This window comes from Xenopus laevis, chromosome 2S (assembly GCF_017654675.1).
Source record: "Xenopus laevis strain J_2021 chromosome 2S, Xenopus_laevis_v10.1, whole genome shotgun sequence".
Taxonomy (NCBI): Eukaryota; Metazoa; Chordata; class Amphibia; order Anura; family Pipidae; genus Xenopus; species Xenopus laevis.
The window spans coordinates 67,163,798-67,224,745 of record NC_054374.1 but is presented as its reverse complement, the minus strand read 5'-3'; the positions used below and the strand labels follow the sequence as shown (position 1 = coordinate 67,224,745).

Here is a 60,948-nt window from a genome sequence, read left to right as displayed (position 1 = left end):
ATAAAGTAGTTTTTTTAGAGGTACTGGTAAAGATTTTTCTTAATTCACTTGTTTATGCATGATTTCTAGTTATATGAAATATACAGTTAGGCCCATAAATATTTGGACAGAGACAAGTTTTTTCTCATTTTGGTTCTGTACATTACCACAATAAATTTTAAATGAAACAACTTTAATTCAGTGGTTTGAACAAAAAGATTACATAAAAATGTGAGGAACTAAAGCCTTTTTTTAACACAACCACTCCATTCCAGGAGCTCAATTAGACATTAAAAAGCTGAAAATAAAATGTTAATTTCTAATACTTGGTTGAAAACCCTTTGCTGGCAATGACAGCCTGAAGTCTTGAACTCATGGACATCACCAGATTCTGTGTTTCCTCCTTTGCTCTGCCAGGCCTTTACTGCAGCGGCTTTCAGTTGCTGTTTGTTTGTGGGACTTTCTGTCCGAAGTTTTAGACTTCAACAAGTGAAATGCATGCTCAATTGGGTTCAGATCAGCTGAAGTGGCCATTCAAGAATATTCCACTTATTTGCTTTAACTCCTGGGTTGCTTTGGCTGTATGTTTTGGGTCATTGTCCATCTGTATTATAAAACGCCTACTTTAGATTTGTCAGAATGTGTACTTTTGGGAAAATATATGGTTTTCTAGTCTCCTGCCGAAATTGTGGCAAAGAATGTTTGGCATTTAGAAAAGGGAAGATTGTATCATACTTACCATGCTCTTCCTTTCCCTGTCCACACCTTTCAGGATAGCCCCTACCTCTCCTCAATGAAGGAGTCTTAAAATCTGACATCCAATGTGTAATGCAAAATAAAAGTGCTTGGCGAAGACCAGGATGCTGCTTTGCAGATTAATGCCAAGGAAATGCCCGCTTCTGCTGCCCAAGAAGCCGTCTGACCCCTGGTTGAGTGTGCTGAAAACTGTACAACTGTAATGTGTAATGGATGGAGTGACATTATGTTCATCCAGTCACTCCTGCCTTTATACATAACATTTTTGGCTAACTTTATTAGAAACATTTTTTGTTTTGCAGTCTATTTACAGTTTTTATTTTCACACTGCAAATATAAGGAGTAATGGATAGCACACCCAATTTATAAAAAATAAGTAAATTACAAAAAAGAAAAAAATATTGGTGAGAACAACATGTTTCGACCGTAAGGGCCTTCCTCAGGGACACAAATAATGAAGAAAATTATTTGGGCCCCGGCGGAAGACCCTTAAGGTGGAAGTGCGTTGGGCTCACCAATATCATTTTGTATAATTTATTTTGTAATAAATTTATTATTTTTTCTAAATTGGGTGTGCTATCCATTACTCGTAATATTTGTAGCTGGACTTTGAGACCCTTATGGGGAGTCCCTTATGGATTAGCACCCCTCAAGTTTGATTTTACAGGGTGTGCGCCTTCTCTCTTCATTTTCACACTGAAATGTTCCTTTAAGCATGATAGATAATTCATGCCCTGTGTGAGGGTGATTAAATACAGGCCCCTGCACCATACTGCTGCAAGTGAGACAACCAGTGCATCTAAAGCAACCAAGTTTGTTCAATGTACCCAGCCAAGTAGGAGGAGGTTTTACAGGTTTAAGATCCTTCACTGTAAGCAGATCCCCCTAAGTTACTGGCCAGTCTGTAGCCCATAGTGGGCTTGGAAATCTCAGTAAATGGTAGTGAGGAGTCTGATCTCACAATGTCCCACCTATTCATCAATGCAGTTCTGATTTCTGTAGAAAAGGTGTTTGTTAAAATCAAAGATGGAGTATTAAGGTGGCCATACACAGAGATCCGCTCGTTTGGCGACGCGGATCTCTCCCCGATATGCCCACCTTGAGGTGGGCAATATCGGGCTAATCCGATCATGGGCCCTAGGGCCCAACGATCTGATCCTAATGCATGGGAAACGGGGGTCGGATCGCACCAACGAACAGATGCGGCCGCGATCCGACAGGATTTTTCGTCCCATGCGACCGAGATCTGGCCGACTTTCGGCCAGATCTCGATCGATGACGCACGTCGGGGGGCCCCATACACGGTCGTCTGCAGCTTTTATCGCCCCGTGTATGGCCACCTTTAGTGTCCCAAGGTGGAGCTTTCAAGTAGTCACTTTGTGTATGATGAAGGGCTCTCTCTTTCTGTTTCATTACTCAGCCTAGGGTTGTAACTAGGGATGCACCGGATCCACTATTTTGAATTTGGCCGAACCCCCCAATCCTTCACGAAAGATTTGTCTTAATACCGAACCAAATTTGCATATGCAAATTAGGAATGGGAAAACATTTACTTGGTTTGTGACAAAAAGTCACAATTTTCCTCTGTGTCCCTAATTTGCATATGCAAATTAGGATTCGGTACAGCCGCGCAGAAGGATACGGCCGAATCCTGGATTCGGTGCATCCCTAGTTGTAACCTCGTTCAAGGAACCGTTCAGTCATCCCATTCAGCTGTAATAAAGCTCTGTCCCGATCTGAATTGTTCCCGAAGAACTTGAACTGCGAATATAAGACCCCCCCCACCTGGATGTGGAAGTAGGGTGGTGCAAGTGTGCATTCAAAATGGTGTTTCGATCAGTAGCTTTGTGGAACAGTAGTGGCTAATCTGTTACCGTCTCTGTATATTTCCAAATCTAGAAAATATATAGAGGACTCCCTGGTGAACACAACAGGAGTGGTTAATGTATTAAGATACTTTACAAGTGATTGTGGTAACACTGGGGACAACGTTCGTGAGACACACATATATCGGTTTTATTTATCAAAGTATAAGAGCAGTTAGCAAAAAGAAATGGGAATGAATATAGAAAAAGACAGTTTTTTGATTTTGACCCAAAGCACAGAGCTTAATGTGTTATCAAAGAATATTTCTAAGCAGTTAAGTGAGTCAAACATATTCCAGCTTTATTTAAGATCAACCCCCCAAAAAGTCATTGCAAATCAGGCAGGACAACAAGGTACAACATAGTAAAACAACTTCATAACTCATTAGTCCGCAAGTCACTAAAAGAATTCATAAAACCTCTTTAAATCAGGGTGGCTCTTCACAGTTGAAGTACCGCCAAATAATAGGGGAAAAAATGGCCACACCCCTTTTGATGGATTAGAACTTGGTAAAAACTGCTTTCCCTCTTCCTATCCTGGGACAATCACAGGAATGTGGGCTGCAATAGTTGCCAGTCTTATTTAGAAACAACGATTCAGACGTGCTTAAAATAAGTCAAAACAAAAGGTGAGACAAAGCAGCCATTACCTCAGGTGGTAAAGAGACCATTTACATTCCTACTACTATCTCCCCTCTCTCCAGATTACACAAAAGCATTATATGCCAACAAAGCTTAAAAATAAAAAGTAAAACAAATTCTGCATGGTTATAAAACTTGATAAAAAATAGTATTTCAAACTGTACAGTCACCAGAAGTACACAGTTATCAAAAATTCACGTTTCACTTTGTGTCCCCAGTCTCTGCCTTCTGTGCCTGAAAGAAAATTGAAAATAATGAATGAGAAGCCATTTGAGGAGGCTAAAGGTTATGGGCACACAGACAGTTGGCGGCTTGTATATTTTTGAAGGCTGAAACAGATCTTCTCCATCTGATCAGTCACACAGCGAAATCTGAAGGCCGAGATCAGTTATTTGGGCTGACCTCAGCCTATGCGCGACCGCACTCAGCCAGCAAAAAATACACAGGCTGACAGTCAGAGCAAACATCTTGTGTGTCCATAGCATAAATGTACATGCTACACATTGCTAGATGTACACACCTGATCTGACTTGGCCTCTCCATTCTCAGCTGCATTACTGCTATCTTTGCCAGAGTCTGCCTTCCCTTTCTTGCCTTTGGGTGCCTTATCAGCCTTCTACGGATAAAGAAGAGAAAGACACTAAATAAATTAAGTCAAGAAGTGGGTGTGCAACATATACACAATATAACATATTAAATAAACCAGTGTACATGTCCGTGTTAAGTGTATTATGGACTGAGCAAGCAGCAGGAACGAAAGGACATATTAAATAATCATTCCAGCTGAACTGTGCTTTAGTAAAGGTGACAAAAATAGTAGCCATGGATAGATGGATGGTTGGCTGTGCTGTTCTAAGGCTGCATAATTTTTCTAGCCTGAAAAGACTGCAGCTAGTCTTTCTAACCTTGGCTTTAGATTTACATACCTTCCTATATATTAAATGAAAAAAAAAAAAAAAAAGGGACATTGACAGTGCCGATTGGCATTGCCACTCCACTGATGCAACAAGTTTCCCTCAGGCTATAACACATTGAAAGCACTATGGCAAACAAGGCAGTAAGACAATGGCTGCTTTGTAGCTTTCTTTTAAATCCCCTCTTCACTAATAACATATGGTTTATTCAAATGTGACAAGAAATGTGTTCTCGTGGCAAATTTTGCTTTAAGCAGACCTGTAACCTACACATAAAAAGCTGTATAACGAAAGTCCTTTGCAAATTAATCAATTTTTTTTTTTTAAAACATCCATAGCTGTTATAAAGAGGAGTTCAGATACGAGTGGTCACTCGAATATTATCTGCACCATAAAGGTGGGTCTTAATAACAAATTGCCATAAAAATGTCTGGCTCCTGTCTGCTTGCTGTGATTGTGTAATTACCACCTAACAAACAATTGCACAAGCAGGGTCTGGACAATTACTGTGTACAGCCAAGGAGGGGTAACTGCAAGTCTCTTGCTGCCTGACACTGAAAATGTGGAACAGGTGCAATAGTCCATATATTGATAAAGGACTATATTCTGAACAGTACTGCATAACGGGAGGCCCAGACAGACAACTTGGTGTCCTTGAAACTTCACAATGTATTGGAAAAAACCCTTAACTATAATTATGCATTATATTTCCTAACCTTTGGAGGAGCAGCAGCCTTCTTGGGTTTGGCCTCTGGTTTGGGTGGGGCCGGCTTCTGTAAAAAAACAAGAGCAATTATAGTCGAAAACTACCGACATGATAAGCCTAACACAGGGTGTTAAGAAAAAGAATACTTACAGCAGATAACCGAGCAGATCGCCTCTGTGGCTGTAAGAGAAATCAGAGATATTAGTTTATGCAAATATTTTCTGTTGATAAGAAAAAAAGAAAAAAAAAATAACTCGCCTCATCCTTAGCCTTTGCCTTCTCCGCCTTGGAGTCTCCGTCAGCCTAAAAAAAAAAAAAAAAAAAAAAGTATAATTATAGGCAACCTTCAAATGAACTCCTAGATAACTACTAGTATGTTCATACTTTACAGCAAGGAGTACAGTATGACATATATAAATAAAATAGACGCAAAATGATCGTCCACATGATGCTCTGCAAAATGTCTAACCATTTCCACTTTATGGCTACACCCTCAAATAACCATGGCAGCATCAGACTAGTGATGTACGGGTCTGAAATCTTTTTAAAACGCAAAGTCTGAAGGTGGAGCAGTATGGGAGCAAGGAAAAGTTCAGCCCACACCCCCAGAAGTTGTTGTGATGTGCTATTTTGGGCCGACATCTACACATAAGACAAGCAAATTGCACAAGAGAACAACCACCATTTAATATTGTGGCACCTGCATTTCATACCAGTAGGATCACTGCAGAAATGGGTTAGATTGGCAGCATGCTCTCACCTAAGCAGAATACCATAAAGCAGTGGTCAATGGCCGCAATATATTATAGTTGTGCACATGCATTGCTTAATGTGAATTGAATTACAGTACTTTCCAATTTTGTACACACATACACAAACATAGTTAAATGGCCCCTGCCTTTCTCCCACAGGAATCTGTGAAACTTGCCCCCATCAGCAGATGATTGACAGCAGCAACCCATGCCTGACAATTCTAACTACACTAGCTGCAACTAAAACTACACGACTATGGTGATCACAGCTGCGGGACTAGGGTTGCCACCTGGTCGGTTTTTTCCGGCCTGGCCAGTAAAAATAATGGTTGATCCCAATGTTATTAATAGGGAAAAAAGATAAATATATAGGAAGGACAGTATTTTATTTTTCAAAAAAAGGTGGCAACCCTATATGGGACCCATGGGCTGTGACAAAACCAAGATCTGATCTGCCCACACTGCCTTTGAATTTTAAAAGATGTGCTTTCCACTTTCCCAGTGATGTCTGTAATTGGCTGGCTGGTGTTGCTACAGATAGGGGTTTGCTAGGGAGATCGTTCATGCCCAGGTGACATGTCATACACTCAAGATATATCATAACAAATACCTACTAAAGGCAAGTGCCAGTTAAACGTACTAAAGTCCTGTACATGCCTTATAGGATAAATGAATGCCGTTTAAATTCACCTTCCCCCGTATGTGTATAGCAACCCTATGATACAAGTATGGGATTATCCAGAAAAACTCAAATTACAGGAAGGCCAGCTCCCAGAGCCAATTTTAAGCAAAGTTTTTTTTTTGTGTGCAAATTTCACAATTCTCTTTAAACAAGTGCCTTGTATGTGACCCCAATTAAACTAGTACAAATACGTGGCAAATGAATCCTGTATTGTTTATTTCATGGCCAGATGTTTACTGGGATCTAAATTATGTAAAATTCCTATTTGGAAAACCCCAGTATCCTGCATAGCAGATCCTATAATATATTTACAAGACTCAATGAAAGGAAGTCATCGTGGCATAGAGGCTAAACCTATGAATCTTTGTTTATTTACAGCGCTCACAGAAAACTGGTTTTGTAACCTGATGAGCTTGACATTTTCACACGGAATTTTAAAGTTTTTCTAAAGGAAGCTGCGCGCTGTGGGATCTATAAAGAGAGAAATGATTTAGACGCACTATCCCCCGAGTGACGCTCCTTTCATGGTATCAGACGGCTTTGATTGAACGTTAAACAAGGAAGAGGTCGGCGGCAGGGGGAGGAACATGAGGCCACCAATGACGAGTGAACACAGCAAGAAGCATTATCGCGGTACAAACAGGTCCCGCCCCTAATGCGGGTTCGCGCCCTTGTTCTGGCGGTAGACCCTCCCACCACAATCCCCGACTTTCCCGCGCTTTGCAGTTTAAATAATCCTCTTAATTAAGGCAGCCTTTTAATACGGATGCCATAACGAGTATAAATGTTATATGAATGCAAGAAAAATAAATTCAGCCGGGCAGATACTTTTTTTCTATCACCATCATTCACCGCTCCTATTCTTTCCGCCATAATGGTGTCTGCTTCTTTACCCCTTCTGTTTCCCTAATGAAGCTATCTCAAACAACCTGTGAATACGAACACAATAGATCTGGTTCTTCTTACCTTTCTCTTGGGCATTGTTGGCTGCCTGCGTTTGGACGGATTTATAACCTTTAAACCGCGCTTTCAAAGCAAATGAAACCAATCCCGGCTCCGCTCGCACTTTTTATACCCGGTTCGGAATACAACCGGTCAGATCCGGATCTCGAGCTAAACCAAGGTTCATTGGCTGCTGGCTTGCACGTGACGCTACATTTCTGGGCGGGAAGAGGTAATAGTTCGGTGGCGCGCGGGGCGGTTGAAAATCTGCGCGCACTCGAATGAGAGGGAAAGGGTGCGCGTTACCTGCATGGGAGCAAAAGGGCGCGCAGCAACCAGACATAGATGAATTGATATTGAATATCATATAAACGATTATAATTTACGTTGTAAAGCAGTAGCGCAAAATGACTTACACAAATTCATGGCTTCTGAGTCTGACTCTAATTTACTTGAAAAAAAGACCTACCCTTTATTAGAACATTTCCGGAGTTTTAGAATGGAAAGTACCACTTCTTTCAATTGAACACCATGCAGCGTCCCACTAAACAGCAGAACACTGAAGAAAAGTCAAATATCACTGTCCGCTGCAATACAACACATGTATTCATCCTGACTCCCTTAATTCCACTTAATAAATGCTGCTCGAACCTTAGCGTGCAGAGAATCGCTTCATGGTACAGATGTGAGAAGAAGATACATGCGAAGAACATATGCGTTTATGGGGAGTGGACATTCACTGAAAAGCATCTTGTCGATAGGGATTGTATTTCTAATACTGTTTGCTAGCTGCACTGTGTACATTTATAGATTGGTATAATGTACTAAATTGTTACTTAGTGCAACATTGCCTGAGGGATGGGAGGGCAATACAAATACAATACAGTTTTGACATACAGATTCAGAAGTTTTTACACCATTGTTTTGGAGACAACACGAACAGCGAACTCAGAACATTTATAACAAGCACAATAAAGGTGTTTCACCTACATCTTCCTCATCTCCAAAAAGCTACCCACACAATTGACAGACAAAACTCAGCCTAATCATTAATTAGACATGAAACCATTTTTAAAAACTTCAAAACATTCACTGGCACTCAAAGGCTGGTGCAAGCAGGGATGAACCCATGCTATGGCCATCAATCATTGTAATCTGAGCATAAGGTCTGTCTTGCCGACATAGGACAACACGCAAGGGCAAGTAATCAAATATAGTGTGTAGTTGTACACGTAATATGATGCCATATCAAAAATCGATGTCCTGTTCGAGGATGTACAAAACTTGTCCCGGGAGTCATATATATTGGCAAGACAGACAGGAGGGGCACCTAATACAACCACTTATTTGAAGGTAGCCATGATGGCCATAGATCGGCAATCAACACTGCCTTTAGGGATAACAAGACCACTAAACCAGTGGCCAAACATTTTTTAGAGATGGGACATGGGTTGCCCACTTTTAAATATTTGACAATTGACCATGTTCCTGCACCTCGCAGGGGTGGTAACCGATCATAGCTATTATTACAACGTGAATCCTTTTGGATTAAAACCCTTGGCACAATTTCCCCCAATGGACTTAATGAATATTGCTCAATTCATTGTTTTCTAGATCAGCGCGGAATTCTGCTAAATCATTAGATCTGACTCCTATTGTGCCACCTGACAACTTTTCCTTTTTCTAGATGTATTAATATGTTTTTATTGTCACCAATTTATTGATTCTTTTGTGATAATTATTGGTATGTTGGATTTAACCAATCAATTGTGGTGTCACTAGATGGGCGGGATTGTATATGGTTTAAATTTTGTAACTGTATTGATAAATTTTATATGGTAAAGCATCTTGGGAAAGGTTCAAGACCATGAACCAAAACGTCGATGCGGATGCATTGTACAACATATGCTAATAAATAAATTATTGATTTCTAACACGGTGTGCGTGTAACCTTGGAACGCTGTATACTACAATCTACACACTGCACCCGAAGCAACAGACAATTGACGTGTGCGGACTTGCAAGGAGGCTATATATATATATACTGAGAGTGGGCCCCTGGTGTAAGGTTTTTGGGTGGGCCCCTGGTGTCCCAGTCCGACACTGCCCTAATAAATATATATCTATAGATATATATATAGTAATTTCTGTAAGTAGAAGTCGCACTCACAGGTCTTAGCAGAAACAAAAGAATTTTATTAACAATGCCCTCAAAGGCACAACTAACGGTAACGTTTCCCAACCTGACTATAATTGGGAAGGGTGAGAGCTACAACATGGAGCTGGTCACTGCCTAATGGTTTTAAAAATTAGTGGTGAGCACAACTTTCCCAGCAGTGACCAGCTCCATGTTGTAGCTCCCACCCTTCTCAGCTATAGTCAGGTGATCCCACTGGTGTCTAATAAAAGGGCAGCCAAGTATGGGAGTTTTACTTTGAAAGCAGCTAGTAAGTTGCAGGTAAAACTTAGTCCCTTTGTATAATGTACAATGAAGCAATAGAATTCTTAATGAATCAGATGAAAATTGAGCATAGGACTGGCCAGATATGGGATGACTTTGATGTAGTTGGCCAGCTTAAATATATTGCAATATATGGACAAACAATCCCTGTTTTGTTTAAAGGGTAAGGCATTTTTCAGTAGCAGTATGCACAAAATGTCACTGTCTTAAATATATTGATAATGGGTTGAGTGCAGAGGACTCTTGTATTTGACTATATGTATTTTGTGGTCACAGCCTCATTGCAGCCCCGCCTAATGGTTTTTAAAAAATAGTGGTGAGCACAACTTTCTCTTGTTTGTTATAGTTTATACAGGAGCAGTGACCAGCTCCATGTTGTAGCTCCCACCCTTCCCAGCAATAGTCAGGTGATCCCACTGGTGTCTAATAAAAGGGCAGCCAAGTTTGGGAGTTTTACTTTGACAGCAGCAGGTAAGTTGCAGGTAAAACCTAGTCCCTTTGTAAAATGTATAATGAAGCAATAGAATTCTTAATGAATCAGATAAAATTGAGCATAGGACTGGCCAGATATGGGATGACTTTGACGTAGTTGGCCAGCTTAAATATATTGCAATATATGGACAAACAATCCCTGTTTTGTTTAAAGGGTAAGGCATTTTTCAGTAGCAGTATGCACAAAATGTCTCTGTCTTAAATGTATTGATAATGGGTTGAGTGCAGAGGACTCTTGTATTTGTCTATATGTATTTTGTGGTCACACCCTCATTGCACCCCCGCCTAATGGTTTTAAAAAAATTAGTGGTGAGCACAACTTTCCATTGTTTGTTATAGATATAATATATATAGATAGATAGATAGACACAAATAGAATAAATATTTTTTTTAACTTTTCTAGAGAGTGTGCTAGTACTACACTGCAAGATCTAAAAGGCAGAATCACTGTGGATTAATTTACATTCTTGAAAACAGAAAAAGCTTGGTTTTATGCCCATTAAAGGAGAAGGAAAGGTTAAAACTAAGTAAGCCTTATCAGAAAGGTCCATCTAAATATACCAGTAAACCCCCAAAGTAATGTTGCTATGAGTCCCCTGTCAAAAGAAATACTGCATTTCTTTCCTTCTATTGTGTACACACGGGCTTCTGTATCAGACTTCCTGCCTTCATCTTAAACCTCATTGCCCTGGGCAAGAGCATGCTCAGTTTGCTCCTCTCCCCCCACCCCTCCCTTCTCTACTGTAATCTGAGCCCAGAGCAGGGAGAGACTCAGGCAGGAAGTGATGTCACACCATGTTAATACTGCAGCTCCTATTCTAAACAAACAGAGAGTTTCTAGAGCTTTTTACTCAGGTATGGTAAAACATTCTACAGAATAAATATAGCATTCTAGCTTACACTATTGCAGCTAATCTATTGGCAATAAAAGGCCTCCGTAGCTTTCCTTCTCCTTTAAGGTGCCTACAAATAGGGGTTGTCACCTTTCCTGGAAAAAATACCAGCTCCTCCGCCCCAGCTTTCTGCCCTATTCATAACATTGCAATAAATCATTATTTTTACCAAGCAGGGGATCCGCCTAATTGCTATATTCAAACAACACACTACTTCACACTACGGGTGGTGGCAGACAGGGAGAACGGTCGGCCAGCAAATCTTCTCTACTTTGGGCTACTAATCTCCCCGAAATGCCTTCCCGCCGGCAAGAATATGAATCGAGGAAACTTCAGTGATTCGTATGCCATCCCGCCTGCAATTCGTATTCTTGCTGGTGGGAATGCACTTTGGGTTGACTAGTCCCCTCGAAGTAGAGAAGATTTGCAGCTGGGCAACTAATCTCCCCATCTGCCACCACCCATAGAGATTATGGCCAACTAAAGGAGGTGACGAGTGAAAGCTTTCCTATCAGTCTAGTAGCCCCATGTGTAGTGCAACTAGTCCAAACAGGCATAAAATGAAGCCACAATTATTGCATGAAAAACTCATCACTAGAAACTTCGGCAACATGAACATTTATAAGTGGCCTGAATAGGCCAAAAGAAAAAGAATGTAATTCAATGTTTGATACATCTGATTTATGTTTTGAAATAAAAAGTCGCATAGTAAGAAAAGAAATAGGTTGAAAAAAAGACACGCCCATCAAGTTCAACCATTTAGGTCTATATATAACCTGCCTAACTGCTAATGTTAATGTCAGTAATCATTCTCTTCAGAAAAGGTAGCCGGAGCAACGATTTATTGTGCGGTGCTCAATTTCTTCTCTCCTATAGAAGGCAGGGAGGAGAAATCGAGCGCCACATGATGGATCGTCGCCCTGTTGCCTTTTCTGAAGAGGAGTGCAAGCGGCGTATCGGTAACTTATTTATTAATAAAGACTTTGCGATTTTAAAGTTAAATATTTCTTGGTGTTTTTTTTTCATTATATACACATATTTAAAAAAATAAATAAATAAAATAATTGATGTTACTGGTCCTTTAAATAAGTCCATGCCATTATATAGCCATGTGTGCAGACTGGCAACCTTGTATTTTGCCAGCAGCACATTAAAAGGCTAATAAAAAAATACAACATATGGAGGGCTTATAACAACAAATAAGGGCAATGTGCAGCTGCGCGCACAGGTAAGAATCTACACATACATTTAGGGGCAGATTTATCAAAATGTGAGTTCAGATTTTAATAAATAAAAGCTCAATCACATTCTATTCATTCCTATGGGGTTTTTAAAAGGATATCAATGGGTAAAAAATTATAACATCATTTGATAAATACTCATCCAAAAATCCCATCGGAATGAATAGAACGTGGGCGAGTTTTTAATTATTAAAATCTGAACTCCCATTTTGATAAATCTGCCCCTTAATGTTATGCACCCCAGGCTGAACATAGGGCATTGTCCCATTTTAAATACCCTTACAGTTGCATGCAAATTAAATTAAAATATATTTACATGTGACTGTTTAGATCTGAATTGTCTTCTATAGAAAAAAAAACTCATAGGATTCCCCCAGAATCTTAACTTGTCAGATCTGAAGCCAAAAATCGTATTCCATTTGCAAAAATTAGGATAATATGAAAATATATATATTTTTTTATTAGATCCTCAGCTATAATTATTATATTTTTAAAAGCATTTGTGTGATTCTGCATGTTTTTCTACACAGTATTGTTTAAGGAAATTGTTCTTAAGGGAAATGACCAACGTGACGTTTAGTCGTCCACTATTAATTTCGGGTGCAGCGTGCGACAAAACGTCCCTTGTTTCCTTTACAATAGGGAAACATACACAATGCAGTATGTTTACCCATGTTGGCCAGTGGAGAGAAACATGGGACGTTGTATTGCCCGCTATTAATCTCAGGTACAGTGGACAACAAAATGTCCCGTCTGTTATTGGCCTAAGGAGTATACAAGTGCCAATCCTGTTAGATATCCAACTGATTAGACTGGTTTACATGGTAGATTGGCAGATAAAATGCTCAAACTTGACCAGTGGACAAAGTGACTGATGTCATGTACAGCCCATGGCAATATTTGACTTTTTCAACATACATATATTTGATCTTAATTTTTACTATATTGATAAAGGTCAAACATAAACCACTTACAATTTGTAATCCATTGTGTAATTTAAATAAACAAATGCAAATTTAGCATGTCAAAAAAGTTATATACTCTTATTTATCACCAGCTCAAATACCTTACATTACAATCAGGTTCACCAAATTAAGTACAAATGATCAGTACATTTTTAGGGCTCTTACACACGGGCGTTTTTATGCATTTAATGCACATATAAATGCAGATTTGAGCAAAAATAAACTCATTTACCAATTGATTACATTATATTCTGCCCGTTGTACTCATGAGCGTTCTGAGTTGCGGTTTTTTGTAGACATAGCATCCTGCATTTTCTTGCGCTTGACGTGCTTTCAGCTATCAATAGAATAGAGGGTTGTGTTTGGAAGGGAAAAAAAAAAACTTTTGTTCCATTACATCACCTTTTACAAAAAAAAAAGTTTGTTCCATTACATCACCTTTATCGCTTGAAGATCAAATAGATATGTCTACATGTTAAAAAAAAACAACTTTACATCGGGTTTACTTACATTTTCTGTAGATATCGGTTGGATTCTCCTGGCCAGCATAGACATACCAAAAATTGTGGGATGAAAATTAATGCTGAATGTAGAGAATAAAAAAACAATACCTATTTATTTAGCATCAGTCTTTATCCCTGTGGGTACAGAGTTTAAGGGGAGCATGTGATCATTAAACCCACAATTTAACAATATAGTCATATCATGCCACAAACTGAACCTGGTGCAGTACTTTTATTCATTTGCCTCCAATACTGGCTGGAGATGCTGGTGCTGCAGCCTATCAGAGCACACTGGACTAGATGAACATTGAATGCACAATGCTGGCTAGAACAAGGCAAGGCAATGGATGTTTGAAATTATACTAACAAGCCTTTGTATTTGGTCAGAATCAACGGTTAGGGCAGAGACAAACACTGCTATTTCGAGAAATTAGTCGCCCAGCGACAAATCATTTGTTCTTTGGGTGACTAATCTCCCGAACTGCCTTCCCACCGGCTAGAATATAAATCGCCGGTGAGATGGCACTTGGATTGCTTCGGGTTTCCGAAGTTGCCCCGAAGTTTCAACTTCAGGCGACTTCGGAAAACGAAGTGCTCCGAGTGCCATCCCGCCGTTGATTCTAGCCAGCGGGAAGGCAGTTCGGGAGATTAGTGAAGAAGACGCGATTTGTCGCTGGACGACTAATCTCCCGAAATAGCAGCGTGTTTCTGCCCTTGAGCGGAGACTCACTGCTTTGAATTTGACAAAAGTTTTGTCATGTGGTGCAAACTTTGTACATTCCAAAAAATCGTCTACCTCTGAAGTATATAGTAAAATATGTAATGTCTTTCATCAATGGTGAACCTCCAACCAAAAAGTTCAGTTCCTGAAGTCATTCAGTTTCTTCAGTATGGTTACGGTTAAGACATAATAAACAAAATTCAATATGAGGATTTGAAGTTTTTTTTTTTTTTACTTTGAGCAAACTTAATTTAATAAAATTGTGGAAAAAGCTTAAATATCTCAAATTTGTAAGCTTTCAAGCTCAAAGAAATGCACCACAAACTCCTAAAACGCAAATTGAATAAATAGTTAAAATTTTCCCTAGGACAGCTCCCATAGTCTATATGACCTCTCAATTTTTTTTTGATGCAGAAGTTTTTACATTTAAGTTATTTAGTTTAATTTGATTTGAAATTATAATTTTGATTTGTAAATCTTGGTGCAAGAAAAAACCCCAAAAAACTTGCAGGAAAGATTAAAATTTAAGCATTGACATATCAGCCCCTTAAAGTACATGTTGCAGCCATATCTGCTTGTCTTCTCTAAAGACTTTACCTACTTTAGAACCTAGATTATTCTACTAATGACTGTTCCGAGTCACATGGTATAAAATCCATAAATCTTAGATTCAGCTGAATACTGAACAAAATCAGTATTTTAATTTACATTTCAAAAAATCAGTTTGTTGTTCTACAAACATATAGCTTGTACCCTAGAACCCAAACAACTTCACAAAAGAATAGAGATGCCCCTTTAAACATCTTGTCAATTTTTTGTCTTGCTCAAAGGGGTGTATATGAATGAGGCAGCAACTCTTCAAGTTGTTTAGCAGCATCACAGGGTAGAGTCCTACAGTGGGTTGGATACCCTACATGTCCCAACCATGCGTGCGGTCCGTGGACACCCATTAGCTGCAGTTAGGTAAATTGCAGGAAGACATTTGGGGGGGGGGGGAGTAAAATCTACTATCTGCATCCTGGCAAAAAAAAAAAAAACAGTTTAGCAGGATGTGACTTCAGGTTCAGTGACCCCATTCTGAGTTCCATGGCGCATATATTGTGGGAGAGCTGGGTTTAACTTGCTGGGGAATGAATGTGGGTAAAGCAGGTTCAAGTGGGGATCCAGGTAAGCAGGTAGACGTAGGGCGCTGGTCTGCAAAAAGCAGACCCGTGCAGGTCTCTACCATAGGGCCACAAATAGCTAAATGCTTGGTCTTCTTTTGTGGCTTTATGAAAGCTGGTAATAGTTTAACAGTATCCCATTAAATCTTGGTAATCTGTGAATAATTTAAAAAAAAAAATATTTTTCATAGCTTTATTATACTAAAAAATGTCTGCTTCACTATGAAAGTAAGTCTGTAACAACCCAGCTCCAGCATAGATAAGAGAATGCATGTGTTACAGCCATGAGGCTTAAAGAGATGTCAACCATATATAAATAAAATGCTTGTTTGTTTGACACAGAGTTATTTCAAATTTTTGTTGACCTGTCTAAGGCAGTTGCCCTGATACTCTGAGGCTACCCCCCCCCAGGTCAGGCCTTGCAGAAATGGGAGCTCAGCCTGAAGGCCAAGAATAACCATTCGATCTTCTAGATACACCTGAGAGCCCAGCATGAAGATAAATTAAGGTGAGAGTTTGGATGATATACTGTATATTTGCGGTCTTTCCTATTCTTATAACTATGACTGAATAAACAACTTATACCATGAAATGAGTACAGATATAGTTAAATATAAGATAGGCTGTGACCAACAGTTGGCGTTTTAAAGGAAAACTATACCCCCCAAACAATGTAGGTCTCTATTAAAAGATACTGAGTAAAACAGCTCATGTGTAAAACCCTGCTTCATTGAATGAACCATTATCATAATAATATACATTTTTAATAGTATGTGCCATTGGGTAATCATAAATAGAAAATTGCCATTTTAAAAAATAAGGGCCGCCCCCTGAGATCATAAGATTTACTGTGCACACATACAAACCACATGTAAGGTCACATGAGCCAATTAACAGACAGAATTCTGCCTTTTGCTTCCTCACTTCTTCCTGTTACAGTTAGTGTTGTAGTATTTCTGGTCAGGTGATCTCTGAGGCAGCACAGATAGAGTCACGAAATGGTGGTTCAAGGCAAGAGATGTAAAAGGGCAATATTTATGTAAATATATATTCCAGTTTGGTAAGATTCTTTAATATGTCATTCAATTTGATATAAACTATCTGTTGCTTAAGTATTCATTTTGGGGGTATAGTTTTCCTTTAAGTGGAGCTTAATCTCAACCAGTGGTTTGGGACAGGCTTATGAACCTGTGGCCTATTAGTGCAATGGACTATGCACATCAGATGTGAGATGTGGGTAAGTCCAGGGTAGAACACAAACATATACTGTATAAATGCAGTGTTCTAAGCCCAACGCTCTCTAGCCACTTCCCTGTTAAGATTCACAGAGCGCTTGAAGGAAATCAGTTCTTTTCTTCTCAAGTGCACATATAAAAGTCTGTGTCCTTTTCTCCCTCCCAGCTTTACATTTCTGCAGTAGCTTTTGGAAGAGAATTAGGTCTTCTTCTGCAGTAGAGTACTCTTTATTGCATAGATTATCCTGCACCCAGGATCGGTCGCTTTCTAGCTGAAGCCTTGCTCTCTGTTGATGATGTATCTCCTTGGCCTTCTGCAAGAGAAGAGATGCGTAATAAAAGGTAGACCTCACTAAAATATGATTAAATAGACAACATTGTTTAAAAATAATTCTAAAGGTACTAAACTCATTACTAGTAAAGCAATCTTATATGTAAATCAGGCATGTCCAAAGTGCGGCCCGGGGCCCAATTGCCGCCCTTTTTCAAATTTACACCGGCCCTCAGCCTCCATCATGAAATTAATAATAATGCAGCCCACCAGCACAGTGCGATCAGGAATCACGTAGCCGTAGCAGTAATATTTGGGCACATTAGTGAAATGATCTGCCACTTGGTCTATACTGTTGCCTGTGTGCTGAAGGTGTTAGCAATAGACACATACTGGCACGTATTGATGCGCCGCTCTCGTATCATTTCACTAATGTGCCCAAATATTACTGCGACGGCTACGTGATTCCTTGAATTAAATTATGTTAATGGTTTAGGCTGAATGGTCGGACCCCACACATTTTCACCTTACCAAATCTGGCCCTCCTTCCAAAAAGTTTGGACACCCCTGATGGAAGTATTGCTAATTTTAATACAGAAACGTTACTGCTAAACATTACAGGTCCCTATAGAAAAAAAGTGCCCAAAAATGCAACTGTTTCATATAAATAAATCCTTCTAAAAATACAGTTGTGCTTGAAAGTTTGTGAAACCTATATTTTTATAGGATTGTAAAGAAACCTAGTTAAACTGAAACAATTATTATTATTTATTTATTTAAAAAATTAGTGCTGAATGGAACTTTTAAGTAATTTTCAGCCCCACCTCTATTCCACAGGCATGTGTGTGGGTGACTGGTTTGCTTTAAAGTCTGGACTTTGACTTTATTTCCAGAAAATTTACTTTATTCTTCTTCATAATTCTTTGGTAGAACAACTTATGTGTTTAGGATCATTGTCTTGCAGCATGACATTTTCCTTTAGAATTCTCTGGTACAGTTCAGAATTCATTGTTCCATCAATGATTGCAGGCCATCCAGGTCCAGATGCAGCAAAGCAGGCCCAAACCAGAACACTTCCACTACCATGTTTCACAAATGGGATAGGGTCCTTAAGATGGAATGCAGTGTTTTTCTTAATCCAAATGTAACGCTCCTCATTGAAGCCAAAAAGTTATATTTTGGGTTCATCTGTCCCCAAAACATTCTTCCACTAACCTTCTGGTTTGTCCACATGATCTTTAGCAAACTGTAGACGGTCAGCAATATTTTTGGGGGAGAGCAGTTGCTTTCTCCTTGCGGTCCTGCCATATACATCATTGCTAATCCATGTTCTCCTGATGGACTCATGAACATCAACATTTACCAATGTAAGACAGGCCTTCAGTTGCCTAGAAGTTACCATGGGTTCCTTTGTAAAATCTCCGACCATTAGACGCCTTGCAGTTAGAGTTATCTTTGATGGTCGATCACTTCTGGGTAGGGCAACAACAGTCTTGAATTTCCTCCATTTGTACACAATCTGTGACTGTTAATTGGTGGAGTCTAAACTCGGAGTCTTGCAATTCACAAATGTGTCAAACGTGTGATCAGGCTTTGAGGGATCTGAGTTCTTTAAATAAAACCGGGTCTCTCACTCACACCTGATTGTCATCCCATGACTCCAGACTCTGATTTCACCTTAGAAATTATACGATAATCCTAGGAATTCTCTTACTTTTGCCACATGCAGATAAATCATTGGATGTTTTTTAATTTTTTTAACTAGGCTTTCTTCATGTACTTTTAGAACTTTTAAGTCACATTCATATAAGAAACAGAAAATGTTAAAGGGTTCACAAACTTTCAAGCATGACTGTATACTATCATAGTAGAGTTGTTGGATAATGCCATATTAAAAACCACCATATAAAGCACTAAAGTCTGAACTTTGGCACTATCCTCAAAACTAAGACCATTCACATGTGCTCGGTTGCATCAGCCAATTAATGGACAGTCACAGAGCTGTGTCTTATGCCTCCACACTTACATTGGTTACATTGAACTTCCATTATTTCCTGTCGGGCAATAAATGACACCTAGAACACTAAATTGTGTCTCCAAGGAAAAGATGTAAAAGGCAAAGTATATATGGATAAGTATAATACGATTTTAATAGGTCACACAATATAAATTACCTCCTTATAGCTACAACTAAGACTCAGATTTGGCTTGGCTGAATACAGAGAAATGGTCAAATCCAAACCCTTCAAAAAAGTGCTGGGATCCTGGAGCAAATCTTGCATTTGGTTCATTCCTGGTATGAACAAATGACATTTTAAAACAATCTGGTTTGTTGTTCTAAAAACATATAGTGTGTACCCTTGCACCCAAACAAATGCACAAATAGAGATGCCCAAAACCTCTTGTAATTTGTATGTCTTAATCAAGGGGCTGTATATGTATGAGGCAACAACCCTAAAAGCTGTTTAGCAGCACCACAGGGTAGAGTCCTGCAGCGGACATATGTCATATGACATAAAAAAAAAAAATGACACCTTGTTACTTAATTAACTAAAATTTCTACTGTGTACCAGAGATGTCTGGCCACAAGAAGGGTGGGCAAGAAGGTGGTATCCAATTATTATATTAAGTTATGACTATCCTAACCAGAAGGTATCATGTTACATTGTGCTTGTGCCAAGATAAATCAAATGTAAAAGCCATCCTTTTCAAACGAACAGTGTTAGCAGATTGTTCCTTTAAAATATTCTACAGAAGATCTATATACTACAAGACTAGCTAGCAATTATTTTAGACGTTTCTGAACCTTATTCAGACATGACAGAGATTTATTAACATTGGAGACATCACCGGTGATGGTGCCCATAGCAACAAACCAGCAATTACATTTGAACAGTCATCTACAAGTTAGAAAACAAAAGAAGATCTGATTGGTTGAAATGGTCAACATCACCGCTGATGTTTGTCTCCAATGCGAATAAATATGCCCCTCAAAGTGAAAGTTCACTTTGCAACCTACAAGTTTGTTTAGCATTTGTTAGTTTTGTGAATTACTATCACTTACAAATACAACTAATTATACGCTGTAAGAGGTGATTTTACTTAACATACACAAATTTGAAAATATTTACAAATCTTATGAAATTAGCACTTAATTTGTATGGGGTGCCTTATTTTTCCTTCTCTTTTTATAGAGTTAACATAGTGTAACTATGTTCACTATTACATTTTTGCACATATATAAACTCGCTGACACATATGGTGATTACAATGCCTTACCATGGAACAGTATTTTCAGCTACTCCATGCAGACAACAAAATTCCTTTATACTAATGGGTTGATTTACAAATTCAAGAGCAACAAACAAAATTGTGTTATTTTGTGCATGCTTAAAACCCAATACGATTGCCTTTAGGCATGATTACCAATCCTTACACTAAATTTTGCCTTTAGGCTTCTTGTTTAAACAAATTAAAGGGAGAAAGGTATTTTATTCTGGGGCTGTTTAGCTTGAATGGGGCCATACACATGCAGATTTAAGATGCCAATTCGGGTCCTTTAGACAGAGGCCTGTTGGAGGCCTATGCATGGGGCCCTCCGATAGGCCTCCCTGATTGTTATCTGGCCAGAAATCGGGCAGCTCTCAATTGAGCATGCTTGATTTTTCTGTGAGATCGAAGACTGAATTGGCTCATTGATGCGGCCCTTGCGCCAATCAACTCAAGGTGGGCCTCAGGCCCGGATTTGTGGAAAGGCCACCTAGGCCCGGGCCTAGTGTGGCAGGATTTTAGGGGGGCGGCATGCTGCCCAACCACACCCACATTGGTTCAAAAACACTGGGGATGCGCTGGAGATACAACCATTTTTTAAATTTCCCATGCGCCAATCCCCATTGCTCCTGTCCCCCTGGAGGGGAGAGGGGCAACGAACGGCAGTGGGCCTAGGGGCGCCCGCTATGTAAATCCGGCCCTGGTGTCCTGACGGGGAAAGATTCGCTTATTCAGCGACTTCAAAAAACAAGCGAATCTTAAAGTGTTTGGCCATCTTAAGGGATAAGACAAATGGAGCTACTAGTAACAGTAGCTGCAAAATACCTTGCCATAGACAATATGGAAAATTGCTAAAACACATAGTAAACACATCTTAGTATAGCCAATTATCAATATTGTCTATTTTGCTGCTGATAGTTTCATGGTTTTCCAAAGAGTCAGGACAACACAATCTACTCCTACTGTGCATGCCCCGGCTCTTCCCAACTCATCAGAATAAGTCTGCATAAATCGTATTGGCTGGCAATATAAATAATAAATACTGTGCAAATGAAGAAAGGAGAGCCTGGGTGTGCACAGCAGAAGCTTAAACTGCTCAGGCTATTACTGGAAAGTACACCAGAAAGTCAGCAACTTCATGTTTTCAGTGGGGTACAGATCCCTCTGTACCCCACTTACTTTAGAGGGATTCAGTTTTTTTTTCCCGCCAAAATGCATCACTTAGGGGCAAATTCACTAAGATGCGAAGTTGCGCCAGGCGCAACTTCGCCACACTTCGCCAGGCGTAGTTTCGCCAGGGCTCCGCAAATTCACTAAAATCCGAAGTTGCGCACAGGGGTAGCGTAAGGTTGCGAAGTTGCGCTAGCGTTGATTCGCTATATAAAGCGAAGTTACGCTAGCGAAGGCTAATTTGCATACGGCGCGAAATTCAAATTTCAATGGAGGAACACGTATCTGCACTACAAATGCCTAGAAAACCTTCAAATCAGCAAATAAAAATTTTATTTTGCCCTACACATGTGCCCACTGTCTAGGTAAGTTGCCATGAGTCAGGAAATGTAGGGGGGAGGAAGGGGAGCCCCAAAAAAATTTCGGTCTTTTTCAGCCTATCAGCCATCATGTAGAAAACACGCCAGCGTTTTTTTGGGACTTAGAAAAAAAATTTACTTTTTTTTTAAACAATCCCTATCTACTCTATTGCGCTTCGCCAGGTCTGAGGTGGCGAAGGAAGTCTAGCGTAAAAGGTAGCGTTCAGTACACTGCGCAAGTTAGTGAATTTGCGTAGTTTCGTCGCTAGCGAAAATCCGCCTGGCGTAAGGTTGCGAAGTAACACTAGCGAAACTACGCCAGCGTTCGTTAGTGAATTTGCGCAGTAGCGAAAATGCCAAACGCTAGTGAATTTGCCCCTTAGTGTTGCTCAAGCAGAATTCTGCACAGAAATCTGTTTTGTAAAAGAACAAACAGATTCTTAAGTTTCCCAGGTGCCCTCCGTTATGGGACTTTTGTTCTGATAAACTTCAGTCACTTTTTACTGCTGCACTGCAAGATGGAGTGATGCCACACCCCTCCCTTTCCTCTCAGCAGCCCATCAACAGAACAATTGGAAGATAAACAAATAACAGCTCCCTGATGCAACAGAACAGCTCCCTGGTAGATATAAGAATAGAACTGTAACTCTTCCAGTTACATGGAGTAGGAGAAACAAAAGCAAATCTGAAAGCAGTTCCATTGTGCAGCTCTGGCTCATTCTGAATGCACATGACCAGGCACAATGACATGAGATGGCTACTTACACAATCAATATTAAAGCTAAAAAAATATGCTTGTTAGTTCACAAATAAAATGTTATATGTAATAAGGTAAACAGTGTAATTTAGAAATAAAAACTACTAAACTGCAATTTAAAAATAAAAATCAAGACATAATCCCTTTACGGTAAGTAGGAAAATGATTGCCAGTGCACAGTTTCAGCCTTCATAACTGTTACAAAAAATATTGTGTTAGTACCACACTTTGGCAAAATTATGTAAGCTTATGTACCACATCAAGTCGCCTCATTATACACGAGTCCTACACCACCTATAAGTATGCTAACATATGTAGTATGTCTAAAATCATTGGCGCTCCCAGCAAACAGTGTGAAGTAGTAAGATCATGTTGTTCTTACCATTAACTCAGGAACTCTAGTGAAAGGCAAAGAACTTTTAAGTCCCAGCTTAATAAGATTCACCTGTAAGGTATTTCTTGTTTGGTGAGGTTGCCAAATGAACAATTTTTTTCTGTGACATGCCTAACTTGAATTGGGTGGTGAAGGGTCAAACGAGTGGATTCCAACAGTGGTAAATGAAGGCCATCGGTACAAGGACTGCATGAAAAGGCCAGTGTTGTCCTGGCCCAGCAGGATTATCAAACCTGCCTGATCAAAATCGGATATTTGGCTAGATATTAGTCAGTTAGGCCCATTGAAGAACACTATACATAGGCCAATAAGTAAATTAGTCAAGATGGATCGATTTTATCAGCCTATGTAAAGTCTAAAGTAACAATATAAGTGGGGGGGGGGGCAGAATCGGAAATCTACTCACCTGGATGTTACTGTAGTTATATTGGTAACGCAAAATAGCTTCACAAAGGTTCCAAAATGTATACTCTGGCCACAGTACAGATTGAAATACCAAGCAGGAATAGGATGTCTGTAATGATTAGAAAAACAATGTTAACTTCTGTTGATGGTTTCAAAGATGGTAGAGGAATGCCACAATGACTGATAAAATATGAGAGGGAATTTACTTGCCTGCCACAGAAGGAAATCACTCAGACGAACCTCTCCAGATGTACGGATTAGAAGGTCTGGTTCTGGAGATTTAGCAGTATACAAACACTGGTCCAAAAGAGACTCTGTTACATCCCTGCAGAATATGAGAGTGTCAAGGTTAATATCTTGAGAGTAATATATGTATCGTGTGTGATTGAACACATAACAAGCTATAAAAGACAGTAATGACTTCAGAAATACTCAATACAAATTCAGTCTCACTCTACCATACAAATTCACACGTTGATGGTTTTGTACTGTCTTCCTAGTTCCTGCAAAGCAGAAGACTATAATAGGGACAGTACACCTTTTCAACAATAGGGCTTGTGCTGAAATACAGTGGTGCATGAAAGTTTGTGAACCCTTTAAAATTTTCTATAGTTTTATTTGAATGTGATCCAAAACAGCATCTGAAGTCCTAAAAGTAGATGAAGAAAATCTAGTTAAACAAATAAAACAAAAATGACTTGGTCATGTATTTATTGAAAAAAAATGATCCAATAACATCTGCGTGTAACAAATATAAGTGAATCGTGGTCGCAGTATTTGGTGTGACCCTCTTGTGCAGAAATAACTGCAACTTAACGTTTACAGTAACTGTTGATAAGTCCTGAACATTGACCTGTAGGAATTTCAGACCATTCTTCCACACAGAACAGCTTCAGCTCTTAGATATTGTTGAATTCCTTACATGAATCACACACTTTCCACATTTCAATTGGATTAAGGTCAGGACTTGGCCATTCCAGAACATTTACTTTATTCTTCTTTAACCATCTTGTAGTCTTACTGCATAACCCACTGCCTCTTGCCATTCAGTTCTTCGAGAGAAGTTTTGACATTTTCCTTTAGAATTCTCTGGTACAGTTTAGAATTCATTCTTCGATCAATGATGGTAAGCCATCCAGGCTCATGCAAAACAGGCCCAAACCAGAACACTCCTACCACCATGTTTCACAGATGGGATAGGATTCTTAAAGGGGTTGTTCACCTTTGTAACAAAATGACAAATCTAACAGTTCACATGAATAGAACAAACTTTTCCATAGAAATAGTTAACAGAAAAAGTACAGTTCAAGAGATATTCACCTCAGAAGTGTCCCTGTACTAATCCTTCAGTTCCACACAGACCCTGTGCTGGGAGGGGGTCACTGACCCCCAAAAACACTAGTGTTCACTTCCTCTTCCTTATATGACATCACACATTGTACTGGCAGCTAACTTAACTCCTATTGGCTATGTCTGCTGTCAATCTGCCACTGCTTCCTGTGCTGGGCTGTGCTGGGGAATTTGAGCAGCATTCAGGTACTGAAGAGAAACTGTTACAAGTTTGTGAGAGGGAGGGGGAGTGTTGGCTGTGTACTGCAGAGACTTCAACTGTGCAGATGGGGGGGATCGAGGTGCTTGGGACCTGGAGTTTTACGGATAATGGATCTTTCCATAATTTGGATCTTCATACCTTAAGTCTACTAGAAAATCATGTAAACATTAAATAAACCCAATAGGCTGGTTTTGCTTCCAATAAGGATTAATTATATCTTAGTTGGGCTCAAGTACAAGCGACTATTTTAAATTACAGACAAAAAAGAAATTATTTTTAAAATGGATACTATGGGAGATGGCATTTGTACTTTCCAGAAATATATTATTTGGGGGGGGGGCATGTATTATTTTGTGTATTTACCTCATACAAAAATCATTATTCAGCAGCTGACTATTTGTATGAGCTTGAGGCTTTCCAAATGAGTTGAATTTTTGTGCATAAAGTAAAATATTTTTCTGGTATCGATCCCTATATCATGAAAAATATAACTTTTTAATTTTTTGGTATTTAGAGCTCTAAATCTTGTTCCAGAAGTGGAACACTTAAACACTTAAAAAAGGTATCGTTTTCCTAGGTTTCCCCGGGAGAGCGCACAAAATCACTTAGGGTTTCCACCTCACCCTTTTAAAACCAAACACATATGAAATCCACAGCCTGCATGGCTAATTAGCAATTAATTTAGATGCATGATACATGACTGCACAGAAATCAGTTCAGTCTGCAGCATCTAAATTAGCCATGCAGGCTGTGGATTTCATATGTGTTTGGTTTTAAAAGGGTGAGGTGGCAGCACTACTGTCCCTGCTAGATGTGTAAGTTACATACGTTTCTAAGCAAGTCAGTGGTGGTTTTGTTGCAATTTTGTAAATAACTGACATTATGCTTAATGCCAAAGGTATTAAAAGATAAAAATATAGAAAAGCCAGTATTTATTCCCAGAAAAGGTTGCAGCCCTTTATTCCCAGTTTAAGTCTAGGCAGAAGGAGAGTGCCAGAATTGGGAGAACAATGTTGCTCCTTCCTTTTCTGCAGTATTTGTCTGCATGGCTGTGTGATTGTTTGTTACAAAGCAGGTTTGTTTATATGCCGCGTCTGTTAACCTCTGCCATTACAATTGAGTAATCAACCACACACTTGAGAAAGGGCAATTACAGCCCGAAACATGTTGTGTACAGCAGCTTAAATAAATATAACCACAAGCAGTTAATCTGCGTTTGAGTGCTCTCCTCTCTCCTACTGAAAGTTTAATGGTTTGGGATGTTCGGTACATCTGTTCGGGAGGATTGATGCATTCATTCATCAGGTGCTAATTGGCAGAGCGCGGATTCTCATCTCCACTATAGAATTGAGTAATCAACCAATGACCATTCAAATTATGTGACCGGTTACAGTTCACAAGCACCCAATAAATTACTAGGAGGAGGGCAGTATAAACATCCAATAGGAAACAAGTAAGGGCAAAACCTGGGCATGATGATGTCATCATATAGGAAGTTCTTGGTTTGTCAGGTTCAAAATAGGCCACTCCCATCACTTCAGAAAACTGGTCAGAGAGACAGGAGAAGGGCTGAGTTAATAGGTATAAAAATTAGCTTTTACAATGGCATTTTTACTTTTTGTTATGGAAAATGGTTTTTCTAACACATTGAGAGCATTGTTAGTGGTTTCATAAGATTTGTACATTGAAGGTGAACAACCCCTTTAAGATGGAATGCATTGTTTTTCTCTCTCCAAATGGAAGGCCCATCATTTAAGCCAAAAAGTTATACTTGGCTTTATCCATCCACACAACATTTTTCCAGTATCCTTCTGGTTTGTCCATATGAGCTTTAGCAAATTAAAGACGTTCAGAAATATTTTATGGGGAGGGCAGTGGTTTTCTCCTTACTACCCTACCATATACACCATTGCTGATCAGTGTTCTCCTGACGGTGGAACATCAACATTCAACAATGTGCGACAGGCCTTCAGTTGCTTAGATGTTACCCTGCGTTCCTTTGTAACCTCTCGGACTATTAGACACCTTGCAGTTGGAGTTATCATTGATGGTCAACCGCTTTTGGGAAGGGTAACAATGGTCTTGAATTTCTTTCATTTGTACACAATCTGACTGTTGATGAGTGGAGTCCAAACCTCCATTGTTCGAGCCATGATACGCATTCTCAAATGTGTTGTATGTATGATCAGGCTTTGCTGGATCCCAAGTTCTTTAAATAAAGTCTCTTACTCACACCCGATTGTCATCCCATGGACTGAAAACACTAGACTGTGATTTCACATTCACTTACTTTTGCCACACGAAGATATGTTATTGCATCATTTTTTTCCAATAAATACATGACCAAACATAATAATTTTTGTTTTATTTGTTTAACAAGGTTTTCTGCATGTACTTTTAGGACTTGTTTGAAATGATGCTTTAGGTCACATACATATAAAAATATAAAAGGTTCAAAAACATTAAAGGGATACTGTCATGGGAAAAAAAAATTTTTTCAAAATGAATCAGTTAATAGTGCTGCTCCAGCAGAATTCTGCACTGAAATCCATTTCTCAAAAGAGCAAACAGATTTTTTTATATTCAATTTTTAAATCTGACACGGGGCTAGACATTTTGTCAATTTCCCAGCTGCCCCATGTCATGTGACTTGTGCCTGCACTTCAGGAGAGTAATGCTTTTTGGCAGGCTGCTGTTTCTCCTTCTCAATGTAACTGAAGGAGTCTCAGTGGGACATGGGATTTTACTATTGAGTGCTGTTCTTAGATCTACCAGGCAGCTGTTATCTTGTGTTAGGGAGCTGTTATCTGGTTACCTTCCCATTGTTCTTTTGTTTGGCTGCTGGGGGGAAAAGGGAGGGGGTGATAATCACTCCAACTTGCAGTACAGCAGTAAAGAGTGATTGAAGTTTATCAGAGCACAAGTCACATGACATGGGGCAGCTGGGAAATTGACAAAATGTCTAGCCCCATGTCAGATTTCAAAATTGAATATAAAAAAATCTGTTTGCTCTTTTGAGAAATGGATTTCAGTGCAGAATTCTGCTGGAGCAGCACTATTAACTGATTCATTTTGAAAAAAAATTTTTTTCCCATGACAGTATCCCTTTAAATCACCATTGTACATATTTCCTAATTAATAATGATAGGGAAACCTTTTTATTCTCTTCACTAGCCAGAGCAAAATCTGAAACTAATGCCACATTCTATTTCCTAGATTGTATGAGCACAATTAAATAAAATATTCCTGAGCTGTTACGTTACTCAGGCAGCAGTTGGGGAAATGGTTATAGGCAGGGCTTCTCAATGGACTGCTAATTTGTTTTCATTGTGCCCATGAGTCAAGTAGAACATAACTTTCAATTAATAGTTTACCAATTTAGTGCAAGAAATAAGCTATGCATATTACCTAATTAAAGCAATGTGCAAAAAGAATCACAAGCACTATGTTGATCAATTAATGTTGATAAGAACATGCTCTACTCCTTTGAGTAACAACTTTTACCCAGATACCTTGGATCCAGCAGTCCCTCCTGAACTCCCCAGGCTGCCTCTCGTATAGCATTAGTGATCTCATGTCGTGATGTATAAGCAAAGCAAACATTTAGGAAACACCTGGAAATAGCAACAACAAAGTCGTAATATAAATTGCATGTTTACAGGTTATAATTAGCAGTACTGGAAATTGTATTTCTATGAAAATGTATATTTATTGAAGCAGCTCTGGAGGGGGGGGCACCGTCTTAAATGTTTAAAATGATACATTAAGTTATGTGCAGGTCAGGAAAAACTCAATTCACACCTGACCGTAACCTCCAAAGCTTTAACCGACACCCAACCCTAACCCACAAAATATTGCCATTGTAGGATTTGCGCCCAAACCCATGTCTTCATGCTCTGAATGTTACTTCTGTGAGTGCGTATAGTTCCAATACAGGGAATCCTAGGGAACAGAGGAAGAGTGCACTTCCCCAGTGTGAACCTCACCCAACCCTAACCCAAAATGGTTGGCCAAATTTCAACCCAAACCTACCCAACTAGCAGTAAAACCACTTTGGTAAGGCCTTAAGTATGCAATGCAGTCAAGTTTTGGCCTTAAAGGAGAACTTAACCCCCCACCAATCTTGCAGGCATTGGCCCCTACCCTCTCCCTCCCTGTGAGGTGCTTTAGTGTTAAAGAAAAAAAAATATCCCTTTTTAAAAATTCTGACCCTTAAATGCAGAGAAGCGCAGCAGAGGTCCCGATTGCAATCTTCCGGATCTTCATGTAGTTTCGGGTCTCAATGCCAAATAGCAAATGTGCAGTTGAAGCAGATTCCTGACTTGCCCCAACTGTGAATGTGCTGGTGGGCTTCGTAATGGCGATTAGACCCAAACACTACGCTTAGATCGGGAAGATGGCGAATAGACCCAAACACTACGCTTAGATCGGGATGCATTTAAGGGTCAGATTTATTTTTTTTGCTCAAAGAAGTTTTATTGAAAAAAAAAAGACAGTCAAGCACACATATAACCATGCATCTTGAATATAAACATTAGAAATTTAGTTACTCATTGCCTGTGTCTTTGTTATCCTGGGGTTTGACCCAAGTAAATAGCCTAATTTGTTTTCTTGTTATTAGTACTATAGGTGCTGCCACGTTGTTCATGGCTAAATGCCATTCTTTAAAGGAAAACTATACCTCCCAAACAATGTGGGTCTCTATAAAAAGATATTGCATAAAACAGCTCATATGTAAAACCCTGCTTCATGTAAATAAACCATTTTCATAATAATACACTTTTCGAGTAGTATGTGCCATTGGGTAATCATAAATAGAAAATTGCCATTTTAAAAAATAAGGGCCACCCCCTGGGATCGTAGGATTCACTGTACTCACAAACAAACCAAACAAACCATACATGTTAGGTCACATGAGCCAATTAACAGACAGAGTTGTGTCTTTTGCTTCAACACTTCTTCCTGTTACAGTTAGAGTTTAAGTATTTCTGGTCAGGTGATCTCTGAGGCAGCACACAGACCATCACGAAATGGTGGCTCAAGGCAAGAGATGTAAAAGGGCAGTATTTACTTAAATATATATTCCAGTTTGGAGAGATTCTTTAATATGCCACTTAATATGATATGAACTATCTGTTGCTTAAGTGTTCATTTTGGGGGTATAGTTTTCCTTTAAGGTGAAGATCTATCCTTCCAGTGTAGGGTAATCAATCTCCTGGCTTGGAATAGTGCTTTTGTGATGATAATTGTAGTATACTTGTCAAGGTCTAACGTTAAGAGACAGATTCTGACTCTGCAGGTTAGAATTTTTTAAAGGTTTTTTTTTTTTAACACTAAAGCACATTCTTCACAGTGAGGGCAGTGAGCTTGTGAAATGCACTGACGGTCAATGTAGTGATGGCTGATTTGGTTAATACCTTAAAGAGGGGCTTGGAGGATTTTTGGACAAGCATAATATCATACTACTAGTAAAGTAAATCAATATTGCATCTTAATGCTTTATTGGCTCAAAAGGCAAGTAGATAAAGGAAGCCAACATGTCAGGCCTTGCTGGGACCTTTATCAAGCCTATAGTCATACACACCACTCTGTGTTAAATAGCATTAGGTGAAGATGGGGGAATGATTTTCCTGTTCACTTCGATTTCCTTTTTCATATAGTTTGGGACAAAACCGTTTATAAACACAAGCATCAATATCTTAATATAAATATGGACAGATTCATAATTCGGGATGGAATTTTGGACTTGTTTTATTCACAATGGACATTTTCCAGGCGCGATGAAATTGTACATTGTTATGATTGTCCTTTGGGAATGTAATACATTTAACTAATTGACACTTATTCCTGCCCAGAACTTCCCTAAACTTTACCCCACCATCACCTAATGCTATTTAACACAGAGTGGCGTGTATGACTATAGGCTTGATAGGCACAGCAATGCCAAAAACATTGCCGTCCTTTGTCTACTTTAAGTTTGAGCCAATAAATTCACTTATATGCAAGATGTAATAGGTTTTTTTTAATAACTTTAATAGTTTTTCATAAAAAAATTTTTTAGCGTCAGTCTAGGTCTCCATTGAAAAGAAGTGCAAAACAGGTTGTACTTATAAATCTTTATTGTCAATATATGTGCTTTAGCATAGTGTGGACACTATGGTTAAAAAAAACAAACAAAATCAACAACATGGAAAGAAACTCTTGTGAAGAAAGTGGTACCTATAATTTTGTTTGACAAATAGCACAGGTACTTACTTAGAGTAGGCTCTGGTCTCCAGTACTGCTTGTGCTATCAGCTTCTGAATGTCCAGGGGAAGTAAGGTCAAATCACCAAGCACTCTGATACGTACTCCATGTTTTTCCAACTTATCCCTGTGTGCAGATATATATGTAAAAATCACTGTGCCACTTTAAAAACAGAGTTATTTTATTATTTTTGCCGATTTTTATATATTTATATATGAAGTGCTATTAATTTACCTCAGTAAACTTTAGGTATTTGGCTATTTTTAATATTATAAATTATTTTACTACATAGTTTTTATCCTTTTTATTGTTTAAATATAGTAAACAGAGCCTTATTCCGATGAATTCATCATGTCACCTTTGTGTGATGGTGCAGTCCAACACAGACTTCAGAAACAAGTAATTCAAAAAAATATACACTAGGAACCAGGGGTCAAAAAGCATAACTACAGTTTTAAAATATGCCACTCTCGTGCATTCATTGTAAATAATACTAAAAACGCCTTGCTTACTAACACTGGGCTAATTATCTCCACTACAGTAACCCTTACAATTAGATATTGCCAATTCAGGTCCATTATATGTATAATACCGAAAGCATTTCTGGGACTGGTTGCTATGTTTTGTTCTAAACAAAAAATAAAAATTTTTTTGTAATTTTGGCATTCGAGTACCTTATCACCAAAAAACAATTTCCAGTTTGTAGCTGAAAAAAAAAAGTACAGGTATGGGATCCGTTATCCTGAAACCGTTATGCAGAAAGTTCAGAACTACGGAAAGGCCGTCTCCCATCGACTCCATTATAATCAAAGATTTTTTTTAAATAATAATAATAATAAAATAGTACCTTGTACTTGATCCTAACTAAGATATAATTAATCCATATTGGAAGCAAAACCATTATATTGGGCTTAATTCAAACTTACATGATTTTCTAGTAGCCTTAAGGTACGAAGATCCAAATTACAGAAGGTTCCATTATCCAGAAAAACCCAGGTCCTGAGCATTCTGGATAACAGGTCTCATACCTTTACCACTCAACAGTCCTCAAAAGTAGAAGATGGCTTTCATAAACCACAGTAATAAACATGTAATAAACATGTGGATGTTCTACTATTACAGGCTACCCACTTTACTTAAAGTCTCCCCGTTATGAATATGCTATAACAGGAGGATTTCGAAGACTCCGAAATAAGGGTAGCAATCTTTCTGCATAATCACACTAAATTTGGGCTATATCAATCATACAAACCACATAGCAGCTAGCACATAGCAGCACATGCAGCTAATATAATAGACATGTTTCCACAAGGCTTGGCCCTAACACTGCTTGATTTACTCTAAAACCAGAGGATATTGAAGGTAACCATCAGTTTTATTTCCGAATAGAGAAAACACCTTTTAAGATGCTCAAACTATAGACTGATTTAGTGCTTTTGCTCTCTTGGGCAGCTTTGTGTATCTGCACAGTACAAGATGAGTGCAGGACAGGGCGATCTCTACTCCACATGCATGCAGCTGAGCCAACGCTGTGTGTGTCCAGAGCCTCAATTTAAATGCATGTGCAAGGCCCAGCCTACTTCCTCTCAATGGATGTCTCAGGCTGGATTGATTGGTTAATGGAGGTCCAGCAGCTTCTCCAACAAAAATCCAAAAACTGTGGCTAGGATGTTGAGGATGGCTGTCCAATGAGATACAATTTGTATGGGGAGGGTGTTAATACAAGGGTAACTCTTGTGCCCACTAAGCTCCACTTTGACTACACTGCCACAATCATTCTTTATAAACCATGAATTCACTCTTAATTTAAAGGTACAGTAATACCAAAAAATGAAAGTGTTTTAAATGAATGACAATATAATGAAGTGTTACCCTACTCTGATAAAACTGTTGTGTTTGCTTCATAAACACAAGGATAGTTTACATACACAAGCTGCTGTGTAGCCTTGGGAGCAATTGGAGTAGACCCTCACACACCCGTTGTGCAGCTATATAGATTAGCTCGGTGCTCAATGGATGGAGGATACGGTAACCTCCCGGTAACTGGAACAAAAAGAACACACTGGCACACGAGGCTTGTATCTGCAGGGTGAACCCTTGCAAAAGTTTTTACTGCGGTGGTGCAAAGTGAAAGTGTTTTAAATGAATGACAATATAATGAAGTGTTACCCTACACTGATAAAACTGTTGTGTTTGCTTCATAAACACAAGGATAGTTTACATACACAAGCTGCTGTGTAGCCTTGGGAGCAGCCATACACAGGAGATAAAAGAAAAGCTCTGAAGAATCCCATTGTATACTACAAAGCTTATCTGTTATTTGCCAAGTATCCTGTGCTTTTTCTCCTTTTTCCAGCTTGGAATGGCTGCCCCCATGGTTACAAAGCTGCTTGTTTATATTAACTATACAGGTATGGGATCCGTTATCTGAAAACTCGTTATCCAGAAAGCTTCAAATTATGGAAAGGACGTCTCCCATGGACTCCATTTTATCCAAATAATCCACATTTTTAAAAATGATTTCCCTTTTCTCTTTAATAATAAAACAGTACCTTGTACTTGAGCCAAAATGAAGATATAATTAAAGGAGAACTAAAGCCTAACTAAAAAAGTAGTTACTAAGGTACTAACTCAAGATAGTGTATATACAGCATGTAAATGTCACAATATAAGGCTGATTAGTACCTAATACAGATAATTACTACATGGCAGCACAGAAACCAGTGCAGTTAGGATCAGAATTTAATAATTTGCCCTGTGGCATCATCTTATATTACATACAAACCTAATTTCCGGCTTGTAAATTTGCAACAACCCCTAAGATTAGCTTCTCAACAGCTGCTCAGAGCCCACTCAGCATGTGAGTGTCGCAGATACCTTCCAAGATGTTGACCCCCTGTGACAAGTTTGAAGTCCTGGATCATTGCTGCCATCGAGAATCTGAAACTTTAGGCTGGTGCAATAAGTTCAGTATATAAAATATGGCATTTTTAGCCTCCTTTAATATTTGAATGGAAGCAAAACCAGCCTATTGGGTTTATTTAATGTTTACATGATTTCCTAGCAGAAGGCAGGAAGATCCAAATTACAGAAAGATCCTTAATCCAAAAAAACCCAGGTCCCAGAGCATTCTGGATAAGAGGTGTAGTGATGTTGCTAAAGCAAACACAACAGTTTTACCAGTGCAGAGCAACAGGACATAATATTTTCATTATTCTTAAACACTTTCTTTTTGTTGTTGTTACTGTTCCTATAACACAATCAGCGTAGAAACTGTTGTGACCACCCGAAGAAACGCATCAATTTAACCTTATTATTTGAAAGTTTATATAATGTCAATTACCCTGGCCTTAAAACATGACCTAAAAACATATGTCTATCATATATATCACCAATTGGTCAAATTACCCCCTTACTTAGCATTCTTATCAAACCATTTAAATGAATTTTACTGAGAAAGATCACTTTCTGCAAAAATTGTTCTACTTAACTTTATCTGACAAGGAAATCAACCTAGAACAATGGCCTCGATTTTTACAAAACCAAGGGACATGATAGGAATAGGAGCATTGCAACTTTTTCACTATTGACAAAGCATTAGACAAAAAGCAATACTCACCTTACATATAACAAATACTCCCTTGCTTGGACCTTTTTCACTATTAACAAATACTCACCTTACACAACAAATACACCCTTGCTTGACACAGAAAATTATTTTACGGCTCCACTAATGTAATACACCAAATCAGGTTCCCAAAACAGCACAGGACCAAACCCAATTTTCTCACACCCACATCTGAACAAGTACCACACTTTCAGGATACATGTACGAAGAAATCTAAATTTACATCAGAAGGTTCGCTTAAAGTGATACTGACACTAAAAATGTATTTTTAAAATTTTAATCTACATTAAAAATTACATATAGGTCAAGTTAATAGTTTTTAGTTCCTAAACCTGACTGTTTTGCCAACCTGACTATTCCATCTCAGTCTGTCAATTAGAGTTTCTAATGCTGACTACTGCTGCACAAATATGGCAGCCCCCTCCTAGAGGAACATGGGGTAAGAAAGGTAATGTTCCCATGTCCCTTCTCCTATGAAATGCTGATGTTGGCTTGGTTATACCCATGAAGGTTAATGGAACAAATTGATTATAGCACACTATTGTAATTGCATGCAATTCCCTTTTACATCGACTATAAAGTATACATGCATGGTTATTATTGTCAAGGCAATTTTCATTTACTATGCATACAGTGAATTGTTAAAAACAATTTTAGATACAAGTGGCATCTTCACAAAGATGGACAGAAAACTGATAACAATTGCAGGATAATCACTATATTTGTGCCATATGCAAAATAAGTCAAGCAGCTTTGTCTGCATATGCCACAAAAAGGTACAGAGATCATCAGCTCACTGCTCATTTCTACTTACAGCATGAAGGTAACTCTTATGTTCGTTTAAGAGTGATCTCTGTGCCAGTGTCACGTAGTGAGTCTTAACAGGACTTAATGGAGCATATTTATATCCACCAGTAAAATATTTAAACTGCGCTATCGTGCCAAAACGCAGAAGGCAATTTGGTATGATTCAAATATTTGGTATGAGAGTCACATTAACTTCAATACAAATGTATATTAGGACATTTTGAAACCCACAATGATGTAATTTAGCGCATGCAACAAAATATGCCATCTGCCTTTAGGCTAGGGGGCAGACAGGACTTGGCTTTTGCTTCTTTCTCCACCTGTGTTTTCACCAAAAATGGAGAGAAAGATGTGTTCACATTCACTCCTTGGTGTACAAACAGGCACGGCATCATCTGTGTGCAGATACAAGGAGCAGATTTTTGCGACAATGCCTGCTCCTGTGTAGCTGCCTGTAAGTGCAGCTACACTAAGGAACTGATGGGAGCACATTAGCCTCTCCACCTGCAGAGAAAATGCAGAAAGAGAGAAGCCAAGGCACAGCCCTGTGGGCCTTTAGCCTTTTCTGAACACAGTATTCAATCCACATACAGTGTCCAAGATCTTGTCATAGTTTACATCAATAAAGAATTTAACAGAATTAAATTGCACAATCTCACTTCTCCTCCAATAGACGGGTAAATTTTTGACGAGCCAGCTCCAGCAGACCCTCCACTTCCTCAGCTGAACGCTTAAAGTTCTCAATGCTGAATGCATACACTGTCACTTCGCATATCCCCAAGTTTAAACACCAGCGCAGGGTCTGTAACAAGACATGAGAAAGTGAAAACAATATATTTGTGCCTTGTCTCAGAAACCCATAATGTCAATTCATCTCTTTTATTACCTCAGCAAGTTTTTCAAAACCTTGTGAGTGTCCCTCCTGTCTTTCTACATGGCACTTCTTGGCATAGCGTCGGTTCCCATCCATAATGAAAGCAACATGCTTAGGTATTGGACCAGCCTATGTAAAAGAACCAAGATCAGAGGCAGATTAAAAAGTATTTCTTTTTCTCTCTAATAATAAAACAGTACCTTGTACCTGATCCCAGGTAAGCTATCATTTATCCTTATTGGAAGCAAAACCAGCCTATTGGGTTTATTTAATGTTTAAATGATTTTTTAGTAGATCCGTTATCCAGAAAACCCCAGGTCCCAAGCATTCTGGATAACAGGTTCCATGCCTTTACTTCACTATTAAGAGTTTTAAAGCCCCATGCTCAAGATTTTGTTATGCCTCAGACAACAGCATTATTACCACAACTAAAGATAGTATTTTAGTGAAACATGCTGCACTGAAATCTCTGGAGCTATATATTACAAGTAATATTCTTATCATTCCACTTCATATATTGTACAATTATAAAAAGCAGTACAGTGCCGAAATCTTCAGCCCCATGTTAGGCACCCTAACAGTAACTCATAAGAAACAAGACCGAATGCTAAGGTCATATACATAAAACTGGGAAAAAAAAGCTCCACAATGACAACGACCTGGAGATCTTACATAAAAAACCCTTGATTTCATTTATAGTTAGCCCTAACATGCCTGTTTATTGAAATCATTGGCACCAAACTGCCACAGCAAACAGGCCAGATTTGTGGAAAGGCCACATAGGCCCCAGGCCTAGGGCAGCAGCACCGGGTTCTGAAGCACTGACAGCAAATCAGACAAAACCGAAAACACACAGCCAATGTCAACAATATTCTTGATTCTCTGCTGGCATCACTGGCACCACAGCTAATCAGGAGCCAGGGAAGCCTAGAAAGAAAACACAAATTGGCACCGCATCTGGATAGCCTGAAAAGCTGGCTAAGAAAGTGCACATCTGGAGATATTTGCAGTTTTAGACTGCTAATAGCAGACTTTTTTCTCTGAGAGTCCTGTCTGTGAGCCTAGGATTAACGATGCAGGCAATGTATTGTGAGAATTTCAGAAACCACTAAAATAGATAAGCACTCTGATTTTTTAGAGTTTAGATACCTTTAATCACAAAAACTATTTACAAAAAAGGCACTCAGTGTCTGACATAATGTAGGTTGGGGTAAACTTACCCAAATGAATGGGGGGTCCAGGTGATCAAGCCCCAGACCTTCAGCACAGGGAGGCAAACAATTGCAAAATAGAAAAAGGCTGGCACATTCCGGACCATACTCCACAAATTGAAGCAGTAAAAAAAAGTATTTATTTAGGTAAAAAACATCACAGCAAAGAGCCTTACACGTTTCATGCCTAGAGGCTAGCCTATGAATAAGTGCCTCTAGGCACTTAAATAAATACTTTTTTACTCCCTAAATAAATACTTTTTTACTGCATCAACGTGTGGAGTGTGGTCTGCATTGTGCCAGCCTTTTTCTATTTTGCAATTAGATACCTTTAATGCTGCAGGAAATGAGAATACATTGAATATAGCAGTTTAAAATAAATAACAGAAAAATCTGGATGTATGAAGAAATCTCAGGATACACACCTTGAGTACATTCGCGCACAGACGTTCAATCAAAGACAATTCTTTATCTCGTATCCACGACATGTCGATAATTCACTAAAAATGATAGGGCTGTGTTAGAAATGGTTTACCATCAGACGGGAGGTGGACTGAGTTTGGGTCTGGGTCCAGGGGAACTTGGGTCTCTAGAATTTTGCTACACTTTCTTGGATTACTGAGTCCCTGTTGCAGGTCCAGACTGAGAATTAAAATAGACCCTGGCATTTCAGGTACACAGAGGCCCATTCAGCCCACACAGAGGCCCAAACAGCCCCCACCAGCCCACGAAATAGTGACTTTCTATGGGACCTTATAGCAGCCCCTCTGGCATTTGCCAGAACCCACAGATTGCCAGTACGAGCCTGCCCTGTTGTCCGCAAAATGCAGACTTCCCCATTGGCTTTAGGTAAGGAAGAAGAATGCAGACTCGTCTGTTACTGTACTCACTTATCTGAAGAGGCAGCAGACAGCAGTCTCAACTCCCTCCTGGCCACATATCATGCACCCCTAGCTCACACCCTCCTTTCTGAGTGTACAGATCATTGTCCGCAAGGGGCCTGTTAAGCCAAATAAGTACCTGCTGCCCAACATTCCAGCCTTTCCTAACACAGACCACAGAATCGCTACTTTTATACCTTATACCTGTTCGCTGCAGTTTCTTAGCAGGTTTCAAATCTTTTACAGAAAGGTAGCGCCTACTTCCTATCTTCTGTAAGGACCTTGGTGACATCACGATCACGTGACTGTGCCACGTGACTGCCGTGTGGAAGATAAGCTGTGAGTCAGATACTTGCTGCTTAGCTCTGGGAGCTGGCGGTCAGCGAATTCTTTGTGAAATTTGCAGCTTAATTCTGCTGCTATGGTCTTTGTAAGTTTAGGCTAGGTACAGGGGGCTAGGGCTACTTCCGGTTTAGACTTTTGGTGGATACATTGATTAGGGGAGTGGTGCTGGAGGGATAGAGGTTTCACAGGGGGATGGGGGACACTGACACTTGCTGCTGTTGGGATGAATTCACTGTGCCACTGGATACTGCTGGAGAGATGAGCAATCCAATATGCCACTTTTTTGGGGGGGGGGATCTGTGGGAGCACTTGGAGGATGAGGGGATACCCCGTGTCTCTTGCTGTTTGCAGGGTGGGATGTCATTTGCTTTTGTTGAAGTGGGGGGATTCACTGTGTCACTAGATGATGAGATGGGGGGAATTCACTGTGATACTTGCTGTTGAGGGGGGGGGTGAGGGGATTCACCTATCCAATCATAAACAACCATTTCATGCCACTGAAATGTAAGTCTTTTCGGTGCACAATAAAAAAGGTTTGAGTGTGCCACGTCCACGTTGCATATAACATGGAAATAACAAAGTCTACTGGAAATTAAGATCAACTTCTGTGTAGTATATTTAGAGATGTTATGCCACTTGTTGGCCGAGGGTGATATACTGTGTCACTTGCTGTCAGTAGGGTATGGGGATTCACTGTGCCACTGGATGCTGCTGGCAGGACTAAAACTAGGGGTAGGCAGAAGAGGTACCTGCCTAGGGTGCAACAATTGGGGGGTGCTGCGCGAGGTACTTTTTCTGTCTATCCCTAGTTTGTAGTTGCTTCCGTCTGCTGATCTGCCGCTTCCCATACCCATTCCAGACCTCCCCTCTGCCGCTTCCCCTCCCCTATGTCACTGCCCCCCCCCCTTGACATCCGGGTGCATGCGCGCACCTCCATGGGGGGAGCAAAGTTGCCAGGCCGGGTTGCTTAGGGCACCTGGAAGGCAGCTGGAGAAATATGGGGGGGGATTCAGTGTGATGCATGGTTGGGGAGGCTACACTGTGACACTTGGTATTGGGTAGCAATATACTTGTACAATGCAGATTACTAGTACTGTACTGGCCATTTTTTATGTATAGAAAGAAAGGTGGTTCCGCACACCGAAGTAATATAAAACTACAAAACTTTATTCATCCATTGGTAAAAGTCGGCACGTTACAGACGTAGCTTGACGCGTTTCGGGCACATGCACCCTTAATCATAAGCCCTTAATCATCATATGCTTATTATTAATGGCGCATGCGCCCGAAAAGCATCAAGCTACGTCTGTAACTTGCCGACTTTTACCAATGGATGAATAAAGTTTTATATTACTTCGGTGTGTGGAACCACCTTTCTTTCTATCCACAAACTAATGTGGCTTGGGACGCCGAAGGATTCCAGCACCCAGCATTAAACAAGCTGCCATTTTCGGTTGTGAACAATATGCGGTGAGTAGGAGCAGTAACGCTCGCTTTCCATTTTTTATGTACCTTGTATTGGCTTGTTCCGAATCCCTGCCTGAATATACAGTTTTAGATTTGACACCTTTAGGCCCTTAATCTCACTGTGTTTTTGGGTACTATGTAATAATGGTTCCTGTAGTGGGACAAAGCTTCTTATCCTTTTTTTTAGTTGATTAATTGATTTGCAGAAGTAGTTCCTTTTAGTAAATGTTCATTGTAATCTGTTAATTACTGATTCCTTTCTTCCTATTTTACAGCTGCTGTTGGTATCCCGTGATCCAGACTCTTTCGCCTCCATCCTTTTGTTTACTGCGCAAATTATAGTTTGCTTTGCATTTTCCATTCTATTTTTTCCTATTGAATGACAGTGCTACTCATTAAGGAAAGCTATGGTTTTGCTTATTGTGCTATAGATTTGTTTCCTGTCCTGCCTTATTTGTTCATTCATTTTTAAATAAAATTATAATCAAAATTATCTTTTCTATTAAAAAAGTACAGTATTTTCAGTTAATTTTTAGTAGTGGTAAGGTAGCTTTATACAGTTGCCAGAAATATACTGCACACAGTTTTCAATTGATGAAAGTCAACCTCGGTTTATTGCATGTCCCAGTTGGAGGCTTTCAGGATATGTGGGAGCTGTAGTTCGGTAATATGTGTGTAAGTAGTCAGTTTAACACAAAGAAGTTTCATTTGAACACAATTATTTCATTATTAAATCCATTAAGCAGAACTCTTGTTTTTTTCTGAAAAAGACAAACGTGCCTCATATTCACGTGTATACATTTGTTTTCTCTGCTGATGTGTTTATGCCGATAGAAAAATACTTGAAACTTCCAGTGCTGCTGGTCATTCCTTTGAGTTACAACTGCCTGTTCCTGCTGCTACAGGTGGTTTTCATTGCAATGTAAATTTAAAAATGTGCATTTTTTAGTTTTTGGATCATAAACTACTTTTAGCAGTAGTGTCAGGAGGGCACCATTAGACTCACTGGCAGATTTGGTGATGGCCTTTCTGTAATTCAGAGCCTTCCAGATAGTGGATCCCATTCTTGTACATACTTTCCAGTTTTAAGCACTTAAAGTCACATAGCACCCAGTCTTTATTGTATGATTCTGGTGTATCTCAGGATACCCATTTATTACTAGTGTTGTGTCCCACCTCTTGATCTGTCAACAAAGTGATTGACAAACATACATCTGAATTCTGCTGGGTTGTGGCAAGCATCTGCTCGTTGTTTACCCATAAGTTGTTTGGCAATATCTTGTTTCTCAGGGTTTGATGTGATGAAAATTTAGGAAAGCTTTGAGGTTTCTAATGCTTTTCCTAACCTGAAGAACAGCAGACCAGCCCTCTTTCCTTTTCCTGACAACTTCCTTGACTACGTCATTGTTGGAAACTCACCAGCAGGTGGCACTGTTGTAAAAAAAACAATTTTTATTCAAGGTACGTGTCATTAAATATTTTGGGATTAAAACAAACAAAAAAAAAAGAATGTAAGTTGCAAAAGTGCTTCGAGCAGCACTCTCATCAGTTTTAACTTACTTATTTTAAAGGTTTACTTATCCTTTAAGAAGCAGCACAGAGGGCTGAGGAAATGAGGGTCTGCTTAAGTTTGAGGTGTGTGAGGTCTGAATAACCTTGCCTGGTGTTAAAAGGCTGTAAAGCTTCTCTGTGCTCTAAGAGAAAGGGGAGCAACTGCAGCATTTGAATGAGGGGTATAGACAGTCACTATTTAGTGGGCTGTTTTATTTTGAATACCAGTCTATATCTGCTCCCCTTTAGACTCGAGTCCTGTTATACCTTTGTACCAGTCTCTTATCTGTGCAAAATTAGCTGTAGCTATTACCTAAAAAATAATATTGTAGAGGATTGCTCAGGTTACTCAGTTCATCAGATGCGACAGGCAACTCAGGTTGGTAACATAGAATGCAGGCTCCTGCCTGTGGTTTATTTTCACTGCACACAAAATACACAAAGCACAGCGTCCATGCTGAATAAGAAAAGCTATAAGGCAACGACCAACAAACAAAAGTCCACACTGCTGTCACAAGGCAGTCTTTCTCTGTAGTGTTAGTGGTTTCCTCGCAGCTTCTTACAGTCTTTTCCTCACAGCTTCTCCAAGCTCACTCTCATCACACGCAGGCTCCCCTTATATGTTCTACCTGCTGACCAATTGGCCAGAGTACTCTCCAACCATGCTCCAGAGCCCTAGCCTGTAGCACCTTGGTAATTTAAAGGAGCCAATACAACAGCCTGGGTGCTATATATCTGCCATCATACACAAAATTCCCATCGGGTCAAAACTTTTTGTCACTATACATAAATATATTGATAACGTTCCGGTCTCTAAATGCAATGTTGACCTGAAAAATCTTTTAAGTGTGTGCCACTGTCCGCTTGTCACTTGCCTCCCCCATCATCACCACACGCAGGGTTAGGTGGAGGTCCACTTTGCCTAAGGCACCTACAGTAGCTGTCTTGGCCTAGAGACTGATGCAAAAGAAAAAATGCAGCAGACTAGTTTTTTTCTCTGTACAGGACCTAACAGGTAATTGCACTAAAATGGGAATTAGCCAGCTCCTAAACTAGCTACCGGTAACTATTTTCTATGTATTGGACAAGGTAATTACGTAAAATATCCAAAGATTGGGCTTTGAATTCTAATACATTTACAAATGCATCATATACTAATGTAAAGAAGCTCCTTAGATAGTATGGGAATTGGCTTGCTTTTGTTTGAACTGACTAGTAGCTATCCCTGTACTGGACCTGACAAATAGTATCAGTAAAATAGCTATACATGGTGCCATGAAATCCTTAGAATGGGAATTAACTTGTATAAAAAAGACTGGTTTCTATCCCTATACTGAACTTCACAAATAATTGAAATAAAATGGACAAATTAGCTTGCTCCTACATGAACTGACTAGTTTCTATCTATGTATTGAGCCTGACATTTAGGGGCGTTATCTATTAAGTCAGATTTTTTTCTCATTAGCCTTCTAAAGGGGAAAAAAAATTTAATGGAAAAAAAACAGTTTTTTTGTGATTTATTAAACTCTGATGGTTTTAAAAGTCCACATTAAAAAGTACTCCAACTCAGACCTGCAGAGTTCATGTAGAAGATACTGTATGCTTATTTTCGCTGGGTTTCTGAAAAGTCATGGTATTCAGGCATCAAATCCCAAAAAGGCATTGTATTCAGTTGTCAAATCCAAAAAAGTCACAGTATTCGTATTTTTTTTACGATTTTATGAAGTTTTTTTCAAGAAATTTTCAGGAAATGTGCAGATTTGGCCAGAGTAGTTTTTTTAGAAAATTCTGAGATTTTTTTTGAATTTTGATAAATAACCCCCTTAGTAACCGTAAACTAACCAAGCAGGGGTTAATATATTTTACACATCTTATGTCCATGTACTTGACCTGCTATGTAGTAGATGGGGATGTGTCCTCTGAAAATCACATGGATGGACTGACTTCAGTTGCTGCGTGGACTGTCACCATTATGATGCTTTAGAGTAACTGCCAAATAACGCAGCTAAGTACGGTATTGGCCTGGTATCCAGAATGCTCGGGACCTGGAGTTCTCCAGATAATGGATCTTTCCATAATTTGGATTTTCATACTCTAAGTCTACAAGAAAATCATGTAAACATTAAATAAACCACATTACCTGGTTTTGCTTCCAATAAGGATTAATTATATCTTAGTTTGGATCAAGTACAAGATACTGTTGTATTACTACAGAGAAAAAGGAAATCATTTTTAAAAAATTTGATTATTTGGATAAAATACAGTCTATGGGAGATGGCCTTTCTGTAATTCTGAGCTTTCTGAATAATTGGTTTCCAGATAACAGATCCCATACCTGTACTTGGCAGTCAATAGGGTTAATTACACACTGTCTGATTCAGTTCAGTGTTGGCTGCATAATGTGAACTGCTTAGGACTGCTTAGAGCTGCTGTGAGAAGTGCAGTCTTGGCTGTTTGGATCTAGTGGGAGAAGCATAATGTGAGCTGTTTTAGGGCAAGGTGCACATTTACTCAATTTTGATAAATTATTGTTAATTATGCCACTGTCTATAAGTATATATATATATATATATATATATACAAGACCGACCAGATCCACAGACCGTCAGCGGTTATATTCAATTACCCGGGAGCTGCTCCAAGGAAACTGTATAAAAATGTAGAATCGGACAGCACACTCCAGGGATTTTTCAAAATTGTTTTATTCCATGTTTATTATTGAGAAAAACCATTTGCCTCATATTAAATCACAGATAAATCCATTTTAAATTCAAGGTTATAATACAACAAAATGTGAAAAAGGCTGAAAGTATAAAATACTTAGGGGCCGATTCACTAAATTCGAGTGAAGGATTCTAAGTATTTTTTGGGCTACTTCGACCATCGAATGGGTTCGAAGTAAAAATCGTTCGACTATTCGACCATTCGATAGTCGAAGTACTGTCTCTTTAAAAAAACTTCGACCCCCTATTTCGGCAGCTAAAAGCTACCAAAGTCAATGTTAGCCTATGGGGAAGGTCCCCATAGGCTTTCCTAAGTTTTTTTGATCGAAGGATATTCCTTCGATCGTTGGATTAAAATCCTTCGAATCGTTCGATTCGAAGAAATTAATAGTTTGATCGAACGATTATTCCTTTGATCGTACGATCGCAGTATTTGCGCTAAATCCTTCGATATTTGAAGTCGAAGGATTTCAATTCCTAGTCGAATATCGAGGGTTAATTAACCCTCGATATTCGACCCTTAATGAATCAGCCCCTTATTCTAGGCACTAGATGGTGGAAACATGGTGAGTGATTCTCTTCCATGTACTTGGCATCAATCATATACATTAATTATAGGGCTGCGATCAGAAATCATAGAGCCCCATGCTATCAGAGGGACAGCTTTATTCATATTAATAAAGTACTAGTAAAAACATCTGGAGACCCCTGCCCCGTCTTGCTGCAACTTGGACCATTATAGCTCCTTGTGAATCAAACTGAACTGCCCCCCCCCAAAGTACTTGGCATGTAAACTGGCATCAATCGAAAACATGTGCTGTATAAGAGTATTTTATAGAAAATATAAAAAAAACAAGTATAAGATATTCACCAAAATGGGACAGTTTATTTTGAAATAACATTTTTGTATAATGGAGTGATATTGATTTAGTGTTTGTTTTTTGTCCTGCAATTCTGCAGTTTAGACATTAAATTGATGTCTGGTTTCTTTATGTCTAGTGTTATGATGAATCTGCTTTTTGATATCTGTAGTCAGTGACCTAGGCAACCAGATAATATTTCAAAGTGCTTTATATAGATTAAGGCACAGCAGAATGGCAAACAATTTAAAGAGAGACCAAAGAAGACCAAGTGTTAACACTTGCTCAAAGTTAATGTATTTGTGAAAAGGCTTGTACCCCAGGGCATCTCTAGTTGCTTTACTCATGACTGGTGTTTGAGTTACAATAATTCAATGATGTTTCATTTTTCACCCCCCAGAAAAAAATATTGCAGTGTCTGAGAAGAGTGCTAGTGCCTACCGTGATGGGGATGCTAGGATAAACTTTTCCTTTGTTACTCAATCCTCCCGCTTTCATTTACTCATCTCTTTTATGTCTTTGGACCTAACTTTATTAGGGTCTTGTTGCATTATTTAAAAATAAATAAACAAAAAATCTTAACATGAACATTGTATATGCTTATGCATATATTCCAGAAGGGGGAGCTGTTCCACTGGACTATAACTAGATCTAAAGAATGACATACGGTATGAAACAGGCTAGTGTCTGAAGTAGTTAAGCACAAAGCAAATTCAGATTGATGTTTGAAATTTAGGGATGCATGAATCCTGAATTCAGTTTGGTATTTGGCTGAATCCAAGACTTTTTCAGCAGGATTCGGTTTCAGCTGAATCCAAAAACCTGGATGAACCAAATCCAAATGCTTTAAACCATGTGACTTTAGGTTTTCCCCGCTTCTGTTATCCTATTGTGCATATCAAAAGTTTGGATAGAGTTGAGGATTCAACTTAATTAATTTACTATGTTTATTCTTTTTACATTTGGCCCTATTTCTGTATAATCTATATAATTAGATTATAAGCAAAATTATACTGTTGGTTATTATTTTTGGCTACAAGTATGCCTTGGAATGTGAACCTGGTCTGCTTGGTGCACTTATTCTCCTATATAGCATGTGCTCACATTTTTTACTCACATCACATAGAAGGACCAGGCTGTGCAGATGCATACAACTAAGAAAATCAGATAAAGCAATATTTTGGGAGATGAGCAATTGCTGTTAATCTGAACCCAAATTATTGATGTTTACATAATGAAGGCAATTTGTGATATCTAATTACTAAAAGCAAAACTATTTTTTAGGTACTGGCACGATCAGAGGCGGAACTACAGGGCTGCAGGGGGTCCCAGGAAGTATACAAAATTAGTTATTACACTAGTTTAATTTACCATATAGGGACCCAAGGGGAGCTCCATAAAACTGCTGCACTAGGAAAAGCCTTCAGGTGCCTATATGGTAAATGCAGCAGGAAGAGTATATACATTTCCCTGGCCATCCCCCGTCAGCATTAACTGACGGGTATCCCCTCCCACTGACAGATGTGTCCCCTAGCAGAGTTTAAAGCCCCACCTACCTACTTCCTCCCTGTCTTCTTTTTCTCTCTGCGGTGTCCTCTGCAGGAGGTATATTTTTTCTTTTGTGGCTCACCCGGTCCTTTTTAGGGCTGGAATCCAGGCGCAGTTGGCCTCTCTCCGCCTGAAGCTCCAGGTTAGCGTTCGACTTAGCGCATTCGCTCTGGGGATCCCTCTTAGCGGCCGGGGATTGCAGGTCTGTTGACTCTAACTCACTTGGTGTTTGTTTGCCGGCGCGTGCGCGCGTTTTTTTCGCGGGCGCGCGTTTTTCGCGCGTGCGCGTTACTTCTGACGCCCGCGCCGGCGTCATCACGCTGCGCCTTTTGGCGCCAGTTTTTAACCGGTTTTCGGCATCCTTGCCTTTGGCCTGGTAGTTTTTACTGTGCTTAGGCTCCTTAGGATTGCCGGCTGCCGAGAATTGTGCCGCCCCTCAGGTTATGGTGAGTCACTTTCAGGTAAGTGTTTACTTCGAAAAGAGGCATTATCTGTACTGAAAGTAAATTGTTTCTTACAGATGGAAGATTCATCTGGGAAAAAGAGGTTGGCTTCTGGATCTGAATCTGATGTTGTGATAGTCTGCAGAGCTTGCAAGAATCCCGCTGTTAAAGTGGACCTGTCACCCAGACACAAAAATCTGTATAATAAAAGTCCTTTTCAAACTAAACATGAAATCCAATTTCTATTTTTTATTAAAGCATTCATAGCTGTTGTAAGCTCATTTAAAAATCTCAGCTGTCAATCAAATATTGTCTGCCACTCCTCTATGCCAGTGGCATAGAGGCGGGGCAGACGATTACTTTCACTTCCCATTCAGCACTTCCTAGATGTCACTGCTCTCCCCACATTCCCCCATTCTCTTTACCATTTAATTGTATAACCAGGGCATCGGGATGGACATCGGGTCCCCTATTCTGGTGCACAAACAAGATTTTGAGATGATACAAGGCTTGTCTTAATAACAGTGTCCACAAAAAGGCTGCTGCCTGCTTGCTATAATTTTGAAATCCCAGACTGAAGGAAGCAAGATTCAAATAATTTATATAGTGTAATTAAAGTTCATTTTGTTTGACTAATGTGATAAAATAGGATTTTGAATATTTTTTTTGGGTGACGGGTCCCCTTTAAGGGGAAGAGGCTCTGCAAACAATGCATCCTCGAGTTGCTTGACAAGGACTTTGGTCAATCTGCTCCAGCTAGCAAAAAAGCAAGATCCGTAGAGCTGGATAGTCAAGCTACCCCTTCGGGGGCTGAGTCTGCCTTATCTGATCCGTCTCCAGCGGATATCTTGTCATGGATTTCTCAAGCTGTGTCACAGGGCATTAAGGAAGCAACGGTGAATCCAGGCCCTTCAAATCCTAGACAACAAGTACCGTATGAAGAGTCAGAGGAAGAGGAAGATGCGGAGGATGAATCCGATCCCTCTTTTGATGTCAAATTAATTCCAGCCTTGATCAGGGCTGTGAGGCATTCCCTTACTCTGCAGGATGAGGAGCAGACATCCACGCCCATTTTTGTCTCCAAAAAGGTGAGACAAACTTTTCCTATGCATAAGGAAGTTGAGGAGTTAGTATCAGCCGAGTGGCAGAAGGGACCAAGAAGAGTTCCGGTCGAACCTAGATTGGAGAAGTTCTACCCCTTTCCTGCTGGAGTCTCCAAGGTTTGGGACTCTCCCCCTACAGTAGATGCTCTTGTAGCACATCTTTCTAAGAAGACGGCATTACCAATTGATGATCTCTCAGCACTTAAGCATCCTATGGAGAAGAGGATGGAGACAGAGTTGAGGAAAACCTATTTGGTTGCTGGGGCAATGTTGAGGCCTTCAGTCTCGCTAATTTCAGTAATCAAGGCCATGTCTCTTTGGACAGAGTCAGTGGCTGTTGATACCAATGAGGAGACTTTAAGCGAGCAGTCTTTGCAGGTTCTGGAAGACATCAAGATGGCATGCAATTTTTGTCTTGAGGCTGCTGTGGATTTAACCAGATTGGCGGCTAGAAGTATGACTTTTTCGGTCGCAGCCCGTAGAGCCTTGTGGCTTAAAGCTTGGTTTGCGGATACTGCCTCTAAGAATGTTCTATGTAAACTTCCTTTTGAGGGGCAGATGCTCTTTGGAAAGGCGTTAGAAGAGATCATTAATAAGTCTTCAGGAGGGAAGAGCACTTTTCTCCCTCAAACTCCCAGACGTTTTAGGAACCCTCCTAGACGTCAGGATCGTTTCATGCCTAGACGTAGGGATGACTCAAGATTTTACAGACCAGGCAAGGAGTTTTTTCGTGCCAACACTTGGAGGACAGGGCAGTCCAATGTGTTCAAGGGGTTCAGACCCAAGGAAGCTAGATCCCCCAAAAGGCAAGCCAAGCAGCAATGATATGAGGCCTGTCCAGATTCCTGTGGGAGCAAGATTATTAAAATTTGCAGGGGTCTGGGCAAAGGAGACGAAGGATGTTTGGGTAAAAGCTATTGCGACCCGAGGTTATATGATAGAGTTTCTTTGGAAACCCAGATACAATCATTTCATCCAGACTCCGGTCCCTCGGGAGGAAGACAAGAAGGTTTTTTTAAAGGAGTATATCCAGAAACTAATTCTGAAACAAGCGGTGATTCCGGTGCCCAATTCTCAACAGCGAAAAGGCTTTTATTCTCCCCTGTTCCTGGTCCAGAAAAGTCAGGCGATATGAGACCAATCCTGGATCTCAGGAAACTGAACAAGTGCGTGAGGGTTCGCTCCTTCAAGATGGAGTCCATCTTAACCATCAAGAGGGCAGTAAGTCCTGGAGACTGGCTCATCTCAATCGATCTAAGAGACGCATATCTGCATGTGCCCGTCGCGGTAGAACATCAGTGTTTCCTCAGATTCTTTTTCCTGGGGCAGCATCTACAATTCACCTGCCTTCCGTTTGGCCTTTCCACGTCACCCAGAACATTCTCAAAGGTCTTAATAGTTGTCATTGCGAGGTTAAGGAAACAAAACATAGAGGTTTATCACTATTTGGACGACCTGTTAGTTGTAGCCAGAAATCCAGAGATCCTAGAAAGACATCGAGACACAGTGATGTCGGAGCTACAGAGGTTCGGATGGTTGTTAAATCTGGAAAAGAGCCAACTTGTACCAACTCAGAGATTAGTCTATTTGGGAGCTCAGATAGATACATGTCTAGGGATGATTTCCTTGTCTCAGGAGAGGATCTTCAAGATAAAGCAAATGATGACAACGGTGGTGTTTTTACACTGTCTTCCAGCAAGACAATTTATGCAGGTTTTAAGCAGTTTGACTTCAACAATTGGAGTAGTTCTTTGGGCCAGATGGAATATGAGGAAGATTCAAAGGCTATTTCTGATGCAGTGGGATCGACACAGGAAAGATTGGGACCAAATGATTTACTTTTCAGTGGAGGCAAGGAATCAGATGTTATGGTGGCTGAATGCCTCAAATCTTCGGAAAGGATTCCCTCTGCTAGATCAAAGGACATTAAACATCTACACAGACGCTTCGGGCTCCAGTTGGGGAGCACATTGCCAGCAGTGGTCAGTCCAAGGTCGTTGGGAGAAAGATCTATCTCATCTGCAGTCCAATATCCTGGAATTAAGGGCAGTCTTGAAAGCTCTACAGGCTTTCGAACCTCTACTTTGGGCAGAGGAGGTCTGCATAAGATCGGACAACGTCTCAGCAGTGGCTTATATCAGGGGTCAGGGAGGCACCAGGAGCAGGGCAATGATGAAAGAATTGAATCCCATTATGGAATTTGCCCAGTCATGTCTCTTGGGGATAACGGCAGTTCATATTCCAGGGAATCTGAATTGGAAGGCGGACTGGTTGAGCCGCAAGCAAGTAGATCCTGGAGAATGGAGCCTCAACAGCCAGGTTTTTCGGAAGATATTGGGAAGATGGGGGAGACCCGATCTGGATCTCATGGCATCTGTGAACAATCACAAACTTCCAATCTTCTTCTCCAGAGTTCCATGCAGAGAAGCGTGGGCGACGGATGCATTTGCCCACAGTTGGAACAACCTTTGGGCTTACGTATTTCCCCCTTTCGCAATGATCTTCAAGGTTTTGAAGAAGATTTTGAGGTCCCGGATCGAAGTTGTCGCAGTCCTACCGGATTGGCCGAGAAGGCCTTGGTATCCGTTGTTAAGGAGGTTGGCTGTGGACAAACCAATGAGACTCCCTTACAAACCAGACCTTCTGTTCCAGGGTCATCTTCTTCATCCTGCTCCTCAACAACTAAAGCTAGCGGCATGGAGACTCAGCTCAACAGGCTGAGGGAAGAGGGCTGTTCAGAATCCCTTATAAATACTTTGTCAAAATCTCGGAAGAATAGCACTTCTTTAAAATACGATAGGATTTGGAGTGTTTTTTCTTCTTGGGCTACGAAGGAAGGATTCAATCCTGAAAACCCAGAGGTGATTCAAGTGTTGGAGTTCCTTCAGATGGGTTTGGATAAGGGCCTCAGCACTAGTACCCTTAGAGTTCAGGTATCTGCACTTTCAGCAATTTTGGGAATTCAGTTTGCCAGCAATCCTTTGATAGTTCGCTTTTTCAAGGCTGCAGTAAGAATTAGACCACCAGTTAAGGAGCTTGCTCCCTCTTGGGATTTGCCGCTTGTACTGGAAGTTTTTTCAAGATCTCCTTTCATTCCTGAAGAGAACATATCCATGTGGGATTTAACTCTGAAGTCGGTATTTTTGGTGGCTATAGCTTCAGGTCGAAGGGTCTCCGAACTGCAAGCTCTGATGGCTAACCCTCCTTACACAGTTTTCAGTGATCAGGGAGTGACACTCAGACCAAGTTTATCATTTCTGCCGAAGGTGGTATCTGAATTTCACCTAAATGAACCGATATGTCTTCCAGCCATTGACAAAAATTCAGATCAGGAGAAGGATATTCCTGAAGTTCTGGATGTAAAGAGGTGTTTGGAGAGGTATCTGATCTCTACAAGACCCTTTAGGAAGTCTGAAAGCCTGTTCATTATCCCTTGTGGAGCTAACAAGGGTCAAGCGGCTTCGATTTCCACGATTCGTAGATGGATCATTACTATGATCAAGAAGGCTTACTCGCTAAAAGGGCAAGAAGTACCTGAGGGGGTCAGGCCCCATTCAACCAGAGGTATGGCGACGTCTTGGGCGGCAGAAGCAGGAGCACCTACAGATGCCATTTGCAGGGCAGCTACCTGGGCTAGTCCTAATACTTTTGTTAAACATTATCGTTTAGATGTCAGGCTAACCAAAAGAGCTGATTTTGGTCGTAAAGTTATTCAAGCAGTACTGAATTCTAAGTAAACTGTTTGATTCTCCCACCCCTTGTTTGATTGCTTGGGTATTACCCGTCAGTTAATGCTGACGGGGGATGGCCAGGGAAAGGAGGAATTCTATCATACTTACCGTGATTCCCCTTTCCTGGCCATCCCCCTAGTCAGCATTCCCTCCCGAATCTTAGAGCTTTTTACAGAGACAGGGAGGAAGTAGGTAGGTGGGGCTTTAAACTCTGCTAGGGGACACATCTGTCAGTGGGAGGGGATACCCGTCAGTTAATGCTGACTAGGGGGATGGCCAGGAAAGGGGAATCACGGTAAGTATGATAGAATTCCTCCTTTCCTGCTGGTATTGCCAGGCCACAGTTCAACTCGGGACCCCAGCTAAATCAGAGCCACAAACCCCCTCCCCCCCCAAAAAAAACCCAAAACAGCTAAAGAACAACTTTAGACTGCTGGCTAGCCCTAAATACATATTTTTTATGTATTATTATTACATATTTATTATTTACTGGGGAATAAATGACAATAATCATGACAAAACATGATTGTGTTTCTTTGTGTTTCGTAACATTCTTAAATGGTTTAATCATGTTTGCGGTTTGCTGCAGAGAAACCTGTTTATGGGGAAAAAAACGTTGCATTTTTTTTCAGCTATAAAACACAATTGGGAAAATATCAACAAACTTGCCTGAATGCTGAAAATAAACTTAACCTTGACTCCTATGGCATAGTGACAGGTTTTAGGTGGAGACTGGAGAGATTTGAATTTTTTACTAAGATTTCCTTTTTTTTTTAAATCAAGAAAATTTATGGGAAAACTATTTATACTCTACTTTCTATACTGCTTAAAAGTATTACAGTTGAAGCTACTGTTGACTCATCCTCGGTCACCAAAACATAACAGTTGCTTGCCACCTGTCCGGATTTCACCCAAACAGCACGGTTTTCAGAAGGGCTGCTTGGTCAAGACAAATATGGAAAATCGGGTAGGTTCTATCTAGATTGACATCATAGTCCCTCCCTTTGATGTCTCTCGCTCCGCCCGCAACGTCACTGACCGCCCCTCTGACATCATGGCTCCACCCCCTGCCGGATCATGGGCCACCGAAAGGTGGCAACCCTACCTCTAAGTCTAAGTGGTATTACTGGATAAACTAGCAATCATACCTCAGTCCTCTATGGACAGGTAGTAGCAATATGTGGTTGGGCCAGAAATTTTAATTAAGAGAGAAAGCAAAATAGTTGGGTAAATACTACGTGTTCAAATACTTGGATAAGGCTGTATAATTATATGTAGGCATGTGCCTAGAAGCAGCTTTGGGGGGGGGGTAGCCCTTGAGTGCATATATCACAAAAAAAATGCTTTTGGGCAAAAAATCAATCGCCCCAGCCGGAATCGAATGTCCAAAATCCAATGTTGGAGCTGAGGGGAGGGGGCTTTGGGGTGGGATGAGGGGTAGTTGGCCCTTAGTAGTGTGCCCGTGGTGGCAGTGACATCACGAGTGGCAGGAAGTAATGTCACACACATGCCTGGGGGACGGCGTGCTTAGGGCTGGTGCCAAGGGTGGCATCGGACCTAAATATAGCAATTTACATGGAAATATAGAAATAATATCGTAGAAACATTTATACGTGCAGGTATAAAGCAAATTACAAATACACAGACACTTTTATAATTTGTAGATCAAAACGATTTTATTGGTAATTTAAAAAAAGTCTTTAAAAGTCAGAAATCACAAGATTTACGTTCAGAGATCTGAACACCTTCCCTGAGTTTAGCATTTGCTGGATGTATCAGCCTGGTGTATATAAAGCTGGCTATATTCACAGTCTGATATCCCTGAGGTAGATTTCTTATATATGTATAGTTATAGAAAATATCCCCACCTGTCCAGGCTGTGACTGAGCCATCTGGAGTTTATATATTTATATATAATACGTACATGTAAACAACATTGATAGAAAATATCCATCTGTCCAGATGCTGTTGTATAGCTCTCCAACAACTCTCAATTCCCGCCACTGTAGTGTTGCCACTGTTAGAATGCTTTTAATGGCCACACTGTATTATTTATGTTTTTAAAGTCAGTTGACTATAGCAATTGATCAATTACTCATTTGACTTTATCCAATACACACACTGCACAGTAAATGCACAAATTCTGATCTCTAAAATAGGATGTTGCCTTTGATGGAAAATAATGACAATGTATCTGCATGTCATTGGGTTAATATTAATGTATACGAGGTATGTGAATAAACTTGTACAGTTATGGGACCTATTATCCATAATGCTTGGGATCTCGGGTTTTCCAGATAAGGGATCTTATCACTATACCTTAAAAGAACCCGACAAATGAAAGTCTTTTAAAGTAATCAAAATATAATGTACTGTTGCCCTGTACTGGTAAAACTGGTGTATTTGCTTCAGAAACCCTACTATCGTTTATATAAACAAGCTGCTCTGTAGCCATGGGGGCAGCCATTCATAGCTGAAAAATGAGAAAATGCACATTAGATAACAGATAAGCTCTGTAGTATACAATGGGATTCTTCAGAACTTGTCTGTTATCTATTGTGTATCCTGTGCTTGAATGGCTGCCCCCATGGCTACACAACAGCTTGTTTATATAAACTATAGTTTTGTTTCTGAAGCATACACTAGTTTTACCAGTGCAGGGCAACAGTACATTATACTGTCATTCCTTTAAAAAAGACATTTAAAAGACTTTTAAAAACAAGTGGGCATTGAGATGCTAGGTTATTTAGTAGACTTTTTTGCAACTGGTGGAATTTATTTGCAAGGTCCATTTTAGTACTTAAAGGAGAAGTCAACCCCTGCGGCACTAAAATCCCTCCCCTGCATAGGCCCCCTTCCCTCCCCCCCCCACGGGCAAAGAAGAACGATCGGACGAAGATGGCGCCCATGAACTCGGCGAAGAGAGGACATGCATGGAGGGGTGACTAACAAGTTAGGGGCATTTGCCCCGGGGGGGGGGTAGGCCAGGGGGGAAAGGGAGGGGGTGGGATTTTAGCGACGAAGGGGTTGACTTCTCCTTTAAAGAAATTGTTCAATGTAAAAATAAAAACTGGGTAAATAGATAGGCTGTGCAAAATAAAAAATGTTTCTAATATAGTTAGTTAGCCAAATATGTAATGTATAAAGACTGGAGTGACTGGATGTCTAACATAACAGAACATAGCCCAACTTCCTGCTTTTCAACTCTCTTGGTTTCCACTGACTGGTTACCCTGGTTACAGAGACTTGAAGGGGGGCCATGTGGGTCATATCTGTTGCTTTTGAATCTGAGCTGCATGCTGAGGATCAATTGCAAACTCACTGAACAGATATGTACCATGTGCCCCCCCTTCAATTTGCTGACTAGCTCAGAGTTAGAGAGCTGAAAAGTAGTGTTCAGGCTATTATGTTGCACATCCAGTCACTCCAGCCTTTATACATTACATATTTGGCTAACTAACTATATTAGAAACATTTTTTATTTTGCACAGCCTATCTATTTACACAGTTTTGATTTTCACGCTGAACTATTCCTTTAAGCTACATAACAATTAATCACGTGTACAAAGTGACCAAGAAGTAGTGTTCTGCTCAGTGGATTAAAATCTGACTGAAGAGGAGGGAATTGAGGGAATAGAGGTTAAGAAAAACAGGAAGAACACAGCAATATGGTAGCCAGATGGTTGTTAAAAAAAAAAAAGATTAGATAGCATTATCTTCATTACCCTGATATAACATTGCATACATGGGCAGGATCTTTACACCTAATGCGTGGCTGGTCATGCCAAATATTATCTCCTTATACAAACAACATGTTGTGTATGACATTGCAATATAAGCCCTTCTAGCAGATATAAATAGTTATTGTTTTATATAGATTGACCAATATACATAGTTCTATAACAGTATATATATAAAACAATATAAATATATATTTCCTTGCTAAAATGATATACATATCCAGCAATATAAAACACTCTTAGGTTCAGTTAATCCAAAAAAAGGGCTACTTTGTAAACACTAACAATGTCTGTGTATTGAAACATATTCTTGTGAAGGAGATATAAAATATTTAGAATAGGCAGCTACAGCATTAACTATATCTCTCCACAAACTGATAAAGGTAAACTGTAGTTAAATTACAGTTAATATAGGAAAGATTGTTTTGCCACCTGTACATACTTTCAGGGTTGCAAATCTTTGATCCGAAACACTGCAGCTTTCAAACTTTCATATATTTTTACATGTATTTTAGCTATAGTTTTTGCATTAAATTAATTCCTGCTTTTCTGACAGGATTTCCCAAAGTTAAGAGTTTACAGCTGATATTTTCAAACGCCATTCACAGCCCAGATGTTCAAGGCAAACTACAACTGGATATTTTACTTAAATTGGACTTAAAAAATATTTGGCTAACAGGTAATTGCAGAAAGCTCATATCTCTAGGCTGTTAGTGGCTCTTGATGACTGAACTGCTCACCCTTGACCTAATTTATAATTAATCTCTTCCCTGACTGGTGTAATGGCAGCACAGAGGTTAATTATTTCAGTGGACAAACAAGCATATATTTCCTCTCTTTAGGGGAAAAAATCCTTGCAGGCAGACTCAGAGGAATGGCAAAGTAGCTCTGAGAATTTTTGTTCTGAATATAGAAATATGTTTCAACATTGCATATAAAGATGGGAGATAAATGCTATATTGTCCAAAGCAGCTTTAAATAAACAACATTGTAGAAGTAAGGTTCAACCAGCATGCACAGCAACGAATAAAAGAAATATAGATTACAAAATATAAAAATAGAGAGAATCTGAAATAAGGGACCAATATATAGGGGAGAATAAGAAAGTGTGCCGTTGTGTAATAAAGAGGGCAGAAGGCAAAACCATAGCATAAAGTTAAGCAGAGACTTCAGAGTAGGGGTGTCAAATTTGCAGTGCTCTTGGGGGCTGATTTTTTTCAGAAGATAATAAGCTCACCACCTAAAACTTGGCAAGCTTGTTAAATTTTTGAAAAAATCCTGCACAAAAAGCAAAAAATGTGGTGGTGCACACCTGTTTATAATAGGTACATTTTGTGAGAAACTTGAAAGTCTTAAAAGCATCGTCAAGATGCAATCATTGTTTTTACCCACCTTTTTATAAGTGTCACAATTACAATTTCTTTTTTGCAATCAAAGATCAGCCCAATTTAGGTGGTAAAATTGGGAAAATATCTATTTAGTTGGCAGCCCAACAGACAAGCAGATCTATTAGTGTATGACCAGGTTAGGACTAGGTTATTGCTAAGTAAACATGTTAAAGGTGACTGCTTAAAAAGGGACACTAAACCATACTTTACTGAACTATGCATCCTAGTTGTTGCTGGACTACAAATCCCAGTATACTTTAACATAAGGTTAAGGTATTCAGGGAGCTATAGACCAGCAACATCAGGATTATTGCTCAATAAAACCTTTCACCAGCTCTCTAGGGCCTGTTGTTGTATTTAAATGCAAAATAATTCTTCAATGAGAATCCCACTTGATCAGAGTTCTTTGTACCTGCAACTGGAGTTGAAAGCATGTCTGATTACATTGTAATATAATGCAATGTCAAAATGTCAGATAAGAGTAAAGCTGGCCATAGACGCAACGATCTGATTTTCGGACCATGTGTGGAGAGTCCCGACATTTTTCGTCCGGTGGAGATCGGTCGTTTCATCAATCGGACATGTTAGAAAATTTCTGTCGCCTGCCGATAATATTCCTGCGTGTATTGCCGATCATACGATTTTCAGTGGGAGACTGTCACTAGCTTTGTCTATCGTACAATTGCTGTCAGAGGTAGAACATCGGCTGATCTGTTCTTTAACTACTTTATTTGGTCGGAATGGTAAGACTTTGATCTGAATGGTTAGTGACGGGTCAGGAGATGGGAAAGTCCGATCGTACATTCATTCGTACGATTGGATCTTTGCGTCTATGGCCAGCTTTAGATGACTGATAAAGTGCAGGTAATCAGCATTCTATGGTGAATATTCTTGCATCTGTAATTAAGTTTTTTTGTCAGTAGAATTCTCATTGGTGGATTGTTTTCCAAGTGTAATTGTTTTTTTTCAACTTCTTTAGAGAACTAGGGGGTGCAGTAGGGCATGTTTACTGTCGGGTTCGGTGTCCCTGTGTTCAGTCTCAGTAACAAAGAGACAATATTTACAAATAATCTTTATGTCTGCAGATGGACGTTCTCGGCCTGATACCACCCTGCCCTTCCTAAGAAACTGTTTTTCATTGTAAATATTTTCTAAAAGCAAGTATACGACCCACTTAGCAACACCCCAGTTGAGCCTTTGCTTGTAAAAAATACCCCTCTTGAGCAAAATATTATTCCTACAATGAAACACATTAGTGCTCTGCTCTGCTGTAAGCTTATGCTCTCAGTCTTTTCCACTGCCAGGGTTGGGGTTGAGGTAATGTAGAGAGATGGTGTAGATTACTCCATAATTTCAGGAATGAGCTCCTGTTCCTCAGTGATTGGCTGATCTTCTAAATTGGCAGCCTGCATGGCTTTCTCTGGACACTGGGCAACCATGTGATTTGGATTTTGGCAGAAATGACATTTCTTTGGCTGAGGGGGAAGCTTGCATTCCTTGGCATGGTGGTCTAATCCTCCACAGTTGTAGCACCTGAAAAAAAGGAGAAACATGAAAATACTGTATTTTTTATTATGTAAAAGCCTAGTTATGCTGGCTATATTCAAGTAGGGATATTTTAACAACGAAATATGATTTTTCTTCTGTTTGGGCTGAATATCCATGGGAAACATAACTAATATACAGTAACAGATACAATGAGCTTTGCATTTTACATTAATTTAATTCTACTAATTATACAGTACTCATTCTATTGATATTTTTGATATTAGTGCTTGATTTGAATGTACAACTAAGCATCATTTCTTTTTTTTGCAAGATTTTCTTTACTGATTTTTCTTTTTAAACAGATTTATATAGAGGAAATAGAAAAATAGAAATAAAACAATAGCGTAAGTCTAACAGAGAACAATAGAAGAACAGAGAAGTGGAATAAACAGGAAGAAAAACGTGGGAAGGAAAGCAAGAGAGAAAGGAAAATGAAAAGAGATAGAAAGAACAGGAAAGGGTGGGCTACCCTAACATTTTACATAACAAAGGTTTATTTATTCAGTAAACACTTTGTACGGTATTATTTTCCAGTGTCCGGCTAACAGTACTTGGTTTAAACCAGGTCCTAACTATACTAATTGCATGCGATCACTACAGTCTATCAATTTACATGTACATGTATGCTTGAGACTGGGGCTTTCAGGATCTGTAATTTGGGTCTTCATACCTTAAGTTTACTAGAAAATCATGTAAATATTTAATAAGCCCAAAAGGTTGATTCTGCCTCCAATAAGGATTCATCATATCTTAGTTTGGAACAAGTACAAGGTACTGTTTTATTAAAGAATTACAGAGAAACAAAGATTATTTGGATAAAATGGAGTCAACGGGAGATGGCCTTTCATAATTCTGAGCTTTCTGAATAATGGATTTCCAGATAATGGATCCCATACCTGTATTATAAGCATTCTGGGATGCCAGGGGCCCACCAGAAAACCTTAGACCGTGGGCCCACTTTCCAAGCTATTATTCCTCCTCTTCTCCCTTAACCTCTTAATCTCCTAGTCTTTTATATCTACTTACTATATTCTTCCATTATTAAACATTTTATGCCATAAAGAAATAGGGAATGACCATAAAAGTAAGAGGGCCCACTGACCCATAGGTCCACCTGTTAACTTTAATGCCGATAAATTAGCATTTATACACACTGGTGACATGCCAATATGTGTATTTTTTGCACCCGTAACAAATCTTTTGACGTCATCTGGAGCAATTTTTTTGCAAATAAAAACAAAATACATACGTTTATGTAATGTACTTAGTACAAAAAAGTCCCATATTGGTGATCATGCATGGGCTGATAAAAGCTGCTGGCTCAGTCCCTTCACACCAAGTCGGCAGCTTATTGGCACACGATGGACTTGTCTGACCAACATCTGTCCAAAAATTTCCAGATTTCAATCAGGCAGGTTTGAAAATCCTATTGGACGAAGAGCAAATCGGCATGGTGATGATTTTCTCATCCAACGGATCTTTCTAGGCCCCAGTGTATGATCCAATATTTGGTCCCAGGGTCAATGATTGAATCAGCCCCATTTTGCTCTGTGCATGGGAAACCAAATTGGTCCCTAATCTGGTCACTTGGCAACCTTGCCAAACTAGCAGATCTAGGAGAGTATGGCCACATAAACCTGATTTGTCCCTGCATGTGGGTGGCCAAATTGTACCCAGTTCTAGCTCATCCAATGGGATGAGGAGCATATTGGCATGGTGATGATTTTCTCACCAATGGATCTTCATAGGCCCAGTCTATGATCA

The 60,948-nt window shown here is 39.7% G+C and overlaps 3 protein-coding genes across 8 annotated transcripts in view; all 3 read right to left on the bottom strand.

Moving 5' to 3' along the window:
- Window positions 1-2,880: 2,880 nt before the first annotated feature.
- On the bottom strand, window positions 2,881-7,366 carry hmgn2.S (high mobility group nucleosomal binding domain 2 S homeolog). The gene is given in 6 exon segments (NM_001088261.1): window positions 2,881-3,476; window positions 3,763-3,858; window positions 4,873-4,929; window positions 5,013-5,042; window positions 5,121-5,165; window positions 7,263-7,366. Coding segments are annotated over 6 exon segments (276 nt in total). The 5' UTR covers window positions 7,278-7,366; the 3' UTR covers window positions 2,881-3,443.
- Window positions 7,367-15,856: 8,490 nt separating this feature from the next.
- dhdds.S (dehydrodolichyl diphosphate synthase subunit S homeolog) lies at window positions 15,857-39,089 on the bottom strand. 4 transcript variants are annotated; one of them, XM_018248000.2, is made up of 9 exons: window positions 38,935-39,089; window positions 38,282-38,356; window positions 36,658-36,774; window positions 36,431-36,573; window positions 31,346-31,462; window positions 28,603-28,704; window positions 23,749-23,863; window positions 23,540-23,647; window positions 15,857-17,226 (listed from the first exon to the last, which is right to left on the bottom strand). In XM_018248000.2, the coding sequence occupies exons 2-9, from the start codon at window positions 38,342-38,344 to the stop codon at window positions 16,993-16,995; spliced, it is 999 nt and encodes a 332-aa protein (XP_018103489.1). In that variant the 5' UTR covers window positions 38,345-38,356; window positions 38,935-39,089; the 3' UTR covers window positions 15,857-16,992.
- Window positions 39,090-58,603: 19,514 nt separating this feature from the next.
- Window positions 58,604-60,948, bottom strand: part of lin28a.S (lin-28 homolog A S homeolog) — a 19,268-nt gene continuing 16,923 nt past the window's right edge. For 2 of the 3 annotated variants that reach the window (XM_018248090.2, XM_018248091.2), the window contains one exon: window positions 58,706-59,169. In XM_018248090.2, the coding sequence (XP_018103579.1) occupies window positions 58,977-59,169 (193 nt within the window). In that variant the 3' untranslated portion in view covers window positions 58,706-58,976. Of the gene's footprint in view, window positions 59,170-60,948 lie in introns of all 3 variants that reach the window. The other variant, NM_001087449.1, reaches the window with a different exon arrangement.

Bases quoted from the DNA above. Each gene is read 5' to 3' on its own strand.
- dhdds.S (XM_018248000.2), bottom strand. From the start codon at position 38,344: ATGTCGTGGATACGAGATAAAGAATTGTCTTTGATTGAACGTCTGTGC. The intron at 31,463-36,430 runs GTGAGATTGTGC...ATCTGCACACAG, and splicing joins ACCCGTCTATTGGAGGAGAA to GGATAAGTTGGAAAAACATG. The intron at 23,648-23,748 runs GCAAGTAAATTC...TAATCATTACAG, and splicing joins GTGATTTCCTTCTGTGGCAG to ACATCCTATTCCTGCTTGGT.